The sequence below is a fragment of the Vicia villosa genome, linkage group LG7 (assembly GCF_029867415.1).
Source record: "Vicia villosa cultivar HV-30 ecotype Madison, WI linkage group LG7, Vvil1.0, whole genome shotgun sequence".
In the NCBI taxonomy this organism is placed as follows: domain Eukaryota; kingdom Viridiplantae; phylum Streptophyta; class Magnoliopsida; order Fabales; family Fabaceae; genus Vicia; species Vicia villosa.
This window is the reverse complement of record NC_081186.1, coordinates 83,167,333-83,239,421: the sequence shown is the minus strand read 5'-3', so window position 1 is coordinate 83,239,421 and position 72,089 is coordinate 83,167,333. Positions and strand designations below refer to the sequence as shown.

At 35.0% G+C, this 72,089-nt stretch overlaps 2 protein-coding genes, 2 long non-coding RNA genes and 1 pseudogene across 5 annotated transcripts in view; 1 reads left to right on the top strand and 4 right to left on the bottom strand.

Annotated features, from left to right (window-relative positions):
* Nucleotides 1-10,514: 10,514 nt before the first annotated feature.
* LOC131617625 (uncharacterized) lies at nucleotides 10,515-14,073 on the bottom strand. Its single transcript, XR_009288637.1, has 6 exons — nucleotides 13,647-14,073; nucleotides 13,442-13,513; nucleotides 12,754-13,354; nucleotides 12,489-12,674; nucleotides 11,443-11,550; nucleotides 10,515-11,300 (listed from the first exon to the last, which is right to left on the bottom strand). It is a non-coding gene; the product is annotated as an uncharacterized LOC131617625 (long non-coding RNA).
* A 9,506-nt stretch (nucleotides 14,074-23,579) lies between these two features.
* On the bottom strand, nucleotides 23,580-25,293 carry LOC131621003 (uncharacterized). Its single transcript, XM_058892203.1, has 2 exons — nucleotides 24,573-25,293; nucleotides 23,580-24,484 (listed from the first exon to the last, which is right to left on the bottom strand). The coding sequence occupies exons 1-2, from the start codon at nucleotides 24,618-24,620 to the stop codon at nucleotides 24,020-24,022; spliced, it is 513 nt and encodes a 170-aa protein (XP_058748186.1). The 5' UTR covers nucleotides 24,621-25,293; the 3' UTR covers nucleotides 23,580-24,019.
* A 129-nt stretch (nucleotides 25,294-25,422) lies between these two features.
* Nucleotides 25,423-28,738, bottom strand: LOC131621004 (uncharacterized). 2 transcript variants are annotated; one of them, XR_009289415.1, is made up of 4 exons: nucleotides 28,067-28,738; nucleotides 27,522-27,679; nucleotides 26,852-26,896; nucleotides 25,423-26,453 (listed from the first exon to the last, which is right to left on the bottom strand). It is a non-coding gene; the product is annotated as an uncharacterized LOC131621004 (long non-coding RNA). The 2 variants fall into 2 exon arrangements; XR_009289414.1 differs by lacking the exon at nucleotides 25,423-26,453 and having other exon boundaries at nucleotides 26,544-26,896; nucleotides 28,067-28,725.
* Nucleotides 28,739-69,067: 40,329 nt separating this feature from the next.
* Nucleotides 69,068-71,570, top strand: LOC131621000 (rop guanine nucleotide exchange factor 5-like; annotated as a pseudogene).
* A 163-nt stretch (nucleotides 71,571-71,733) lies between these two features.
* The window catches only part of LOC131621002 (uncharacterized), a 6,583-nt gene continuing 6,227 nt past the window's right edge, over nucleotides 71,734-72,089 (bottom strand). Inside the window, exon 2 of the mRNA XM_058892202.1 lies at nucleotides 71,734-72,089. This exon is cut by the window's right edge and continues 7 nt beyond it. Coding sequence (XP_058748185.1) covers nucleotides 72,007-72,089 — 83 coding nt within the window. The 3' untranslated portion in view covers nucleotides 71,734-72,006.

Here is a 72,089-nt window from a genome sequence, read left to right as displayed (position 1 = left end):
TCTCAAATGGCGCCTCCCTTCATCTGGTACAATGGTGGCGCCATCTCATATGGCGCCTTGGTGTAAACGTATTCTGAAACCTGGTTATTTGCGTAATTTTTTCCGAAACGTGGTTATTTGCGTAAATTTTTTTAATACATGGTTATTTAAAAAAAATTCTAAAAAAACTGTTAAAATGGTAGAGAAAAATACTGTACAAGTAGAATGTAAGTGAGAAAGAATAGTTAAATAAAGGAAAGAGAGACTGTGTAAAAGTAGAGTATGTTTTTCTTAGGAGACTTTGACTTAGGAGGATGGTAACACTATAAAAGTAGTCTAAAAGAAAGTAATTTTAAAAAAAGTCTATAAAAGTAGGGTATGCTCTGCTTAGGAGAGTGTGACTTGAGGTTGTACTCTCCTCTATGTCAAATCAAATTATTAGTCAAAATATTTGTGATATATTTGTCAAATCAACCTCAATGGTCAAATGAAATTAAAAAAATTTAATTTTTTTTTGAAAAAAAACTTTACTTTAATTTATTTAAATAATCTACTGAATTTAGAAAAAGGCTTAAGTAATTTTTTTATTAAAGTCAATATTAAATTCACAAAAATGAAAGCAAAGTGAAATGAAATCATAGTTGATTTATGTCTAGTGTAAAACAATGCTATAATATAGTGTAATAGTAACATTACGTAATATAAAAATAAAAAAATTGAGTCTATACCAAAACCATAGCATAAATAGCATAAGATTTGATTAGTTATCTTTGGTTCAGTTTTCTAAGTTTTGGTTCAGTTAACTGTAGTTCCGGTTCAGTTAGGGTATTGTTCCATATATTATGGTTCAGTTTAGTAAACGAATAAAATGGTTTGATTATTTAACCATAGTTCAGTTCAGTTCTATGGTTCAGTTCGGTTCTATGGAGTTTTTGGATAGCCCTAGATATATTCATTGTATTATCAGCCAAAATAAAACACAAGGATTCAGGGTGATGGCAGAATCAAAAGCACCTTAAAAAAATCATTGTTCCAATGAAATTGAGAGGTTCCAAGTGCTCATTTTGATTTTTCTAAAAAAATAGTAGTACGGCACCTTAAACCGCCAAGGCCACTCCTTCATATACTCTGCCATTTTAGCTTTCTCGTCTCTTGTCCCCAAAAAATCACAATTATAGACCCGTCATTCCTTTTTCAAATCTAAGATGCAATGCCCTATTTACATAAAACTATTGAATTACTGACAACTAAAAAAATGCACCCAAAATCACAGAAAGCTAAACTATTGGGACTCATGCTTTCATTTCCTATACCACGATTTTGTCACAGTCAAATGATTATATATCATCACCAACGAGGATACAACGACAGTGGCTGCTCTATATACATGAGAAAGCCAACCCAAAACTCCTTAGTAAATGCATACACCATACATGAGTGAGTCTTGGAAATAATAAAACGATAAAACTGTTAGAAAAATATATATACATTTTGAGTCTCTAGTTACCATTAAACTGTTAACTTTTTACGGAAAAAATACAAATAGATGACACGGTTACTTTATCAATATCAATAATCAAATAAAAGAACAATATAAAAAAATTTATGAAAGACTCACTGAAGTCTAAAACACACACTAAGATAATAGAAGTGATTATATGTAATCACATTCACAACATAGTATTGGTGTCTCGAGAGGTGTCAAACAAAACTAGTTAAAAATAAAAGCAACTAATCAGATTCAGAAGCACGTTAACACTGTGAGACTATCCAAATACATCCACAATTTAGAGGCAAACACACACTGAAACCTTCTGATTCCCACCATATCACCAATACAGGGCCTACAGAAACAAAACCATGCCTGCACCTCATTCCTTCCCACCCCAACTAAATTACTTCAACGGTTATATTAATGCAGAAACAAACTCATGCATCCAAACATACTCAAACAATTCCCCTGTAAAAGTAACTTTTTCCTTCTCATTTGCAAAAAACTAATCCCTACAAACATATCTTCAAAAACAAAAGTTAAGCAAGTGGATCTTATTCACATAACAAATCAACTAAATAATAATTATCATTAAGCTTCTTTTATTATTATTATATATATACATAAATAACTTTCTCTCTCTATAAATCCTTCTCTTATGATCTCTACATAAGAGGAGAAGGAGATACAATGAGGAAACCAGAAGGTGCATCTGGTAAGAATAATAATAAGCTGAGGAGAAAAGACAAGGAGGGAGAAAAGAGTAGAAAATGAGAAGAATAGATGCTAAAAGAAGAAAATCTTAACTTACCAAATAAAGAAAACCTTCCATTTTGTGAGTAAGAAAACTATTAAAGTAGAAGAGAAGAAAGAATGTAAAAGTAGAGTGCAAATGAGAAAGAATAGTTAAATAAAGAGAAGAGAGAGACTGTGTAAAAGTGAGATATGCTCTGCTTAGGAGACTATGACTTAGGAGGATGATAACACTATAAAAGTAGTCTAAAAGAAAGTAGTTTTAAAAAAAGTCTATAAAAGTAGGGTATGCTCTACTTAGGAGATTGTGCTCTGCTCTATGTCAAATCAAATTATCAGCTAAAATATTTGTCAAATTAGCCTCAATGGTCAAAATGAAATTAAAAAATTTAGTTTTAAAAAAAAAGAAAACATTGCTTTAATTTATTTAAATAATCTACTGGATTTAGAAAAAGGCTTAAGTATTTTTTTGGTAAGTTCTGTAATTTGCTGATATTTGTTATCTTTGGTTCAGTTTGGTAATTTCTGGTTCAATTAACTGTAGTTTCGGTTCTGTTAGGGTATTGTTTCATATATTATGGTTCAGTTTAGTAAACGAATAAAATGGATCGATTATTTAACCATAGTTCAGTTCAGTTCTATGGTTCAGTTCAGTTCTATGGATTTTTTGGATAGCCCTAGATATATTCATTGTATTATCAGCCAAATTAAAACACAAGGATTCAGGGTGATGGCAGAATCAAAAGCACCTTAAAAACATCATTGTTCCAATGAAATTGAGAGGTTCCAAGTGCTCATTTTGATTTTTCTAAAAAAATAGTAGTACGACACCTTAAACCGCCGAGGCCACTCCTTCATATACTCTGCCATTTTAGCTTTCTCGTCTCTTGTCCCCAGAAAATCACAACGATAGACCCGTCATTCCTTTTTCAAATCTAAGATGCAATGCCCTGTTTACATAAAACTATTGAATTACTGACAACTAAAAATGCACCCAAAATCACAGAAAATTAAACTATTCAGACCCATGCTTTCATTTCCTATACCACGATTTAGTCACTGTCAAATGATTATATATCATCACCAACGAGGATACAACGACAGTGGCTGCTCTATATACATGAGAAAGCCAACCCAAAACTCCTTAGTAAATGCATACACCATACATGATTAAGTCTTGGAAATAATAAAACGATAAAACTGTTAGAAAAATATATATACATTTTGAGTCTCTAGTTACCATTAAACTGTTAACTTTTTACGGAAAAAATACAAATAGATGACACGGTTACTTTATCAATATCAATAATCAAATAAAAGAACAATATAAAAGTTTTATGAAAGACTCACTGAAGTCTAAAACATACACTAAGATAATAGAAGTGATTATATGTAATCACATTCACAACTTAGTATTGGTGTCTCCAGAGGTGTCAAACAAAACTAGTTGAAAAGAAAAGCAACTAATCATATTCAGAAGTACGTTAACACTGTGAGACTATCCAAATACATCCACAATTTAGAGGCAAACAACACTGAAACCTTCTGATTCCCACCATATCACCAATACAGGGCCTACAGAAACAAAACGATGCTCGCACCTCATTCCTTCCCACCCCAACTAAATCACTTCAAGGGTATATATTAATGCAGAAACAAACTCATGCATTCAAACATACTCAAACAATTCCCCTGTAAAAATAACTTTTCCCTTCTCATTTGCAAAAAACTCATCCCTACAAACATATCTTTAAAAACAAAAGTTAAACAAGTTGATCTTATGCACATAACAAATCAACAAAATAATAATTATCATTAAGCTTCTTTTATTATTATTATTATTATTATTATTATTATTATTATTATTTATTATTATATATATACATAAATAACTTTCTCTCTCTATAAATCCTTCTCTTATGATCTCTACATCAAAAGGAGAAGGAGATACAATGAGGAAACCAAAAGGTGCATCTGGTAAGAATAATAATAAGCTGTAAGGAGAAAAGACAAGAGGGAGAAAAGAGAAGAAAATGAGAAGAATAGATGCTAAAAGAAGAAAATCTTAACTTACCAAATAAAAAAAACCTTCCATTTTGTGAGTAAGAAAACTGTTAAAGTAGAAGAGTAGAAAGATTGTAAAAGTAGAGTGCAAATGAGAAAGAATAGTTAATAAAGGGAAGAGAAAGACGGTGTAAAAGTAGGGTATGCTTTGCTTAGGAGTCTGTGACTAAGGAGGATGATAACACTATAAAAGTAGTCTAAAAGAAAGTAGTTTTAAAAAAAGTCTATAAAAATAGGGTATGCTCTATTTAGGAGACTGTGATTTAAGGATGTGCTCTGCTCTATGTCAAATCAAATTATCAGCCAAAATATTTATGATATATTTGTCAAATCAGCTTCAATGGTCAAAATAAAAATAAAAAATTAAATTTTAAACAAAAAAAAAACTTTGCTTTAATTTATTTAAATAATCTACTGAATTTAGAAAAAGAAAAAGGCTTAAGTATTTTTTTTATTAAAGTCAATACTAAATCCACAAAAATAAAAGCAAAGTGAAATGAAATTATAATTGATTTATGTCTAGTGTAAAACAATGCTATAATATATCATGTTAATCTCTGATGGTTGCCTCTAACATCTTACATGTATTATCAACAAATGATTTAGTGTATATATATATATATATATATATATATATATATATATATATATATATATATATATATATATATATATATATATATATATATATATATATATATATATATATATATATATATATCAATTTGATATGTGCACCATCCAAACTGCAAAAAGAAACACGTGATATATGATCATGCCTGAACATTTGTTTCAATAAAGCACACCACAAGATCTCATGCCACATCTAACAAATAATGGGACAGTCGAAAGATAGACTCCTTCTAGTCTCATAGTTATTTCTGTTTAAGGTATGTCTTCAAAAAATCATTAATCATACTTATAATAGCGCTGCGTACAGGCAAAACAATGCTTGTCATATTGTCGATTCGGTTATAAGCTGGATGTAGTTTGCATGGAGTATAAATTGGTAAAACCATGGGATAGGCCTAGCATATTGATCTTATGCACTTGATGTTACCTATATATGGTTTACGTTTCCTTAAATTAGTCTGATATAGCGGATGAAAAATGCATGCTTCAAGAATATAAATTGTATTATAAAATACACTCTTGTTAGAATGTAAATTGTAAAAAATGTAAAAGTAGTTTTTAAAATTTAGTAATAGTGGAATTGAAATTTGATTAAGCTAAAACTAAGAGCAAGATACTGCAAACTAGGTAAAGCTAAACTTAACAACAGATAATACTGCAAATCTATAAAGTACCCACAAAATTGACACAGACACTCCTTCTAATTCTTTCAGAGAAGTCGGTGCTACGTAGTTGTATTAATTAAACTAAAAATAAAAACAAGTAATACTGCAAACTAGGTTAAACTGGTTTCTCTTCTGAGGCAAATGCATAGATTATAGAACTCTTGGCTTTTTCTTTTGAGGCAAGTGCATAGATTATAGAACTCTTGGCGGCTAACAATAACAATGACGGCGAGTATGATGCACCATAGGATGAAAACTATGATAGCAGCTGCATCAGAATCAAAGAACCTGGCTTCCACTACTTGTATTGCAGCTGTTATCGCAAGTATGAATAAGAATATAAAGTTGTTTCTGTTAACAGGCCGGTTTATTATAATCATTAATAGAGAAATTTGCATGGTTATAACGAAAGCTATTGAGAAGACGATACATGACCCTACAGCGAATGCTTCGCTGATGTAGGAAGTAGGACCAGTACAGTACTGACTTGGCCAAGGGCAGAATTTCATCATGAAGCAATACAACACCGAGAGAATGAGTACTCCATGAATCTTCTGTACGTCTAAAGATTCTTCTTCCACCGCAATCAAAGGTTCGGTTATGCTCTTTTTCTTACATTCTTCTATCACAATATTCACAATAACTTGATTTTCCATGCCTTTTTCTCTGCCAAAATAACATGTATATATGTAAGTTAATGTTCATACAAACATAAATTGCGATAAGTTTATAGTGCGACGACTACAATCGATGTCGCGATCAGGACTGCAATGCGACTGCGACCTTTAGAAAATCTGGGTAAATAAATAATATTAAAGGGATGTAGTACAATACCTTTGATTAATTGGATGAGAGGACTTAGTTTCTTCCCTCAATCACACTGGACTTGATTGATTAAAAAGAACTGTTGAAATATAAAACCCTACATAACAGAAGAACAATCTTCACATGCCTAAAAAATAGAACATCCTAAAGACTAAGCAACTTATTAAGCAAAAACAACTCCTACAAAATAGGACTTTAATTTTATTAACATTAAAACCTATCTACACCATGAGAAAATTGGACAAATTTGTTATTATTGATTATTGAGTGCGCTTTTTTTACTCATTAATTAATTTATTTTTAAATTAAATATTCATCAAAAATGTTTTTATTTTATTTTTGAGAAGTGCTATCCTTACATTCCTTTTCTTACACCGTATAAATACACCGTAGATATTAACAAAGGAAAGTAATCTGGCACAGAAATCAAGACAATACAATTTATTATAAAAAAATAAAACTTATGCATGGTAGGTATTAATATAGGGTGTTGATGTAAAAAAAAGTGTAAAACTATCATTTCTCTTTATTTTTTTACCTGGTCGTGTTGTGAGCCCGTTTGCTTTCCAAAAAAAACTAGTAAACCTTCCATGCTACCCCGGGTTCAACTTCTAACTTTGGTACATGTAAGTATTTGTTAAATCTCAAGATATATATCATATAGCACAGGTGATATTATTCCGATAATCAATTATATTTCTTAAAGAAATATAATTTTAATTTCAAAAGTACAAAATTTATAAACTGTTTTTTTTTATATAATAATATTAACTATACAAAATTTTTATACCGTTTTTTTAAATACCTATTGTTTTTAATGCATACTATTTTCAAATATAATTTTAATTTCAAAAGTACAAAATTTATAAACTGTTTTTTTATATAATAATATTAACAATACAAAATTTTTATACTGTTTTTTTAAATACTAATTGTTTTTAATGCATACTATTTTCAAATACATACTATTTTTATATTATTATACTGTTTTTTAAATACATACAGTTTTTAAACTATTATATACCATTTTAAATATACTATTTTCAAATTAAAATTATACTGTTTTTATTTTTTATAATATATAAAAATCGTTTTTTTAAATATACTGGTTTTATAAAATATACTGTTTTTAAATAATATTTTTATAATATATAAAAATCGTATTTTTTATTTAATATATAAATACTGTTTTCTAAATAAAGATTATAATATTTACTAACACACATAAAAATCGTATTTTTTATTTAATACATAAATACTGTTTTCTAAATAAAGATTATAATATTTACTAACACACATAAAAATATACCAAACATAATCTTATTTTTTATACTAAACATAAATTTTATTATTTATATTGATACTACATTTAAACTATTAATTTCAAAAATCAGCAAATATATTATTCTTCACATCAATAAATATATTATTTTTAAAATAAATAAACTGTAATTATGATATTAAATTCGAAAAAATTAAATAAAAAAAATCTAAACACATACAAAAAATATATAAACTGTAATCTAAATACATACAGATAATTTATATATAACAACATACACAATATATATATATATATATATATATATATATATATATATATATATATATATATATATATATATATATATATATATATATATATATATATGGAATGTATCAAGTAGGAGGGTTTTTAAATAAGAGATAAGAGGATTTAATGCTAACCATTGGATTAATCAAGAGAGAGAAATAATAATTATATTATTATTTTAATAAATAATTTAATTCTCTCTCTTGATTAATCCAATGATTACCATTGAATCCTCTTATCTCTTATTTAAACATTCTTCCTACTTGATATATATATATATATATATATATATATATATATATATATATATATATATATATATATATATATATATATATATATATATATATATATATATATATATATATATATATATATATATATATATATATATATACTAGTAACAAACCCGTGCGTCCGCACGGGTTCTGGTATGGGACGCGCATTTGTTTCAGATGTATATTTTTTTAATAGAAAAATGTCGGGTACCCGTTAAAAAATAATAATTGAATGTATATAAATATGTCTGGTACCCGTGAAAAAATAATAATTGAGATGAGGTTAAATTGAGACGGTCCTATCATTCGTATATTAGATAATTCGACAAGGCTAGGTTGTTGGTGATATACAATTGTTATTATAAAATCACTTATAACTTAAAATATTTAAAAAGAAATATTTATCAAATCGCCAACATGATAAATTTAATATGTCTATTAAATATAAATATTTACAAATATGACTAATAATTATAAATATTTACAAATATCACTAATGATTATAAATATTTATAATATTTTGTTATTTAAATAAAAAAGATATTGTGGTGATGTTGTCTTGTGAAAATAGTGAGTTTATGCTAATTATAAATATTTATAATATTTTGTTAAAAAAAATATTTATAATATTTTGTTGATTAAATTAAAACAGGTATTGTGGTGATAGTGTCCCGTGAAAACTTCTTAGATGAATAGTTTTCAATTTTAATTATTATATAAGTTATTTAAATACAATTACTAAATAAGTTACTATATAATTTAATAACAAATATCACTTAATAACAAATATCACTTATAACTATAAATATTTACAAATATTTGGTTGGTTAAAATAAATAAAAAAACGTATTGTGGTGATAAAAAGTGATAAATATTTACTTGATATAAAATGTATTGAAATGCCTTAAATATATACTCATAGCCTTTATTAAGGATTGATAAAAAGTGTAAATGAAAAATAGTGAGATGTAACTATTAATGTTAAATATTATTACTATGTACTTTGCTTGTCACTATTTTTGTTCTCTTCCATGTTCTTTTATTATTATCAATAAATTTACTTTACTCACATGGTTTTTATTTTACTTGTATCAAAGGTTCTAGTAGATACCACTTATAAATTAAGTTACTGGTCTCAAGTAGTAGAAAAATAGAGTTATGGTCATTTTACAAAGTAAAATCAGCTAAGTATTCTAGAGATCAAGTAGCTCACTTATTCCTATAAGTCTCAAATTATATGTGTTGCAAATTGCTCAAAGCCTTCAAAGCGGCGTTCTTCACGTTGTGTAACCAGAACAGATATAAGCTCCACGGCAGTTGCTTTTAATTGGCGTGATAACATTATGAAATTCGGGTCATGCTCCACCTATTCCATCTCTAGATTAGAAAAATGGAAGCAACTCAACATCTTCAAAGACAAATAGGCAGTATGAAGCATATGTTGACACTTAGAAGGCATGTGATTGAGAAATGGTACATGCTTTCATTGAATCTGATCTTAAACACATGTTGTAAATAGGAAAATGGTTGCAGCATATAAATCTTAAACTTTTTTCAGATTAGAATAAAACATACTCTCTCCGTCTTATAAAAAGTATTACAATTGTACTACTTTTTTGTCACTTTAGAATACCGATGCAACATTTATTTTTTTCCCACTAATATAATCTTATTTATTTAATTTCACTCCACTTAAGTACACCACAAACTAATATTAATAAAAGTATTCTAGTAAATGATATTAATTTTACCATTAAAATCAATCAAACTAATCATTTCCTTTAGAGCCACGCACAACACAAATGCGACATTTAATCTGAAATGGAGTGAGTATTAGCTTCTCTCACGTAATAACATGTTAGAGTATTTGCTAATTGTTAACTATGCTTAAGCTTTGATGATCTATGCATTCATAGTAAAAGAAAAACTCTATTTCAGAATACTTACATCCCAAAAGAACAAACAGAACAGTGTTTGAAAGTAACATGCCAAGCAGCCAGTCAGTATAAAATATTTCCTACACACAAACATGCATTGCAAACGAAAATGAACAGTTACCGGTCATAGTCATCTCAAGGGAAGAGAATTTGGCAGTATGGTATGTTCCTCTTGTGCTTAGTTCCTGGACACTAAATCTGCACAGACCTTCAAGAACAACTATATACGTGACTCTCCCACTTGGTTTTTCCACTCCCCTGGATAAGTGTAATGCTCAAGCAGCTACCCCTCTGGATTCAACAATTTTATTTCCCGAAAATCCACAAAGATTAATGATACAACTATAAGCATGCTATGGAGTAATTTAATATAAAATTCTTGAAGTGACAGAAAAAATTAGCTAATGCTTACAGTATTCTCATCCATACAAACAATAGGAAAAGCCTAACACTCACCTCGACATAACAGGATACTTTGATTCCCTTAAAATTAACTGCATTAACCATTAAACACACAAACATGTATGATTATTCGAGCAGGGTCAATAAAATTGTAGTATTTGAAGCAAAATATTAATAATAACATGGTCAACCTTTCCACTCCATTATGGACCCCTCAACCCTAACCTCTTCAAAATTCTTAAATATATCCTTTGATAATCAATGCCAATATCACTCATATCAACTTATATATATCATTCTGTTTGAATTTAAAAAGAGATATATGATTATATAAAAGCTAATTTAGCTAAAGATTAAAAGAATAACAATGTTAATTCAACTTCAATGTTTATCAGACAAATTCACCTTGTAAACTGTCTCCCTTGTAAGTATAACTTGAGGTGTTACAGTCAATTCCTCATCACTGTCTGAGTCATCACTATCGTGGTAGTTTTCAATCTTCTAATATTAGATGTACATTTTTTTAATATAAAAGTTGTGATATTACATTATAACTGATCAAATTTGTTAATTTACACTGTTGTGAGTCATTGTTTTAACAACTCAACTTACATACAAATTCTTCCTCTGAGATTTCACATTTGACTTTAGTATTAACACAAGCACTAATAACGATACTACAGTCTTCAAATACAACACCTGCAATGTAAGAAAAGTTTCATAAGACATATAAGATCAAACTAAACTTCAAACTGGTCGGTCTTTGTTCAATAGGTTGATCTGGACAGTTCAATGCAGTTTTTAAACCATTGTTATAGGTAAAAATAACCTGAAACTTAACTTCTTTTTTGGCGGTTTCTTGGAAGCATTCTTGCTCCGCTTCTTTATCTTGAGTTCTTTGACAGTATGAAGCATCCACGACGGGACAAAGTTTTACCGCATCACCGAACTGAAGAGAACCAACAAACAAACGATTCATACAGAATGTTAATATTTAATATCTACATCTTTTTCAATACATACCATGTGGTTGTGTTTAATTGATTCAGAAGAAAGAAGATTTGTAAAGGACATATCATAAATGAAAAAACATGCTTTAGAATGTAAATAGAAAATCTGAAGCAGAAAGAAATGTATGTCAATGTTATAAATATTGGCTCGAGTTCAATACATTCCTCTATATATAACAGATGGTGCAGACCAAAGTTTTATTCTGTAATGCTTCCCTGATTAGCTTGATAAGCTATTATTTCATCCTCCTTCAAATTGCAACAAGCTTGAGGGAACATATAGGCTTCCTTTACATTATAAGATGGATGCATCTTACTGTAAGTACATTATAATATATAAGTTCTATAAATATGGTAATATGCAGTATGGAATGGTTCATTGGAATTTATGTAATTCACTATAGTATCATCATAAGCTCACTTACAGTTTTAATTAGATGAAGCATAAGAATCTCATACTAATTTCAATTGCATTGTATAATTGTGAATTGCTCCAGTAAGACATCTATGCTTATGTCCATTAGAATCATGACATTATAATTGAGAAACATGATGGATTATAACCGAGAGAAATAAAATGATAGAAAGATTAATAAGACATATAACTAACTGCCTATGAAGCACAGATTGTAACAGACATATGGACATTTCGAGACACAAACACCGGACACTGAAAAAAGTTAATGTAGTTATAGCTTCTTACAACCGCTTCTTACCAACTCTTCCTGGAAAAAATCAATGACATACAGTATTGTTTTCTGCACAGCCGCAACGCGTTGGAATGCTCTCTCGGATTCCAAAACTCAGACTCTAAGATTTAGATCAATTATGTGAGTTTAGTTCAAGGAGCAGGTGATATGTATCAAATTAGTCTCACCTGTCATTGGACGGACGGCCTGTCAAACGTTCTAACCTATCAACTCCAAAACTGTACACGTCGCTCTGGTAGGTGTAAATTCATGACTTAAATTCTGGATCCCCATAGCCATAAGCTGCTAGCAGCTGTCCTGATATATCGAAGTTCACTTGTTTCCATAGCTATTTTCCTAATATATCTAAGTTCCTATAAAAAATACCAATAAAATTAGTAAACAAACTTTTGCAATAAATCGTACTTTTAGAATTAACAATAGTGAACTTACAGCAATGGTCGCGCTTCACCATATTCTGCCATTGTAATAACTCCATAGATATGCACAAAAACAAATAGAGTGGTAAAAGCTTATTGATGACTAAGAAAAACCAAAGGTTTATTTGTGCTTACCCAAGGGACCAAATAAAATGCAGTATATAGTAGCAAATATAGGGAACGGTATTGATACAAATAAAGCTCCAAATTTACTTGAAAGAGATAAGCAGATTATGTTGAGACTGAAATTGATTTACACATTAGTCAACATATCATTATAGTTTGATTGATACTCACCTAACATTGAGAAGAAAATCATAAAGCCAACAGAAACTTGAATGACTCTTCGACTTCCGACACGGTTGCTTCCTAGAAGTCCTACATTCTCTCTGTCATGATACTAAAAGAATAAATTTCAGTCACACATAAAAATGAAAACTATGAATGATAGTAAGTAGAATAGCAAATACACAGAAACCGTTGAACCAGTTAGTGTTCCAAATAGGCCATTCAGCAAAATTCCAATCCCTTATTTCAGATGTTTATATTGAATTCGATATCCAATGCCTCCAATTTTGTATCTGCTCCATAATTGGATGGACCAACTCTTTCAGCTGCAGAAAAACAAATTCAACAATAATAAGACTCACAGCTAAAAAGCAGTGCAAATGAACATTGGCATAAAACTGAAGAAAAATTACCTCTTCTTCTATTAACAACTTATTTTATGTCTCCAATTGCTTGACAACTCTCTCAAGCTCATTAGTATAAGCCTGTAAATTACACCACCCATCAAATTAACTAAAACCCTAAAACTGAAGAAAAATATTAACTTGAATCAAGTTTCTTCTCAAAAACAACAAAACACCGAGACCCAAATTCCAAGATTCAAAGAAAATAAACTACCTGTTTGCTTTCTCTGGAACTGGCTGCAGACTCACGGTTCTTGAAATTTGGCAACATGTGCATTTACAATACTGATGAAGCGTTCCTCTAAATAGACCCCGTCAATGCAGAACAAATATCATTTACTTATACAAAACATTATTAAATCAACCTAAAATTAGGGTTTAATGGAGGGTAAGTTAATAACAAAACCTAAACTGAAAAATTTAGACAGAATTCATTCCGAATCTTACCACCACCACAGATCGACCACCATGAAACTGAACACCGCATATCTAACGCACATCACAATAACCATACAATCAGACACATTCAATAAAAGCATAGTAACAAAATCTTACCAATGGTATGGATAGTAGTGATGATATGAAAAGGGGATCTGAAAAGGTTCGGTAAAACGAATTGCTATGGATTGCTGCGATTGAACGGTTACAGATTTGAAAAGGGTACAATTCTGAAGGATATGAAGATTTTGAAATGAATGTAAAACAATAAAGTAAAAACCAAACCTCTAAAATCTGAGGAGAATCGGCATCTTCTTCGTCGTATACGATTCAACTCCGACCACAAATTCCATAGGTTGAGCAAACAAACCATCAACATCACGATATCATCAGCAACGTGTTCACCGTCTCCATCAACATCATATTCATCTGCACAGAAATCAGAAGAGAACATATTCAGAGAAAGAGAGACAAAAGAAAGAGGAAGAGGAAGAGAGAGAACGTGATTTTTTTCAAAATAGAAGCAACCCTAGTGTTGGTAGTAGACAGCAAAAGCAAGAAGCAAGAAGCAAAGAAATGCAAAAGAGGTAGCCACGTGGCTCTCTAACAAAGCAAAGGGGCATTTAGGTCTTTTCCAGAGCATCTAACTTTCTTATATTGTAGATATATATACACTTCCATCATAAACACATATAAAAAAATTTCAAAAATTTTATATGTGTACCTTAATTGAAGATAACTTGTAGGCTGAAGATTCCCTTCAAAATATCAGAGTTTTCTTCCAAGATTTTTTCTTCTATAAATCAATTGTTGTATAAAAAAACCAAATTAGATTATATATTAAATAAAAAAGAATGTATAATATTACTTAGAGGAAGTAGAGGAGAATTTTTACCTTAAAATTATAATGTTGTTGGTTGAGATGAATGAGATTGTGAGGAGTTGAGATGAATGGGGATGTGAGGAGTTGAGAGGAATGGGGATTTTTGTTAAAGGAAGAAGAAGATAAATATGTAGATATATGGGTTTGAAATGGGTGCAACATTCGGAAACAGAAGAAGCAGTCAATGCGTGCACATGAGGGTCAGAAATCAGCGAGGGGCAGCCCCTCAGAAATAAAACGGTCAAACGAGGCGTGGGGGACCCCTCGCAAAATGAACCTTGGAAATAGAGACTGCACGCGCAGTCTGCTTGCGCCAGTTGATGAGACAATACTGTCTTTTTTCCGAGGGGCTACCCCTCGCTAAAATCTGTACTTTTTTTCCTTGGGGATGACCCCTCGCTAAATGTTGCACTAGCTGACGAATAAATTTTCTTTTTGGCGCCACTTTATTTTACTTGGGGTATCCCCTCGCAATGCAGATTTTCAAAATCAAAATTTCCCTCTTCTTCTATTTGCGAGGGGTCTCCCCTAGGTATGCGAATTTTGTTTTTTTTTTAAATTGTGTTTTGCGAGGGGCTTAACCCCAAGCAACGTCATTTATTTGCGTGGGGCTTAACCCCTGGCTAATTCCCCTGGCAATTCTCAGGATTTCTTGTAGTGAAAGACCTTTCAATTGATTTAGGAAAAAAATTTAGGTGGACACGAATATAAGAAATTGTTTTACACACAACTAATCACAAAATTTTAATTAATTAAAAAAATAAATCAAGAATTTTCTCTCTCCGTCATAATCTCAACCACCCCATGAATCCAATTAAAAACAAAATAAAAATAAAAATAAATTAAAAAATTACTCTCTTCTCATTGGTTGTGCCTAAAAAATAGATTTAAAGTCGTGTACATGCAACGATTTCTCTTGATCTAAACAATGTATGATGAGTTATAGGAATCAAGATTTTTTATGTTTAAACTTTATCACGTGTAGTTCTTAATGGGTCTTCGGAATGACTAAGAATATATACAAGACTTTATTAATATAGTCTAAATGTCTAATAAAAACTATCAAACGTTGTAACCAAAACTTAGCTTATTAGATAAGTGCAAAATAATTTTATGCCGAGATACATGAGTTACGTTTAATATTGCTCTAAGTGCATGTACATCAAATTCTTCTTATTGCTTTATATTAACCCCAAAATGTTGAATTAATCAAAGTAGTATTTGTCAAAAAAAAAATTATTAATTAATATATTTAATGTAGAAAATTTATTTATTTTACTTTAACATGACAAGAGACCGTAAAACATTGGAAACGGAAAAATTTCTACTCTTTTTACAAATGGGCACACAGGTTCAAGCCATTTATAACGAACAAAATTATACATATTAAATTATTAATACAATTATTTTTATAAATGAAAATAAATTAAAAGTATTTTTATAAACGGGTAGAATTCAACTATTGACACAATTAATTTTTTTTATTAAAATATACATTTTTGACGTGGGGAGACTACATAATATGTATAAATTTTACATACATTTCTTAACCATAATTCTACTACATTTATTTACTACTTCATATCAATATTTGTTAGAAAGTATAGGATAAGTATTTTTCTATCGTCTCCTCAGGGATTGATGCGATATTATCGCCGTTCTACAGCTTAGTGTATTTTGAGTTAAGTGTTGGGTGACACTTTGGTGACATGAAATGTAAATAACATGCAAAGTAAGTAAAGACAATAAATTAGGATTTGAAAACGATTTGAGAAAACTGTGTCAAGATTAGTGTTCGTTAGTTTGCTTCATATGTACTCTAATGATCATATATATATGAACCTATTAATGATTAATACAACCACGTATCCTCTCGATACCGTTTATCTCTAAAGCAATATCGTGATTATTATCATATTAACCGTCAGATGATCTCTCATGCCGACAATCAACGTGATAATCTTAAAAGCTTGATACATGTGATTATCAACTCACAAATCTATCTCTAGAGTTTGTTTATTGATAGATGAATATCTTTTAGGTCTAGCTTTGAAACATATCTCTCAATAGTGATCCAAAACAACAAATGAAACATAAACAACAAGATATTCACCATATATTAATCATTAACCAAGTTCATACATAATAGATCAAAGAAAATACATATTTACAAACTAACTACCTCTAATCTTGACACAAGATGAAACTTAGCTCTCCATAGCCATGGAAGCTTCAACAACAAGCAACAAACCAAGATTTAGTGACATCAAACTCAAGAAGGTTGAAGAAAGATGTTTGGAAATCTTGATTTTCACTTATGAAAAATGGTTTTTTTCCTTCTTCTCTTGCCCTAGCTTTTTTCCTTAAGTTTCCTTATGATAAAGTTATCCTAATTACCCTTAATTATCAAATTTATGTGGCTAAGAACAAAATTTGGAAAAGTAGGTCCGCTGAGCGGGACAGGTCCGCTAAGCGGACTAGCTAAAATATCCACTTTGTCTTCAAGGTCCACTCAGCCGAGGGGGTCCGATGAGCGGAACCATCTTTGCTATTCGCCTCTGCCCATGTCCGCTTGGACTCCGCTGAGCGGACTTGTTGATGAAAACTTTCTGCCCTGGTCCGCTAGAGCTCCGTTGAGCGGACCTTCTTGAGCAAAACTTCTTCTTCTAGCTCTCCAACCTCATTGCAAGCTTGTTTTCACCATTTCTTTTCATTCCATCTTGCCAAAAGTTGCCCAAACCTATAGAACACATTACAAAAGTTAATAAACTAATTAACTAAATTACAAAATAAACACAAAGTTACTTATTTACATACTAATATATCAAAAGGCAATCAAACTTGGCATAAGAGTTTAAGAAATACCACAAAATTCATATACAAAATATACACAATTGGGATTCTAACAATATTGTGTGACCCTTCCGAAAACACGGGTAGATGAGAATTTAATTATTTCAATTATTTATTTTATTAAATAAATACATTTTTGACATGTACAGACAACTTAATTATATATATATATATATATATATATATATATATATATATATATATATATATATATATATATATATATATATATATATAGAGAGAGAGAGAGAGGGCATATCATATGAGAATGCCATCTTTATATGAGAATGTGAGAATGAATCTAAACCATTGGATTTTAAAATAAATGGTGGAGATTATGTGTGAATATTTTTTTCTCGCTCCTCCATCATTAAAATAAAAGATTGAAGAGAGATAAAAAAAGATCTACATATAATCTCCACCATTTATTTTAAAATCCAATGGTTCAGATTCATTCTCACATTCTCATATAAAGAAGGCATTCTCATATGATATGCCCTCTCTCTCTCTCTCTCTCTCTCTCTCTCTCTCTCTCTCTCTCTCTCTATATATATATATATATTTCTTAATCATTACTATATTATATTTATTTACTAATTATAACAATATTGCGCGACCCGTGCGAACGCACATGTAGATGACTACTTACTTATTTTATTTATTTTTCTACTAAAATATATATATTTTTGTCGGGTCATGACTACTTAATTTGTACTAATATATCTTTTATATACATTTCTTAATCATCGCTATACCATATTTATTTACTATTTATAATGATATTGCGCGACCCATACAAACACAGGTAATCGATTTTATATATGTATGTGTGAAATATGCTACATCGTTTATTTTTCAACATAATTTCTATGTATATATCTTGATAATTATTAAAATTTGACAAATTTGTTATTCTTTTTATATTTTATATATATTTCAAATATAATATTTATTTACTATTTATAACAAAATTGTGCGACCTGTACGAACGCACGAGTGGATAACTACTTAATTATTTCTTATATTTTTCTTTTAAAATATACATTTTTGACAGCTCGATATTACTTAATTTGTATATCTTTTATATACATGCAAACACACGAGTAGATAATCAATTTTATATATGTGTGAAGTATATTATTAGACCATATATTCTTTCAACATAATTTCTATGTATATCCTGACAATTATTAGAACTTAATAAATTAAATTAATATTTATGAGACAATCATCATTAAAACCTTTTTTTCTTCTTTATTTGTATATACTTTTATATAATTTTTTAACTATAATTATATAATATTTATATCGACTTTGCACGACCCGTGCGAACGCACGGGTCTTTTACTAGTAAACCTTACGTGCTACGCCGGGTTCAACTTCTAACTTTGGTACATGTAAGCATCTGTTAAATCCCAGATATATATCGTTTTTTAATAAACAATTTCTAGCTATCGGGTTTTGAACCTGAGACCTTTCGATAATCAATCATATTTTTTAAAGAAGATAATTTGCATGGATGATTAGAAAAAATGGTTGAAAGATATTTATCCCATTAATAATTTTTAAAAAAAATATTATACTATAATTAGTCTGATAGACGGCCCTATCAGTAGGCCACCAAGATTACTGCCTAGAATCTCACATTTTTATCACATTTTTATGTTATGTTTATATAATTTAAGTTAGTTGATTTAAAAAAAAAAAACCTCTTTATATTATGTTATATATTAATTAAATAATGACACTTATTTAAATAATGACACTTATCAAAATCTAGAGCTCCTGCGGAAAGAACATGCTTTAAATGTGGTGAGTTTGGGCACTTTAAGGCCAATTGTCCAGATAAGAGTGTATTATTTAAGAAGTATACCAACAACGAAAATAACTCCAGAGGTAAACAACAATATTTGATGGAGGCGAGTTATGTCTCAGATGGCGAGGATGATTGCTTCTCAGTTTCAGAGTAAGACCATGATATCTCCAGGAGATGAATGCTTGATTCAGAAGCCTCACACCATATGTAACTAAATAGGAAGTGGTTTACTACCTACCAAAGCCCAGATGGTGGTACAGTTTTAATGGGGAATAACCATGCTTGGAAAATTATGGGGTATGGTATAATACGAATTAAGATGCATGATGGATCCGTAAGGAGTTTGAGGAACGTGAGACATGTCCCTAATTTGTGGAAAAACCTTATTTCTTTTGGTGTATTAGAGGAAAATGATTGCAAAATAATCTTGGAAAAAGAACTCTTAAAGGTTGTTCGTGTTTCGTTGCTTGTGATGAAGGGGGTTCGTCATAGGATTCTTTATCCTCTTATGGGGGAAACTATCACGGGTGATTTTGTAGTTGGAATAAATAGAAGTAAAGACCAGACTGAATGTACGAGGATGTGGCACATGTGACTTGGGCATATGTCTGAAAAGGGTCAATCAGTGCTTGGTTAGAAAGATTTGTTGAAGAACATGGAAAAGCCATGCATAGAATTTTGTGAACATCGTGTGTATGGAAAAGCACATAGGTTGCGGTATTCTACAAGCAAGCCTAAAAGTAGGGGAATATTAGACTATGTGCATACTGACGTTTGGGGTCCATCTCCTGTTACTTCCAACGGTGGTTCTAAGTACTTTGTAATATATGTTGATGATCATTTGAGGTATGCTTAGATTTATTTTCTTAAGCATAAGAATGAGGTGTTTGATATTTTCAAGTGTTGGAAAGCAATGGTTGAGAACAGAACAGGTAGAGAGTTGAAAACTCTGCAATCGGATAATGGTACAAAGTACATGGATGAAGCTTTCAAGAGGTTTTGTGATCAAGAAGGCATTGTTAGACACTGAACGGTCAGAGGTACACCACAACAGAATAGAGTCGCAGAAAGACTGAAATGTACACTTCTTGAGAAAGCAAGGTGTATGCGCTCTAATTCTGGGTTAGGTCAAGAATGTTGGGCAGAGTCGGTTGCTACGGCTTGTTATATAATAAACAGATCCCCACATTCTAGTTTATGTGGAGACACGCCCTATAGGGTGTGGTCAAGTGAACATGTTGATTATGAAAGACTGAAAATTTTCGGATTCGCAACCTATTATCAAGTTAAGGATAACAAACTTTATAATAGATCCAAGAAAGCTATCTTTCTAGGATATGCAAAAGGTATTAAAGGCTATCGTCTTTGGAGTATAGAAGATTCTAAGTTTGTGATCAACAGGGATGTTACATTTGATGAAAAATCTTTACAACAACATTGTCCATATAAACCTTGAGCATGGCTCTGATTTCTCCTCATAAGACTTTGTTCACCATTCTTTGGTAAATAGCTCCAACGTTCTTCAGACCGAAGGGCATAACGTTATAGTAGTAGCTTCCCGACTCGGTCAGGAAGGTTGTGTACTTCTCGTTGCTTTTGGCCATGGGGATCTGGTTGTACCCTTAATATGCGTCCATGAACGACATCAACATGAAACCTTCCGAAATATCAACAAATATATCTATTAAGCTCAGTATAATCAACACACATGTGACATTTTCCATTAGATTTTTTGACAAATACAATATTGGAGATCGAGGTTGTATACTGGGTTTCCAAAATGAATCTTGCCTCTAGGAGGTCTTTTAAAATTTGCTCGACAACCTTCTTTTTATTCGGAGACTACTTCCTCCTACACTGAGCTACCACCTTGATGGTCGGGTTGATGGTCAGCTGGTGACAGACCATGTTTGGATGTATGTCGGGCATCTTGGTTGCACTCCGGGCAAAGAGGTATGCATTTTTTGTGATACACGCCTTCGGTTGCTTCCTTACAAGGTTCGGGAGGCCTGTTTTGATACTGATTCCCTTGTTGGGGTCATCACCGAGAATAAGGACTTTAAAGTCACCTTCGGAGATGAGGCACAAAGGATTGGAAGGCTCCTCACTATTGGCGGATATGGAAGGCTCGTCCTTGGTAAAGCGACTATCGAAGTTGATGGAGTCAACACGAGGCAGTGACTTATTGATCGTTGGAGAACGGGCATTGATAGAATTCAGCCCCTTTAAAACTGATTCAAAGCACCTCATTGCAGCCTCGATGTCTCTGTAGAGGGTGGCAACGAGTCCCTTAGAGGTGTAATACTTCTTCTTCAGGTGCACTGTGGAAGGCACCGCAACTAGTTTGGCCAGGGTTGGTCATCCAAGGATGCAATCGTAAAGTGATAGGCATACAATTACCTGAAAGTGTACCTTGATGGACCTGGTCGTTTCTCCTTATGGGCATACAATTACTAGAAATTGTTCCTTGATGGACCTGGTCGTTTCTCTAGCCCCAAATGTGACGAGTAACTCGACGAACTCCCAAGGTTTGGTGATGACACTGTTGAATCCCTTGAGATCTGAGCCCGTGCAAGGAGTCATGTGTGTCTCGTCGAGTTGCAGTGTCGAGAACAATTGTGAGTACATGATATCGATTGAACACCCTTGGTCGACCAAGATGTGTCGAACGTCAAAGTTGGCCATCTGGACTCTGATGAGCAGAGGAATGATGGAGTTTGATGCTCCACAGGGGATATCTTTTTTGCATAGCTTCCTTGAACCTTGTCAAGGGTGGCGTGCCAGTTGGAGCTCGTACTGATCAATTGCTCGAATTTTCATTTTACCAAGCCTAGTGTTATCTTGATGAAACCCCCGTCGGAGGTAACTATGGCGGATGAGAAAGTTTCCTAAGTGCTATGTGGATAATGGTAAAGGGAGTTAGTAGTCTCCTCGGGGACATAAAAGTCCTCATGTTTGTAGATGCATAAAGTGATAGGCATGTTAACGTCTTCAGATGACAATTTCTCTTCTTCGACGCTCTTTGTCTCTTGTTGGGAATTGTCCCTCCTCTTTGTATATTGCTTGAGGTGTCCTTCTCAGATCAATATCTATATTGTATATTTCAGATGGATGCAGTCTTCAGTGGAATGACTGTGGCTCTAGTGGAACCGGCAATACTTGTCTTATTTGTGTTTGGTTTGGCGGGGATCTGCCTCAGGAACCGAACACATGCTTGCTTGAATTCTGAATCCGTGCATTCTAACAGGATCTTCTCGTGCGAAAAAATCAGTTGTGTGTACTCATTGAAGCGGCCAACTGGTCCCTTGAAGTCTCGGGATTCCCGGGGCATGTCTTCCTTCTTCTTGTCAGTTCTCTTACGCGATGTCGAGGAGTCTATGTGCTTTGAGGACTTGGCATTCTCTTGATGCCTCGAATCACGAGAAGTCTTTGTAGTTTCTTTCTCCTTGTACTGGATGAACGCATGAACCTTGAGGAGGGAGGCATCCAGTGTCGCATGAGTCTCTATGCCAACTGCCTTGGCAAAGTTGGAACGAGGGCGTAACCCCCGTTTGAGCAAATATTTCTTCATGTCGTCGGTCGTGGAGACTTGGACGGCTTCTTTGTTGAATCTCTCAATGTATGCTCGAAGAGATTCATCTTTCCTGTGGATAATGGCCTCGAGAGAGGCTTCTACCTTCGGATGGCGGCGAGAAGCCGTGAAATGTCTGGAGAACATTCTCCTCAAATGCTTCCATGAGGTGATGGATTCGTAGGGGAGACACTTGTACCAGGTAATTGCTCCTATTCTTAGAGTAGTCGGAAAGAGCCTGCACTTGATGGCGCCTCTGATTCTCCATCAAGTGCCATAATCTCTGTCCCTTTTGGTATACGGGTTGCCATAATCTCCAAGGAAAACGGGCCGGAGGGCTTATCGTCGTCATTGTAACTGGATGATCGGGAATGGGAGTAGGCGTTCCTTTCGCGTCGGGGGCTGTGATCCCGACAGGGGGAATGTAACCTTGATCGGCCATTTGGAGTAGTCTATGACAAAAGTAAAAAAAAACATTATTTCTTTGTTGTATTGGAGTAGTCAATGACAATATTGAGCTAACTCATTGTATCCACAATGCACTCTCCTCATTTATGTAAGTAATTGAAAAAACTGCATACAATTTAAATAAAAAATGCTACCTTATCATATCCCCCGACAGCATTTGCGAATGAACCAATCATTTGAGTTACTTTGATTCTAGCATTCCCAAAATTCTTAATTTGTATATTATTTGACTTACTAAGCTTCCTATTACCTACCAATAGCTTGCAGTGCTTCTCCTTTAACATTGCATGATTGTGCTCAAAGCTAAAAACTGTGACATACCAACAGTGTGAAATTATATCAATATAAACCCGAAATTTTGCTCCACATCGGGTTTCGTGCCCGGAGCTCACTTGTGATGCTCTACTCTGTCTTGCCTAAATCCTTCAAGGTTACAAACAAATGTTTGTTGAATAACATCTCCATTCTTATTTTAATAACTTGACCTTTATGGATCGCAAAACCGTTCATCGTTGCAAACCAACAGTGCCATGTGTAAGCAATTTCCATACTTCCAAATTACAGCTTCGAAACATGATCACCTTGCAAGTTAAACATGTACATATTTGCAATGTCGTCGATCTCGTCAATAACAAATGATTCGTTTGGAATTTGATCTGAAAATATGGATTCATTCAAATTGTCTGAACTCCATTCCGATCCTTCCCTAGAAATTCCATCGTTGTTTGCATTTGTAGTCCAATATTCGTGTCCACTAACATCACCAGAACCGATCTCGTTACCGTACTCACCACCATCGAATTCACCATCTTCATCTCCATCTTCGTCATCGTATTCACACCCGTCAAATTCGCCATCTTCATCCGCATCTTCATCATCGTATTCAACTTCTTCAAACTCAGAATCTTCATCAACATTTGGGTTGTTATATTCAACAACATCCAAGCATCCATCACTAATAAAATCCAATTCACCGTCATCGTTAACACGGTCATTCTCGTGGAAAGTCCCGTCGAGAGTTTTCTAAAAAAATATAAATAACTAAATCAGTAAATCAACAACAAATTAAGGTTACAACCATAAGATAAGATTGTTCGAAAAGTTGACTTACAGAGTTAACTTGTGTTACTTCATGCCCAATAACGTCACCACCATCCATCTTCGACTCAATATATGATACTTTTACTAATCACAAAAACTTGCTTCAGACCCTAATCGTGAGTGGTTGTGAGTTACCTTTTTTATTCACAAAAATTTGCTTCCGACTCAAATCATTAATGGAAGAGGATCGAAAATGGAAGAAATGAAGAAGTAATCAGAAGGGAAGACAAAAGAAGAAAATGATTTCAAAAAAAGAAAATGAAAAAGAATAATAGCTGCAGAAAAAAAAAATGAAGAAGTACAATGGTGACAGAAAATGAAGAAGAACAAGGGAAGATGTGAGAGATGGAGAGAGGAGAATGTGTAAGGGATGATGGTGATATTGTGTGTGATAGTGCACTGAGTGATAATGTAGGCACCTAATCTAACGACCCTTGTTCATTTGAGAGGGAAAAAATAAAGGCCTCTCACGTGAGAGACATATGTGCATAGCGCACAAGAGAAGGCGCCCATTTATAGTTTCACAAACCCGTTCGGATGTAAGCTAGAACTTGTTCTATCAAATGAAAATTAGTATCCACATAATAAATATATTCATTTTTAATTATATGATAATTATATTTTAATCGTAAAATGATGTACAAATTTGTGCTAGCATATAGCCATATACTCGTTATAAATATCGTTGAAAGAAGACTAACATATCCAATTATTAAAATTGTTTTTTAATTAGTAATCTCTAATTTTATTTTTATATATATATATATATATATATATATATATATATATATATATAATTTTAACTGTTTTAATATAAATAAAGTAATAAATTAAAATTTAAAAAATATAATATATTCATAATTCATATATGAATAAATGATTATAAACATTTTAATATAAATAAAGTTATAAATTAAATTTTAAAAAATATATTATATAAAGAAGTGAATAGAAATTCATTAATAACATTTGACTAAAGGATCCTCTCGAGTTTTTTTTCTCCAATGGAATCATAATGGTTGATTTAGTTTTATTTATAAATTATGATAAAACTAGTTAAATTAGGTTGAATGGTTAGGAATTAGGATTAACATTGGCTAGCCAGGTTTTTCTTTATATGGGAGAGAATCTCCACCCTAGTTTTACAATGTCATTAATGATGAATAATGGTTTTTTAATATAAAATTTAAAAGATAAAATCAAAGGTTAGGTATTGATATAAATTAATTTTTTCATAGTTAAATATATTATTGGGAAATATCTAAACATATTCATAAAAATTAATATTAAACAAGATACTGTTAATTATATAAAGATGAGATTACATAACTTGATACTTGAAATCTTATCACACACAGACATACATAGTAAGAACTAATATTAATAGATAACACAAGATAGCAGTGGATAGATAACACAGTAACTTATTTCCAGATAGCAGTGGATAACATTTCTGACAATAACTTGATTCAAAACAACACCTTCATGTAGCAACAGTCCACGCATGATCATTCCCGTAAAACCAGTGGCACACTTCAATTTTTCCTGGTCCAAAACCAAGCATCTGAAAAGCAACCTGATGTGAACTCCATGCAGTAGTGTTAAGATGACATATTGCTACGCCATTGTTTATCACAAATTTCCATTTGAGATCCATTGTTTGAGCATGATAAATTCTCACATTTGGAATAAGATACAACTATAACAATGATCCATGCCCCCCCAGCTATTCAACAAGCTAGAAATAAGATACAACTATAACGAGACCAAAAAAAATTAAAGATAGAAATTCATTAATAACTTGAAGGTGTTGTTTGGAATCAAGTTGTTGTCAGAAATGTTATCCACTGCTATCTGAAAATAAGTTACTGTGTTATCTATCCACTGCTATCTGTAAAAGGGAAGGAAATATGGTGAGATTCAATTTGTTATCTCTTCAACATGCGAGTGAAAATATTTTAAGCTGGCTTGCTACTTTAAATTCAAAACTCATTTATGAAATTTTGGCTCCTATTAGGTGTTAGTATGCTACAACTCATATGACAAACCCAACAAATTCATTAAAACAAAAGTACTATGATATGAGTCACGACGAACCCCAACAAACTAGCAAAAAATTCAACTCTGCAGTCACAAAATTTAGCAATCCATTTTATGACATATCTGATATGAAATAACATCAATGACTCTACAAATTACCATTAGTCAATCATGAAAGCACCTGGTTCAAGGACAGAGTACCTTAAAAAATAGACTTTCGACAATTATAAAATAAGCAATATGACATACCGGCCCAAGTTTCACCAATATTTTCCTTAGCTCTGCAGCTCTAACCTGTAAAACCGAACGATAAAATAATTTTAAAAAATTAGTTTTATTTTCATTGCAAACTGCAGATCAAAAGTCTAAAGACCCACCACTCCAACATTAATAAATCACTTCATTCATAGGTTCTAAAGGTACTTTCCTTGCTAGCAGCAAAAATTATTTTAAAAAATTAGTTTTATTTTCATTGCAAACTGCAGATCAAAAGTCTAAAGACCCACCACTCCAACATTAATAAATCACTTCATTCATAGGTTCTAAAGGTACTTTCCTTGCTAGCAGCAACAAATCATTTCCTTCAAATGTTTCAAATGACAATCATTTCCTTTTAAAAATTCCACTACCATATGAAATCAATTTTGCACTATCACTTTTACTCTAATACTCTGTCACTATAGTCCTAAGTTTTCTTGGTCTCTAAATGCATTAACTTTACAAAAACATTCCAAAGTTTTCTTGGAGTAATTTCACGGACCAAACTGACCAAAACGAAAGAAAACACAAGGAAAGTCACTAACAAAATACAAATTTGAGGAAGTTTCTACAAATTTGATAAATTCAGGAAGTATAGTAAACTAGTAATAGTAGTGAGTATAGCAACAGTGTCACATATTTAAAGATCATGACATGTTACCTGGTTCTAGTTGGTGTGACTTGAAACACAATTGAATCCAACCTTGTAAGTTGTAACTCACTTTGTTGTTTAAAAGAGCTTGCTTCAAAATCTCGACATTATCTCAAGGCAGATATTACTCCGGAATAAAAGAGCTTGCTTCAATACTTCTTTCTTTCCTTCATAAGTTCAGTTAGTGAAACAATCAATAACAATAATTCAGCACCATAATTCGTAAGAAACAGAAGCGAAAAAGGAAAAGAAACTTGGTTGAGGCAATTTACCAAACACTAAGTGTGCAAGTTGCAAAACAGTGGTAACGACAACAATTTGATATTGATGCCATGACCATCGTATGAACAAAAATAACCAATTACAAACATAGTATATAGTATAGTAAAGCAATTCAATATTCATCAAACACTTGGCAGGAAGAATATAAACAGAAATAAGTAATATGTAAAGCTTATTGTGTGTATAACTTTTGAAGAAGAAGATATGAGGCTAATTATAGAGAAATGGTGTCTATGATAAAATGAAATCTATGAGATAAGAATGAAACAAACCTCCTTTTAGTTCATTGGAGCCAGTGAAGAGTGAAAAAGAGTTGTCATGTTCATCGCGTTGAGGGAGAGAAGAGTTCCATGGAAGTGATTCGAGATGATTTACATGATGACATACATACATCATAGACCAAAAGAATTTAAAGCCAATGGAAGGATGATCTGAAACTTGGTGTTAATGATAGCTCTCATATACTGTATGTTCCAAAAGAATTTAAATCTGATGCTGAGAAGGATAAGAATTTGTTCTTGTGACTTTGTTCATTATTCAGCACAAAGCTTTAAATTCTTTTGGAACATACGTATATGTATGTTATATCGAGAATCATTATATTTAAAACACCAAGTTTCAGATCATTCTCGCAAGAGGGGCAAAAGAGATTTGTTTTCTTGCATAAGTTGGGGATTTCAAAGTGATGTCTAGTAACAACTTTGCAACCATAAACAAAGAAGAAAGTTGAGATTTGTTGAACCCTTTCTTTAGATAACATTGTTGGTTTATTTAAAGTGATGGTTGTAAACAAGGTAGCTAGTTCATTTAAAGTGATGGTTGTAAACAAGGTGGAGAAAACGAACATGCAACTGAGAATCTGAAAAACCTTAAAATTTTTGAATTTTTTTTGGGTAGGGATGGTTGGTTATGGGGTAGTGCTATTCACATTTATAATGTTAGTCTCAATATGATAATAAGCCACATTTGAAATGCAAATAATTAATAAGAATAAAAATAAAAAATTTCTTACAAGATCTTTAAAGTTTATTGCATTTTATTTTTGCTGTTTTGAGTGATTGAGGAGTAGCAGCTAGCTTTTTCTAGCTTATCAATTTCATATCTATTTTTCTGTTTGATATTTGATATTTGAAATTTGAAAAAGCTGATTTTCTTTTTTCACTTTTTTGAGTTTTTTTCTCTTTATGTGAAATTTGAAAAAGTTGATTTTCTTTTTTCACTTGTTTGAGTATTTCTGTGATAGGATTACTATCAGATCTGCAACACAATAAACCATAACAAACAAAACATGTATATTTTTTGTAAAAAAACAAAACAAAACATGTATATTTAAAATATAAAATATAAGATAAAAAAACAGCATAAGAAAGATAGAACACTGTTGTATTGTAATTGGTGTGTTTGTTTTATAATTTTGTGTTTCAAGCAGATCCGGTTCAATTTTTTTTCCTAATAGGTCAGGTTTCATTTCAGTGCAATTTGGGGTTGGGAACACAAACACCATTAAATTATTAGTACTGCGTCTGCTTTTGCTTTTATAGTCACTCAGACAACCTAATCCATGTCTGCTTTTTCTCTCATCCAAGCTAAGACTTTCCCAACATTTACATCTTTGAACCTACCAAGGGTTGTTTTCTTTTCTTTTTCTTTTTTTTTTCTTTCTTTCTTGTCTTGTTTCTTTTCACTTCAACTCAACTCAATCATTTATTTTTCTTGTTATTTATGTAATATTATAAGTGTACGATAATTTAAGAAAATTTCTTTACCCACCTCCCTATGGGGTTACCTTAGCGAAAACCCCAGTTTACCCCTGCTTCGGAAATGCATTTCTGAAGTTTTTTTTTTAAATTTTCCCAAACTTCGGAAATGTATCTCCGAAAATACCAAATGGGGGGTGTTTCCGGAGATTCACTTTCGAAAATACCTTTTTTCAGATTTTAGTGTAATTCGGAAGTGCATTTCTGAATTATGCAGAAGTCTATTTTTTTATGTTTTTTCTAATAGTCCCATACGAAAGATATACAAAACGTATAATATATACAAAACAAAAAAGAAAAGCCGAACAAAACAAACGACATATCAACGTAAAATACTAATATAATAAATAAAATTCAAATAATATATACAGACCGAGTCATAGTGTGCGAAATATATAATACGAATACAAAAAAAATAAACCCGGACCCCTACTGGGTATGCCTAACCCTCTCTCCATGGGACCTCCTCTGCCGCCTGTATGCCGCCGCACGGCCCGCATCAGTGACGATCCTCTCCATCACATCGATTGTCTCTGGACCGCCATGATCAACGATACCTCGATCCAACGCGTCCCGCCCAAGCATCTCTATCCGTAGGCAGATCGGCAGAAGATCAATGGCGTGGTCATCCTCGGCCTGCTGGTTCTTCAGGATCTCCTTGTGTGCTGGCCTAGGAGCGCCGGGAGCGTCGGGTCTCATCAGAGGATGTGACACATGATAGAACCATGTGACATACCCCTCCACATTGTGTCAGTCCTGGGTGACCCGAATGCGACGATACTCCTCCGGGACCACATAACGCTCTCAATCCTCAAATATGCCAGTGAGGTGCACTCGGGTCACTGTGTCGGGAGCAGCCTCAAAAGGTGACTTGGGTATCATCTGCACAAATCCAAACTGCCGCATGCACCGCTCAGGGAGATACCGCACCATGGTGTTGGTCCCGCATGCCAACCAGCCAGAATATAACGAGATGCTGTCAAATGGGACAACATCAGTGTAGTCGCTGAATGGCCTCCAACAAATGTCATCGTGCATCGTGCGGTCGAGGTACCCACGGTATGGTCCCACAGCATTGTTCCCCCTCTGGAGAACATATTGGACGGCCCTGGCCATGGCGTCCTAGTACGCAGAATCAATGCGGAAGCCGTGGATGCGGGGGAAGTAGGAGATGATCCAGCTCTGAAACACAAACACGATAATGTATTAAAAATAAATACGAAACATAAATAAATGTGAAACAATTAAAATGAAACGTACCGTAAGTAGTGTGCAGGATCCGGTCAACTGCCTGGTCCTCCAGTTGGAAGCCTCATTCAGCTTCTGGTATAGGTATGCCAGAACAGCTGACCCCCAGTTCCACTGGTGAACGGTAGTCAAGTCCATGAAATAACGGAGGTAGGTCACGTCGACGTACCTTGCACTCTTGTCCACAAAGAGTGCAGCGCCTACCACAAACATGTACCAGCACCGAAGAGCGCAGCCACGGTGATACTGTGTAAATAGGGCGTCATCCGCCTCCTCGGATTCGGCCGCCGCCACCAGGTGGTGCTCGAAATAAGCTTTCAGTGTGGTGAACCGGATATGAGGCCCATTTGTCGTCTGGCACTCAAAGTCAGCAACTTCGGGCTCCATACCCAAATAGAGTGCCATCCACTCACTGGCTTCGATCCTCTGGATCCGGGAGTGGTCCAACAGCACACCCTAATCGACAAGTGGAGAAGACACTGCACATCGTGCAAGGTGATCGTCATCTCCCCAACCGGTAAGTGGAAAGAAGATGTCTCCCTATGCCACCTCTCCAAAAAGGCACCTTGCATGCCGTGGCTAATGGTGGTATACCCCGTCATGCACAGCCCATTAAGCCCTGAAGCTCTCACCGCGTCGTTAAACCACTCAGCATTCGGTTTAAAGAGACTGAAAACCTTCCGGGAGTGGTTCACCATTTTCAAAGTCTCTCTCTCCTGTTACAACAAAAACAAATAAAAAAGTATGTTAATTAGACCGTTAAGAAAATGTTGAATAAACGGCTAAATTAAAAACGGTTAAATAATAAAGTCGGGCAAATTATAAAAAATACCTCTCCTCCCAGATACGCAGAGCGGCGTGCTCGTGGTAGGTAATCAGCAAGGTAGTGTCACTGGGCCCTCCTGGGTAGCCTTCCTCCTGCTCCTCCTCCTCCCCGTGTGGAGAGTCAACATCTGGTACCTCCTCCGCCTCGTGGTATGTAACTGCCTCCTCCTCCTCTCGTTGGCGGGAAGAAGATACCTGAGCTAGACGACTCCTCGTTCCAGATGCAGAGGTACCCTCGTTCATCTGCACGGGAACTCGTACACGTCCCCGTCCCTGCCCCCGTCCCTGCGTCGACGCCAGCTGCGCCGCCTGCTCGCGTCTAGCCGATGCAGTCTGGGTCTCTCTACCCTGTCTAATGCGTGTTTGGTTGCCTGCCATGTTCCTAAAAACAATTGAAATAAAAAAGAATGCGAGACAATAGAAAAAACTAAAAAAAAATTCAATTCTGGACCACTTCGGAAGTTCATTTCCGAAACTGGGAATGAAGGTGTTTTCGAAAATGAACTTCCGAAACACCCCTGCGAAGACCCCAAAATCCATCTTCAAAACTAATTTTAATCAATCTAAACAACCTAAATAGCAGTATCAACCTACCCCAATATAATTTTCGCAAATTCTAAACACCCTAATAGAGATATGATTAATGGATCTAAAAATTGAAAAAAATTTATAAACTTACCACTACTAGAGATTGAGATGATTTAGGTTGAGATTGGGTCGCCTTTGGCAATCTCTGACTAGTTCACACACTTGCTTTTGCAGAAAATTTGAAGAGAGGAAGTTTGGAAGAAGATTTAGGGTAAAATGAATGGGGGAGGGGGGTTGTTTTGCTTATTCTGCAAAACACGCAGTATTTCGGAAATGCACTTCCGAAATGCTGTTTTCGGAAATATATTTTCGAAATAAGACAAATTTTGAAAAAAAAAAGGCGTTTTCGGAGATGCATTTCCGAAAACACCATTTTCTTGCATTTCGGAAATGCATTTCCGAAATAGGGGGTATTTTGGTAAATTCACCAGAGGTGACCAAGAAAGTAGGAAGGTGGGTAAAGAAATTTCCTAATTTAATGAGGGTTGCTATTTTGACAACAAAAAAACATACATGATTTTGCATTATTTTGATACATCATACGTTACACCATCCCATATACAATATGATTTTGCATTATTTGTGTAAGAAAAATGAAAAGTTTAATTATTATACATAATAAAAGAAGTAAAATTGTTTTATATATGGTGTAAGTGTCACAAAACGTGTAAAAATAACGTTTTCTAATTTAATATATATTTTTTAGTTTTTGTTAAGATGGTAGATATTTTATATTTTATGTTATATTAATTTATGTTTCTTATAAAAGTTACACTAGTAGTACCATAACTTATAATTGTAAGAAAATTCATTTATATTAAATTTTAGAAAGAAGTTAAAATATATAATTACATTTTAATTAAAATGACATAATATTGTTTAAAATTGTATTATGATCAACTATGTATGAACTGTGGAGAAGATTCAACAGATGATGGTCACAGATAGTTGGCCATTTTTTAAATACTATAAAGGAAAATAATAATAATAATAATAAATATATAAGAGGGAACCATGTGTGAATCATCGAAGATACTAGATAGTCAATAGATGATGGTTAACTATATGTGAAGTATGTCAGAGAATCATAGATGATAGTCAACTATGTGTGAAATATGTTAGAGATGCATAGATGATGGTCAACTATGAGTGAACCATGTCAGAGATTCAACAGATGATGGTCAACTATGTATAAACTATGAAAGATAGTCAACATATGATGGTTAACAATGTGTGAAAAACTATATCAGAGATGCATAGATGATGGTCAACTATGTGTGAACCATGGAAGATAGTTAATAAAATATGGTCAACTATGTGTGAATTATGTCAAAGATTAAATAGATGATGGTAAACTATGCGTGAACCATCAAAGATAATAGACCACGAAAGATAGTCAATAGATGATGGTCAACTATGTGTGAACCATAAAATATAGTTCACCATAAAAGATTCAACAAATGATGGGCACACATAGTTGACCATCATTTGTTGAATCTCTTCCACGGTTCACACATAGTATACCAACATCTTATGACTATTTTCCATGATTCACTCTTAGTTTACCATCATAGTTCACACATAGTTTGCCATCGTCAGTTGTCTATCTTCCATGAATCACACATAGTTGACCATCATCTATGCATCTCTGACATAGTTCACACATAGTTGACCAACATCTGATGACTATCTTCCATGGTTCACTCATAGTTGACCATCTTCTATTGACTATCTTTCAGGATTCACACATAGTTGATCATCATCTATGCATCTCTGACATGGTTCCCACATAGTTGATAAACTTCTGATGACTATGTTTACTCATAGTTAACCATCATAGTTCACACATTGTTTACCATCATGTTGACTATCTTACATGGGTCACACATAGTTGACTAACATGATGACTATTTTCCATAGTTCAGTCATAGTTGACCATCATAGTTCACATATAACTGACCATCTTCTATTGACTATATTTCAGGGTTCACTCAAAGTTGGTCATCATCTATGCATCTCCGACATGGTTCTCACATAATTGACAAACAACTGATGACTACTTTACATGGTTCACTCATAGATTACTATTTAATCTTTCAATTATTAATATTTAAACTATTAACATTTTTTTAACCAAAACTATTAACATTTTAAAACCTATTTTATAAACAATTAACGTTTAAATACTTTAACAATTTTAAAGTATTAACATTTAAATATTTTAAAACCTACCATTATTATTCAATCTTATTATTTAACATTTTAAATAAAACCTAATATATAAAATAATCATTATATATATATATATATATATATATATATATATATATATATATATATATATATATATATATATATATATATATATATATATATATATATATATATGTGTGTGTGTGTGTGTGTGTGCGCGTGCGCGCGCGCGTGTTTTGCAAACATTAAACAAAAAAACATGAGTGGTTTGGTGGAGATGAATACATGCATTTTTTTTACAACTTGAAATAGAAAAAAAGGAATCCTTTGACTGAATATGCTTTGTTTTCAAAAAACCCAAAAATGGACTCTATAATTTATGTGTTTGATTATTAAGACATAAACGTGATCAGTCAGTTTATAGAGTCCAAAATATGCCTGCAATTGCACAGGCTATCGAAGTAATATAAAAGATTGTCGAACCACAGAGACCAATCGTCAATGTATCAACTCTATTGTTAAGATGTTTATCTAAGGTAAATTAATATTGTGAAATGAGTGCAGTGCAAGGAAATTAAAGGGATAAAGTAAATAGAAGATAAAAACAACGGGATCAAATGTAAATCACGTAGATCAGACAATGTTCCAGTTATACATGTATAGAACTACTTTTGGGGCAATATTTTCTACTTAAAGAAAGGAGCGATTTAACGGGAACTTGTTGCTTTCGCGTACTAAGAACCGAGCTTACTCTTTAAGTCTACTCATTCATTTGTCACATATGAACAGTGCGCATTGCGTTAAAGTAGTGAACCTGTTTTTAAAAAATCAACTACTTGTCTTAGTAGAAAAGTGATTTTAACTTGGAAGCTTTAACTTAAAGAGATTCTTGACTTTTGACCAAGAATCAGATTTCAAACCCATTAATGCGTCCGAAAATAGTTTCAATATCGTTTTCTAAAAACGTGTGAAAAATCCCTAGTTAATCAAAAGAACTGCTTTCGCCCTTTTCGCTCGGTTAAAAACTAATCTAGTTTTATCTTAAATATGGTCGGCTGCCGATCTTACCCAAAGACATTAAACACAGTAAACTAGTATTAAAAGTTAAAACATCCCCAATAGTGTTTCTATTAGTATAACATCGGAACACGATCGTGATACGATCCTTACATTTATTTATATTAACATTTATTTATATTAAAACATTTATAATTATTATTTATGTATATGAATCTTATTTGCTCTGTTTTGAAATTAGCTTTTACATTGTTATTGATGGTTTTACAAGTTTTTTTATTGAAATAATTTGAATATTTTTCAAGTGTTTGTGGCTTATTATGAACTTCAAGCTAACACTATAAATGAGAATAACACTACCAAAAAACCAACCATCCCTGCCCAAAAAAATTTCCAATAAGTCAAGGTTTTTTCTGATTCTCAGTTTGATGTTCGTTTTCTCCACCTTGTTTACAACCATCCCTTCAAATGAACCACCTACCTTGTTTACAACCCTCACTTCAAATAAACCAACAATCTGTTATCTAAAGGAAAGATTCAACAAATCTCAACTTCCTCCTTTTTATGGTTGCAAATTTGTTACCAGACATGACTTTGAAAACCCCCAATTTATGCAAGAAAGCAAATCTCTTTTGCCCCTCTTGCGAGGATAATCTGAAACTTGGTGTTAAGTATAGTGGTTCTCGATATAACAGACATATACGGTATGTTCCAAAAAAAAATTAAAGCGGATGCTGAGAAGGATAATCTGAAACTTGTTGTTAACGATAGCCCTCATATACGGTATGTTCCAAAAGAATTTAAAGCGGATGCTGAGAAGGATAAGAATATTATTCTTAACGATTTTATTCATTATTCAGCACAAGACAAGGGTAAGTTAAATTTAATGTGAAGGGGTGGGACAGAAATGTCGACGCCTGACATTTCTAACAAAATACCCTCCCAGAATTTTTTTGCCACGTTCTATTTTCAGTCTCAGTCCCGTTATTTCTGAGCAACAACAAAATGATGATGTGTTTAAGAAAAACCCGATCTTGAAAAAATGATTATTAAATCTATGGACGAATGCGCTAGTCCTGCTAGTCCAAGAGAGTCTAAAAAATGTGTTGTTAATGTCGATCATATGATTGACTTTGTCACTAGTATTTTGGGTATTAAATTAAAAGTGAGTAAAATTGAAAATAATAATGGGTCATCTTCGAGTGTTGTGTTGGGTGTCGTTGAAAGGATTAATTTCCACTATTATTTTTTGTTCTAGTCACTCTTAATTTAGTACCCAAAATACTGGTGACAAAGTCAATCATATGATGGAAATAATAATGGAAATTAATCCTTTCAACGACACCCAACATAACACTCGAAGGTGACCCATTACTATTTTCGGTTTTACTCACTTTTAATTTAGTACCCAAAATACTAGTGACAAAGTCAATCATATGATCGACAGTAACAACACATTTTTTAGACTCTCTTAGCAGGACTAACGCATTCGTCCATAGATCTAATAATCATTTTTTTCATGATCGGGTTTTTCTTAAACACATCATAATTTTGTTGTTGGTCAGAAATAACGGGACTGAGACTGAAAATAGAATGTGGCAAAAAATTTCTAGGAGGGTATTTGTTAGAAATGTCTTTCCCACTCCTTAACATTTCTTCTCTGAAATATTTGGCTGGTTCAATAAAATTTAACTTACCCCCCGTCTTGTGCTAAATAATGAATAAAATCATTAAGAACGAAATATTCACACATAGTTGACCATCATCTATGCATCTTTGACATGGTTCACACACACACACACACACACACACACATATATATATATATATATATATATGTGTGTGTGTGTGTGTGTGTCTGTGTGTGTGTGTGTGTGCGCGCGCGCGCGCACGCGAGTGTGTTTTGCAAACATTAAACAAAAAAACAAGAGTGGCTTGGTGGAGATGAATACATGCATTTTTTTACAACTTGAAATAGAAAAAAGGAATCCTTTGACTGAATATGCTTTGTTTTCCAAATATCTAAAAATGGACTCTATAATTTATGTGTTTGATTATTAAGACAAAAAAGTGATCGGTCAGTTTATAGAGTCCAAAATATGACTGCAAGTGCACAGACTATCGAAGTAATATAAAAGATGTCGAACCACAGAGACCAATCGTCAATGTATCAACTAAATCTAAGATGCTTATCTAAGGTAAATTAATATAGTGAAATGAGTGCAGTGCAAGGAAATTAAAGGGATAAATTAAATAGAAGATAAAAACAACGGGATCGAATGTAAATCACGTAGATCAGACAATGTTCCAATTATACATGTATAGAACTACTTTTGGGGCAATATTTTCTATTTATAGAAAGGAGCAATTTAGCGGGAACTTGTTGCTTTCGCGTACTAAGAATCGAGCTTACTCTTTAAGTCTACTCATTCATTTGTCACATATGAACAGTGCGCATTGCGTTAAAGTAATGAACCTGTTTTTAAAAAATCAATTACTTGTCTTAGTAGAAAAGTGATTTTAACTTGGAAGCTTTAACTTAAAGAGATTCTTGACTTTTGGCCAAGAATCAAATTTCAAACCCTCTAATGCGTTCGAAAATAGTTTCAAAATCGTTTTCTAAAAACGTGTCAAAAATCCCTAGTTAACCAAAAGAATTGCTTTCGCCCTTTTCGCTCGATTAAGAACTAATCTAGTTTTATCTTAAATATGGTCGGCTGTCGATCTTACCCAAAAACAATAAACATAATAAACTAGTATTAAAAGTTAAAACATCCCCAATAGTGTTTCTATTAGTATAACATCGGAACACGATCGTGATACGATCCTTACACTTATTTATATTAACATTTATTTATATTAAAACATTTATAATTATTTTTTATGTATATGAATCTTATTTGCTCTGTTTTGAAATTAGCTTTTATGTTGTTATTGATGGTTTTACAAGTTTTTTTATTGAAATAATTTAAATGTTTTTCAAGTGTTTGTGGCTTATTATCAAGTTCAAGCTAACATTATGAATGAGAATAACACTACCAAAAAACCAATCATCCCTGCCCAAAACATTTTCCAAGAAGTCAAGGTTTTTTCTGATTCTCAGTTTCATGTTCGTTTTCTCCACCTTGTTTACAACAATCACTTCAAATGAACCACCTACCTTGTTTACAACCCTCACTTCAAATAAACCAACAATCTGTTATCTAAAGGAAAGATTCAACAAATCTCAACTTCCTCCTTTGTTTATGGTTGCAAAGTTGTTACCAGACATGACTTTGAAATCCCCCAATTTATGCAAGAAAGCAAATCTCTTTTGCCCCTCTTGCGAGGATAATCTGAAACTTGGTGTTAAGTATAGTGGTTCTCGATATAACAGACATATACGGTATGTTCCAAAAAAAAACTTAAAGCGGGTGATGAGAAGGATAATTTGAAACTTGTTGTTAACGATAGCCTTCATATACGGTATGTTCCAAAAGAATTTAAAGCGGATGTTAAGAAGGATAAGAATATCGTTCTTAATGATTTTATTCATTATTCAGCACAATACGAGGGTAAGTTAAATTTTATTGAACCAGCCAAATATTTCAGGGAAGAAATGTTAAGGGGTGCGACAGCTGGCGACTCTGCTGGGGATGTTGCTAGACCTGTTGCTGGTCCATCCTTAGTGAGTCGATCCTAGCCTGCGTTTGTTTGTTTATTTACTGGGTGTTTATTTGTTTTTATGTCTATACCTTGTATATATGTTTGCATGTTTACTTTTCTGCTTGCATATCATGTTTATTTCTGTTTGCACATCATGCATATGGATTATATTTTGTGTTCCTTGGGGTCTTCTGTTCTGTTTTGCAGGTTGGGTGGGATGTTCTGTGAGGTAAAAGGCCCAATACCCAGGCCAGAGTGACACATAGGATACCTAGGATAGAGTGGATAGTCATGACGCCAACAGAATGTCAGGTTCTGTTGATTGCGATCATGAGACCCACGACCAGTCGAGGTTCAAATGAGATACCGTTGTTGGCATGTATTTGCGACAATGATGGTGTTTCAGGAGAACTGATAACGCTGGAAGCCATTGACCTACCTTGACCTAGATTCACCTGTGAGTGGGGTGGGATATACATGACAGGTACCGTTGGTGACTATCCTGTTCTGTTGGTGACTATTGGTTTTCCTGGTATTCAAAAAGGTGTCGGACCTTTGATCCTGTGACATTTGACCTGTATCAGTTATTCAGAGGATTGTACAGTGGTTACTAAGATTATATGGACCGTGGATCCCATGCTTTTGCATTGCATAACATCATTGCTTTGTCCACTCCATTTATGAAAGATCCTAAAGTCTATTTCCAAAAAAAAGGAGAAAATAAAGAGAAAAGAAAAGAAAAGATATGTAAAAGAAAAGGAAATAGAAAAGCAAAAAAGAAAAGAAAAGATATTCTATACAAAAAAAAAAAGAAGCTTTAATTCCAAAAAAGAAGAATGAAAGTGTGTGAAAGGACTTTAGGATCTCCCATAAATGAAACATGCATTCATACTATCATGCATTTCATGGTTCTATCAGAAGCTTGTGGGGGCCTTTTCTACTCAGACTTTGACCTCAACAAGACGATTGGCTTCTTACCGCTATGTGCTCAAAAGTTAACATTGAAACAACTCTGTGGGGTTTTGACGGAGATGAGAACAGAAATGAGGACTAACATGAAACAATGTATGGAGGTTATTCAAGCCTTTTCTCTTTGACAAGAAGAATTGAGACAAGTTCCTCAGAGGCCAAATGCAATGTTAATCTCACCTCAAGAGAAGGTCTTATGAATCATAATGTTTGAAATGATGTTGAGATTCTTGTTCTTAGTAAGGAGAATTCACATCACTGAAGTCTTCAAGTTTTCGAGTATTGAAATTGACAAAAGGTTCACCTCTTGGAGATATGTTTGGAAGCCATAAAAAGTCGTGACTCTGATGATTTAGATATTGTTGGTTTGTGCCTGATGTCAAAAAGAAAACTGCAAGGGTCACTTACTCACTCCAGATGGTTTGGATATCGAAGCTAAGTTGGTAATCATCTCTTGTACATGTGTGGAAGTTGCTTGGGGCTCCCGATCGAGGGATAAGCAAGACGTACTCTTATCTTGAGCATTGCATCATTCGCATTGCTCGAATCCCTTAAAGCATTACAAATTCTTGGGTGACTTCGTCAGAATCTTCTTCCGTGTGATAATCAAGAGGGTTCTTCACAATGCTTCTCATTCTCAAGGTTCTACTTCATATATCAGTTGTCTTTTCTCAGGATCTCCTTCTCAGCGGCCATGCTAGCTAACAGAGACAAGAAGAATATGAGAAACAAATTGATGTGATTCTATTGCCTTGTGCCCATTCACTTCCCTGTTTGTTGGAATTTCAGTTAGTAGCTCTCCTGAGTTTGATGACCGTACCAAATTCTTTCCACTTATGATGGCGATTACTATTCTAGCAACTATGTTTGGGGCTCCCGCACGAGGGATAAGCAAGACGCACTCTTATCTTGAGCATTGCATTATTCGCATTGCTCGAATCCCTAAAAGCATTACGAATTCTTGGGTGACTTCGTCAGAGTTTTCTTCCGTGTGGTAATCAAGAGTGTTCTTCATAATGCTTCTCATCCTCGAGTTGCTTCCTCGTTTGTCAGAATTTAAATTGGTTAAGATTCGTGTTTTGGGCCTTCTTCACCACAAGTAGCTCTCTTGAGTTTGATGACCATACCAGATTCTTCCCATTTATGAAGGCGAATACTTCTTCAACATCTATGCTTGGGGCTCCCGCACGAGGGATAAGCAAGACGTACTCTTATCTTGAGCATTGCATCACTCGCATTGCTCGAATCCCTAAAGCAAGGCAAAAGTTTACAACTCATGGGTGACTTTGTTGGAGTTCTCTTTTGAAGTAATTTGAAGTGTTTGGAAGGAACTGCAGAAAGTATTCAAGCTCAACAAGTCCAGACGGAGTCAAGCCTCCTCAACAATGACATTCATTTAGCTTCTTTACTGCATTCTCATTGTAATTTTTCATTTGTGTGTTTAAGCATCAATAGCATGTAAAAACTTGTTAATTTCTGAATGAAAATCATAATACATTGTCTATGTTTGTCTTGAAGTAATCCATTTGTTATCACTCATAAAATGTTTTTGGCATTATGATACCAACTTTACTAATCGCTTGCTTAGGCAAAGAGCCGAGGGAGAATGATGAAAGATGAAAACGCAAAAATCTCTAATCATGTGTTTTCGAATAAAAACCCTACTGAGGATGTACAGGCATTATTTCAAATCCCCAAGCACCGGAGATATAAGGGAGATAGACCCTCGATAACCCCTTTGAGCCTTGAAGTAGGAGTTTCTTTTCTCATAAAAAAAAACCCTTAATTTTAACCTTGGGGCAGGGTAGTGTTCATTTAACTTGATTGAGTGTTCAAAACTCTCCAAAAGGGTATGAATCTAAGGATACAACAATGGTTATCCCTCCAAAGGTTGAGGAATGTCAAAACCGCAATGATTATCCTTATTCCATCAAGAGGTCAAAAGAGGACGATGCCACAATGGTTATCCCTCATCAATCAGAGAATGAGGCAGTCACAATATTTCAAACAAATCGAGAGCAACGCGATATCACACGACTTGTTCAAAAAAGGAGAATAAAAAAAAGAAGAGCCCGCTAAGTCAACAACTTGAAAACAAGTGACTTAGGCAAAAGTTAGGGCATCCCGCTGGACCCCAAAATAAAATTCAAAAGAATTTGTCCAGGCAAAAGTTAGGGAAATAAAAGAGGAAAAAGCAAAGCAAAAGCGAAAAACAAGGATTACAAAATAAAGATCCTCATCAAAAGAACAAAGTTGTGTGATCAGACACCAAAAAAGAAACTGAGTGACTGCCATGTCCGAAAAAACCTCATTGATTCTTCAACCATTTCTAAATTCCTTGTGAGGGATGAACACTCATGTCGAGTTAATTGAACCTAGGAATGGAGAACATCACGGAGGGGGTGGGACCAAATAATTTTGAGCCTAAAAATCCTTTGTTTTCTAAAAACCGTGAACCTGGCCAAATTACAACCCTTAAAAGTCCTAATTGAAGTAGGGTTTATTTTGAGAACGCACTCCGACGAGATAGCGTTTAACTGACTCCCAATGAAGTATGACTCATATCCATGTTGGTATCGTACGTTTGCTTTATCTTTTATGCAAAAATCGAGGTTGTGCCAACTAGTGATTTAGTCACAAGAGGTCGCAACCTCATTTCATAAAAAGTTTCTTTAAACTTCAAGACTAACATAGGTTTTGCATTAGAGTTATCATTCTTAGAATTAACATTCTTTTGCATACAAAATATGTGCTTAACATCAAGGAAATTTTCAAGGATGAGAATCAATGAGCAACTGGATCATGTCAAATACAAGAGACTTGAGAACTCCGAGGAGTAAAAGCTAATCACTTCAAATGTTGACCATCAATGGGCAAGTCATCCAAAGAACTCCGTTGGGCATGAACAGTTAATGCTTTCCTTGATTACCTTGAGGGGAAGAGTTTGAAGACTTTGTTGAGCGTGCTAAAGTTGTTTCCATGTTTGTTTGACTTCAAAACAACGAAGGCTTGAGGATTCTAGTAAGATGTACCCAATCTGGGGCAATCATGTCGATAAATCTCTTCAAGCTTTGATCAATCTGGGGCAATCATGTCAAGGAATCTCTCTCAAGTTCAACCAATCTGGGGCAGTTATGTCGAGATTCGACAAATCTCTCCAAGGATCCTTTGGGGCAAATTCCTCCATAAGTCACGAAGCTTGGGGCACAATTCCGAGTTTTTTTGTCGCTCCATGACCATAGGAGTTTATTTCTCCTAGAACCTTGGTCTCTCCCCAAGCATGGGGTTTATTTCTCCCGAGAGTTTGTTCCATTCCTCAAGCATAGGAGTTTATTTCTCCTAGGAGTTGTCCTACTTCCCTAACCAAGGCTCATTACCTGGATTTCTCATCCCTAATATGGTGAATCGAGGGAATCTCCTCAAAGTTGAAAATCCTCCAAGTAATGGCACATGGTGAGAAGTCAGAAATCATTCTTCAAGTCAAAGAAAAGTGCATCTTACAAATCAAAGTCCAATATCTATTGGCACCTCCACATGGTCCTTAACACTAAGGGGATTCTCCCTGGTGTTTACCTCACTAATGCCTTTATTTGGCACTCTGCATATAGTGTTCACTGCATATAACATTGCATCCTCAAAAGCGTAGCATATCCGTCAAGGCGGATCATTACGCTATAGAAAAAGTCAAACACGCATACAAAGCATAAGCCAGATAATACAAATTAGCATTCATTCAAGACAACGATACCTCCCCACATAAAAGGTTGTCCTTACATACTTCGATTGATATCTGCTACTACACTACAAATCTCCCCAAGCCACGGTGCCGATACTTGGTATCCTCCATCCCCAAAAGAAATCGCCCCAATATGGATCGGATGCAATGTCTTTCTTCGTTAGAATCGTCGTCTCCGAGGTTATTTCCCGTGTGCTGTGTGCATATTAGAGTGTGAATGAGGATGGGCATTCAACCCATTTCATTTTTCAATCGTTTGAATAAACATACTTGGTGTGTGGCGATTCGAACGATTGCCACTCTTTAAGGATTACACCCCGCCTTTTGGCCTGAGGGATTAATGTAGTTCTTATGCTTCGTAAGCATCGATATTCTCGTAATCCCCAGTGGTTACTATCATCTTCTTGTCGAGTCTAGTCGTCTCTAGTCTTGTCATGGTTATTTCCCGTATGTTGCGCGAAGATTAGAGTGCGTATGAGGGTGGGTATTCAACCCATCTCATTTTTCAATCATTTGAATAAACCATACTTGGTGTGTGGCAATTCGAACGATTGCCACTCTTGAAGAGTTACACCCCGCCTTTGGCCTGAGGGACCAATGTAACTCTTATGCTTCGTCAGCATCAATATCCCCGTAGTCCCCCGTGGTTACTGTCACCTTATTGCCGAGCCTAGTCGTCCTTAGTCTCCATGATCCCTTCCCTCGTACGGGAATTTTTTTCAGATCCAACCCCTGTGTTGTGCGTCCCCCGCCTCTCGTCCAGGCACACCATTTTCAAATCCAAGTCCCAATCCCCAGTGGGTCCAATAGCCCAAAATCTTAAATCCAAATCTTCTTTTTGATGCTCGTATGTGTCATTCTTTCAATACTCGTCTGTATCCTCCTTTTGATGCTCGTATGTGTCATTCTTTCGATACTCGTCTGTATCTCCTTTTGATGCTCGTATGTGTCATTCTTTCGATACTCGTCTGTATCCTCCTTTTGATGCTCGTATGTGTCATCCTTTCGATACTCGTCTGTATCTCCCTTTTGATGCTTGTATGTGTCATTCTTTCGATACTCGTCTGTATCTCCCTTTTGATGCTTGTATGTGTCATTCTTTCGATACTCGTCTGTATCTCCTTTTGATGCTCGTATGTGTCATTCTTTCGATACTCGTCTGTATCCTCCTTTTGATGCTCGTATGTGTCATCCTTTCGATACTCGTCTGTATCTCCCTTTTGATGCTTGTATGTGTCATTCTTTCGATACTCGTCTGTATCTCCTTTTGATGCTCGTATGTGTCATTCTTTCGATACTCGTCTGTATCCTCCTTTTGATGCTCGTATGTGTCATCCTTTCGATACTCGTCTGTATCTCCCTTTTGATGCTTGTATGTGTCATTCTTTCGATACTCGTCTGTATCTCCCTTTTGATGCTTGTATGTGTCATTCTTTCGATACCCGTCTGTATCCTCCTTTTGATGCTCGTATGTGTCACCCTTTCGATACTCGTCTGTATCTCCTTTTTGATGCTCGTCTGTGTCATTCTTTCAATACTCGTCTGTATCCTCCTTTTGATGCTCGTATGTGTCATTCTTTCGATACTCGTCTGTATCTCCTTTTGATGCTCGTATGTGTCATTCTTTCGATACTCGTCTGTATCTCCTTTTGATGCTCGTATGTGTCGTTCCTTCGATACTCGTCTGTATCTCCTTTTTGATGCTCGTATGTGTCATTCTTTCAATACTCGATACTCGTCTGTATCTCCTTTTTGACGCTCGTATGTGTCGTTCCTTCGATACTCGTCTGTATCTCCTTTTTGATGCTCGTATGTGTCGTTCCTTCGATACTCGTCTGTATCTCCTTTTTGATGCTCGTATGTGTCATTCTTTCGATACTCGTCTGTATCTCCTTTTTGATGCTCGTATGTGTCATTCATTCGATACTCGTCTGTATCTTCTTTTGATGCTCGTATGTGTCATTCTTTTGGTACTCGTCTGTATCTTCTTCCAATGCTCGTATGTGTCATTCTTTTGGTACTCGTCTATATCTTCTTCCGATGCTCGTATGCGTCATTCTTTTGGTACTCGTCTGTATCTTCTCCCGATGCTCGTATGTATCCCTCCTTGACACTCGTCTGTGTTATCTTATCTCTTCGTCAAGTCCATATCCTTCAATTACTGTTCCATGTAACAACCATCCTCTTGGAAAACCATGTATTGGCACCGTTACCACATTACATACTACCACCATTCAAATCCAATACTCACTGTAAATTCTTCTACCAAAAAAAAAAAACAAAATCTCTTTCCCCAGCAGATGTCAAAAACAAAAATAAGGATAACACTTACACCTCTTTAGGACAAATTTCTGGTACTTTGATATTTAATCTTCTTCTACCTCGAATGTTCGAAAGGCTGGCGCCAATCTCACCTTCAGGTCTAAGACGATTAAATAGGGGCAGCTGTCATACCCCAAATTTGTCCTACCCCTAATTTATTTCTATCTGGCTTACGCTTTGCATTCATCTGCATCTTTCCATTAGGTCATCTAACACATCATACATCATTAACCAATAAAAAGAATGGGATCAAGATCATGATTGGCTGGTCCTTTGAAAGATACTTGATCATATAATTCATATTTATATGGATTTCTTGACCTAAGGTTTATTTCCCTAGGCATATGGGGGTCATGGACCTTAAAGGATTGTGGTTCCTTGCTGAAGATTAGTGGTGTTCATCAGTTGAGGATTCAGTCAAGGTTTCATGTTAAGGCTATTAGGGTCACAACATTAAAGCAGAGGTTCATTGGAAATTGAAGATTATGGCAAGGTATTCATTCAAGTTTCCTAAGGCGTTCAATCGACATAAAAGGTTTTAAGTGCAAAGGTCTCAAGCAAAGAAGTCAAACTCATCTCTACATTAATTTAACATTTTTTCACATTCATCCAAAATTTAAATACACTCAAATGCTATCAACATTCACAGTTCATCCATTACACAAAAAAACCAATTGTGAGTCATTACACCAAGACATTCACGTCAAAAAGTACAAAGAAAAATTATACCGAAAAATATACAACACTTCCTAAAACCTATCCTTCTCTTTCTCCATTTCTTCCAAGCTGCTTCATTTGCTTTCACTTTGATAGACCTTGCTTCAAATTTGTTTTGCCTTGCATACAAATCAAAGAAAACCAAATCAGAACATACATCATCCTCATCTCAGAACCACAGTTCAAACAAGAAAAACCATAACAGCCCTGCACCCATTTCAAGCTGCCTAAACACTGTCCAGCCATTTAATTCAAACCTGCAACACACAAAAATACCATATCAGTTCCAAGCCATGTCAAATTCAAGACAAATCCTATTGTCTCCACTTCAAGACAAGTTTGCACTTAAAGGCATGATTCAAATCCAAGTCAAAAGCTAACTCAGTTCATTGTTGCATACAGCATCAGACCCACACATTCAAAAGAATCCGGTGCACAGTATACAGTAAAATAGCATGGTTCAATCCTACGGCAGCATACTTAACGAACTCAGTCACGGCTCAGAAAATAAAACTGAAATTATACACACGCAAACAGCAGGGATTAGAGAATCCAGAATCAGAAAATCAGAGAATCTACTAACTTCAAACCTCAGCTTATTCTACAGTTAACACTTAACAGTTTTACATAACAAATTCTTCCTAGCAACTATCACAACTTCTAACTGACTTTTAACAGAACCTTCTAACAACCTAGTACCATTTCCTAACCACCTAACTTCCTAACCGTTTTTTTAACTAATCTCCCTAACAGTTATAACTAACCATCTCATTCATAACTACCTTCCAACTAACATAACAGAATTCCAACCACCTTTCAAACCAATAACCAATAAGTAACTAATTCAGTTACAAACCTAAACCACCTCTTAACCACCTAACTACCAAAAAACAGAAAAAACCACCTTTAACCACCAAAACAGATTCTCTAACTAACCCTAACCACAGTTAACAAACTAACTGAGTTGCTAACAGAATCAGTTACAAACAGAAATAACAGAAAAGGGGAGGAGAGGAGAACTAGCAGAAAAAGCAGTTAACAGAAAATCAGAAGGAACTAACCTCAAATAACCCTGAATCTTCTATATATATCAGCAGCCACTCTTCATCACTTCTCTCGATCCATTCACCATTTCTAAACTTTCACCATCCCCATTTCTCCACAATCATCTTCACTTCACACTATTCTGACTTCTTCACAGCTTCAATCTTCACCATCTTTTTCTCTTCACTTCCTCCACCATCTTCAACCTTCTCTCCACACTCTCCTTCATTCATCACCTACAACAAGAAAAGCAACAGAAACTCTCCAATTCAATCTACCAGAGAATCAAAAAGGAGAAGTGTAACAAAAAGCGTAACAACCTGTAACAGAATCACAAACCTCTCCCTTCATCACCATCATCTTCAATCTTCATCACCTTCCCTCTTCCTTCATAATCTTCAATTCACAGGGTCCTCTAATCATCTTCACGCAGCGTCAATCATCATCTGAGAATCATCATCATTTTTGAATCAATTACGCATCTACATCAATTATCCTCACCTCATTCTCTGCAAATAAAGATATTCATCGACACCATCGCGACACCGATTCAGAAGTGCAAAACGAAAATCAAAATAGAAGAGAAAGAATTCTCAGAACGAAAACAAAAAAAGAGGATCGGAAAAGAGCTCACCGTAACCGTTTCTCGGAGCTCCAATAATCAACATCGAATCTTCATCTTCTGATACATTCCTTCTGCTACATCCATCAGCCTCGCGTCACTGTTCTCAGCAATCTCAATCTTCAATCCACCACGACTTCAATCGGCATCGGATCATTCATCGCAACAATCTTCTATCTTGCATCATCATCAGTCGATATCCAATCTTCAGTGCCACCACCCGATTCGTTTACGGTTTCAAAATGGAGATGAAGGTCAAAGGTGAGGTCGAGAAGATTGAGAGAAGAGGGGAGGTTCACGGTGGCATGAGAGAAGGGACGAACGGAGGAGAGAGTATCGCCGGAAAGTGTGAGGTAATCTCCGCCGCGCAAGGAAGGCTCCACCGCCGCGCAAGGAAGGCTCCGGCCGCCGCTCGCTTGTTCGTGAGAGAAGAGAAATGAGGTTAGGTATCTGGAACGACACATTAACATGTAAACCCTAATCCCTTTTAATTTTCAATTCTTTTTATTTTTTTATTTTCCAATTTGCTGTTAATAATTTGATTTAATGTTAATTAGGTAGCTGTAATCTGGTTTACTTAAGTTTTAATCTGGAATTAGTTAACGAAATTTGGTTAATTGATTTTAGTTAAAGAAAATTAGGATAGTCAAATTGAAGAGAAAATCTGGTAATGGATCAAACACACTTCTTGGGCCAAATTTGCTCTACGCACCCCTCTAGGCCCGTGCTATCCTTTGGTAAACAAATAATCTGAACAATAATAATCTGGGCCATTTTGCTATCATACACCCCTCGGGCCCATCACCACTTTTTTGGTATCACAAAAACAAGCAATAAAAAACTCCTCTGGGCCAGATTCAATGGGCCCTGCGCTCACTTGCTTATCACACCACTGTTTTCAGTTTACACCCCCTGGACTTATATTTCACTAATTAAACTTATGTTCTCTTTCATATTTTTTCCTTAGTAATAGAAACCCAATAAAAATCATATTCTTTTCCTTTTGTTTTTAGACCTTTAATATTTTGACATATAAAATGTACATAAAAATATTAATTTTAGGTTTATCGTTTTAGTCTCCCTTTTGCGTGATTTAGAGTTCATTTTTCCTTAACATTAAAAAACTCATAAAAATAGTAGATTTTTTAGGTTAATTTTGACATTTAAATTCCTTCACAAAAACCCATAAAAATAGTAGTATTTTTAGACTAATTTTAGTACTAATGTTTGAGTTGCTTCTTTTATTTCTTTGCACCATTTCCATGTTATTTCTGTATAATTGTCGTGTGATGTTGTTACTTGTTTTTTGCCATATTTTGGGCCCATGTTGTTAATACCATTTTAATGCCCCGTTTTAGAATTTATTCACCTTGTTAACATTAGGATTAAGACTTATATAGACAACTTAGACTAGAATTTAGGATTATTTCCCTATTGCATTCTTTTTCTTTTTCAACTCTTTAAAACATTAATAAAAGGAAGATGCGAATCACAATAAGAAAGTGATAGAGAAATGAATGGGATTCATTCCCTAATCTATTTCTCAATCGCTTAGTGGCATAGAAACGAGTGGGATTCATTCCCTAATCTGTCTCTCGGTCACTACTTAATGGGAGAGAAATGAGTGGGATTCATTCCCTAATCTGTTTCTCAAACATTAATTAATGGGAGAGAAATGAGTGAGATTCATTCTCTAATCTGTTTCTCAAACATTACATAATGGGATGGAAGCGAGTAGGATTCATTCCTTAATCTGCTTCTCGATCATTATACATTTTATGTGATTCAAATCGTGAAGTAATTTCCCTTAAAAAATACATAACCAAAAACACTTTGAAACATCTAATAATGGTTCAGACTAAAACAAAGTAGAGAAAGTGGTGAGTGGCCCGGTATTGGGAACTGTTCATCACTCATCTATCCTAAAAGACACAAACCAAGCATTTCTTTTGCCTCGTTGGCACCTAAGGGCAATGTCATTTCCGTTCGTACGCATCGTAGGTCGTCCCTTATGCAAGAACGTGAACGTTGACGCCGCCCAATTAAAAAACATAAAAACAAACAGAAAATCGTGAGCCGAGCTACGGTAACTCTGATTCCTGAAAATGATACGTAGGCAGCGGGGTAGGGCCCGTGCGAGTACAATTCTTTATTTTCCCTACATTTTGCATTCATTTCGCATTTAGACATAGACATAGTTATACACCCTTTAGATAGAAACAAACATAGGTGGATACCATCGAGTACGATGGGCGCGAGGGGTGCTAATACCTTCCCCTTGCGTAACCGACTCCCGTACCTTGATTCTCTGGTCGCAAGACCCTGTTCCTTCCTTTGTAGGTTTTCTGATATTCCTTTCCCTTATGGGATAAATATATTGGTGGCGACTCTGTTCATTTTTCACGAGCGTGCGACAAGGAGGAGCAGTGTTATGTTAGCCAACATAGAGTTTAAACAATTGGATGGAGTAGATAACGAAAGTTTGATAGGAGAGTTCTCGGAAGATGAAGTCCGCTCTGCAATTTGGGAGTGCGAAAGTTCAAAAAGTCCAAGTCCTGACGGAATTAATTTTGGGTTTATAAAAGAATTTTGGGAGGATATTAAATACGATTTTATGAGGGTGTTTACAGAATTTTATTCAAATGGTCGGATGGTGAAAGGGGCAAACAGTTCATTCTTGGTGCTCATACCAAAGAAAAGAAATCCGTCAAAGATATCAGATTACAGGCCAATTTCTTTGGTTGGATGTATATACAAAGTCATCTCTAAGGTTTTGGCGAATAGATTGAAAAAAGTGATTGGCAAAGTCATCTCAGAGGCACAGTCAGCATTTATATCAGGCAGGCAGATTTTAGATGGGATTTTAGTCGCAAATGAAATTGTGGACGAAGCAAAGAGGGGGAAGAAGGAGGTAGTTCTATTTAAGGCATATTTTGAAAAGGCATATGACACAGTAGATTGGAGCTTTCTAGTTTACGCGATGGAAAAAATGGGGTTTCATGAGAAATGGCGCAAATGGATCATGGAATGTTTAAAATCATCTTCGGTATCGGTTCTTGTGAATGGAAGCCCAACTAAGGAGTTTAAGATGGAGCGAGGTCTAAGACAAGGAGATCCTCTATCTCCGTTTTTATTTCTAATCATAGCAGAAGGTTTGAATATGATGATGAAAAAGGCCATTGACTTGGGGAGATTTTCAGGTTACTGTTTTGATAAGGGTGAAATCAAATTCTCTCACTTACAGTTCGCGGATGATACACTGATCATAAGCGAGAAAAGGTGGTCTAATATTAGGACCATAAAAGCAATTCTGATGTTGTTTGAATCGTTATCGGGACTGAAAGTAAATTACCAAAAGAGTTCCATCGTGGGGATCAATATTACCCAAGAATGGATTATAGAGGCTGCCAAGGTTTTAAACTGTGGAATTGGATCAGTACCATTCAATTACCTCGGCCTTCCAATTGGAGCGAATCCCAAAATGAAATGCACATGGTCTCAGGTGATTAATACGGTAAAATCCCGTTTGTCCAAATGGAAAAATAAGCACTTATCCATAGGAGGCAGGATTGTAATTCTGAAATCAGTCTTATCTGCGATTCCGATCTATTTCCTTTCTTTCTTCAGGGCGCCGTTGTTGAAAGAGTATTGTGGTGTACTTTTCGTTTATATCGTATCCACAGGGATTATTGCGATATCACCGCCGTTCTATAGCCTATTTTGTCTTGAGTTAATGTTACTTTAGTTTTAGGTTTGCAAAAGGTCATTCAATCACTTTAGTAGCAAAGAGTAAATTAATGAAGGTTCTAAGTTAAAGAAAATGCATCAAGATTCGATTTCATCGACCTAAGTTTGTATGTTTCCTTATAAATATATGCTTATGAACTTGCTAACGATCAATATAATTACGTATCGACACCTATATCGTCCGTGTCCGCAACGATATAGCTAGATTTACCGTATTGTTTAACCGACGATTTCTCCACCGTTTAAACAATACAAATAACGTTTTAAAACCGATACTTAGTAAACATCAAACTCTAAATCCATGTCTGCAACTTATAGTTTGAAAGATGATGAGTTAGGTCTAGATACAAACATTGATGTCTCAAACATTTATACCAAAGAAAAAGCTTTAATAAACAAACTAAACCATCTATATTGATCATCACTTGTTCGTACACATATATTCACAAGAAAAACATACAAAAGGCTAGGAAGATTACATCTTATCTTGATACAAAAGGGATTTAGCTATCCATGAGAATGGTAGCTTGCACAAGAAGGAAAGGATGAAGATCAACAAGCATCAAAGGCGATTAATCGACGATCAAGGCTTCCAATCTTCAACTCTATGTTTGCTACAGTGTATTATGCTCTTGTTTCTCTCTAAAATATCTCTACATCCTCTAAGAATGTGATTTGGCCCCTAATCAAATAAACAAAGTTTCGCAGGCCGCGCTTAGCGCGGTGTAGCCCGCTAAGCGCGCCATCAAAAATTGCTTAAACCGCCCAACCGCGCTAAGCGGGCTCCAGACCTCGCTTAGCGCGGAACTCTCTGCCAGAACTTCCTTCTTTTCTTCAAAACCGCGCTTAGCGGGCTCAACCTCGCTTAGCGCGCTTCCTCTTTTCAGCAATCTTTGGCTTTGGTCTTGGAACATCTTCAAAGTCCTTTTTCCAAGCTCCAAGCTTCCAATTATCTAAAAAAAACTACAAAATCCAACATAGATTGCAAAGATAAGAACTATTCAACAATAATATAAATATAAGAATAAATATATACCAAATGATAATAAAAGACTACTATTAACCACAAAAGGACTTGAAAGTTACCAAAAATTACCTAAGATATTTACTACAAATTGGTAACTAACAACTCTCCCCAACTTAAACCTTTGTTTGTCCTCAAACAAAACAAATACAACCAAGAAATCACAAGCTAAGACAAAAACAATTGGGTGGTTCAAATTCCATAAGTACACAAGTAACATTTCACCCTTGCTAAAATAATACCATGATTGAGATACTAATACTAAATACACCTTTGATATGAACAGTTCCTAAAACAAAATAAGTTCAAAATTGAATCACAACCTACACACTTCTCTAGTAAGAGACAAAATTGAGGACCTAACACTCACACAACAATGTCGCCAACATCCAGAATTAATTATGCATTCATCTACACAACATTTATATAAAAAGCGTAAAAGCAAGAATCACAAAGTCTTTAGGGTTGTATCTTGGCTTGGTTAACAAGGAAGTGTCATTTCTCAAGGCCATTGAAACGAAAGGGTCAATTCCTAAGAGAGCATTCAAATCAAGATTATATCCACACATCCTTATCAACCGATCACACAATTTTATTGCTCAAGAGTTCACCTTCTTAATTTAAGGAACTAGCTATATACAAAGCCCTTTTTTCTTTTTCTTTTTCTTTTTCTTTTTCTTTTTCTCTTTCTTTTTCTCTTTCTTTTTCTCTTGAGCAATCACTTATTTACTTCTCACTACCAATACAACCAAAATAATTTTTTTTTTTTAAATTCTCCCCAACTTGAATATTACCACCACATAATCACGAATGCTCTCTATTCTAAGGCGAAAAGGAAACATTCCTAACCACAATTAATGGTACTCTTCAAGGTTGAAAGAAAATCATCAAGATTCATATCAAAAATCGGCAAATATAGACAAGGAATTGATACCGCTTGAATCTTGGCAAAAATGGCTCAAAGTGGTTATCAAATGCTCACACACTCACCGGGTAGGTTATATATGGTAGAGAAGTTATACTCGAAATGCGAAACAAAATGCTTTGATCACTTTCATGCTTTACACAATTAAAATAAAAAACGCAAGATTAAACATAATAAACATGAGTTAAACGCACATAGTTGATAATCACAAAATAATATATATATGTACAATGGAAAGGCTCCTCACACTAGTTTTAGAACTAAAATGATTCAATATTGAACTAGATTTGCTAAAGAAAATATGACATCTAATTTGTACAATTACAAGTATCTAATTCATGGTATATTAAAGAAACGATAAAAATGTACCTTGTACGTACTAATTTCACATTATATCATCACCGCCCCAATTGGGTGTAAAAGCTTGCTTCATCCGGGAAGCACTTTCACAAGAACAACAAACAAAAATTTAAAACACAATTGCAATAGTATATAGAAATATAAAGCAATTAAACTAAAAACTTTAATACATTAAAAACAAACACCAAAAGGTGTCAAAATATCCAAAAGGCATAGCAATGCCTAAGATCCAAAATACCTCATCCTTTAGAAGGATGGAACAAAACATACCAATACTTAAGTCAAAATAAAATAAAATAACAACTAGCACTAAAAATACTAATGAAAATACTAAGCATCAACCAAAAAGAACTACTCATCCTCATCCTGGAGATCTTCTTCCACATTCTCATCCTCGCCACCTTCCTCCTCCTCAGGAAATGGACTGACCTCAGGCCAATCAGCATAATCCACCAAGTCTTGGCGAGAACTCCACGGATGAGCCACATGGGGCTCCATCATCTGCAACCTCAGCTGAGACATAGAATCATGCAAAAACATGAATGCTCTCTGATGAGCCATATGAAATGCCAAGTTCTCCTCTCTATCAGGATTACTACGGCGGCGAGCAACAGGAACAGCAGTCAACCTGGATAAACAATAACGCTCAATAAAAATGTCATCAATAAAAGTGTCAATAGACACAAGACCCTCAGAAGGAATCTGCACTCTTGCTTTCTTGCACAGATTCATGATCAAACCAGGAAAAATCAGCTTGCAGGGAGCACGATCACCATGCCGAGTTCCACTCAAAGCAACCCTCTTCAGCTCATTCGCAATAATGCGAGTAATATCAATCGGCTCATGCTCAATCATACGAGCAACCAGTGCAGCAGACTCAGCAGGCAAAGAGGAAGTGTGACTCCTAGGCCTTAAATTATGAAGGACCACAGACATGAGAATCTGAGCATTAGTAGACAACGACTTCCTAGAGAATTTCTGGGGCTGTTGTGAAGGATTAAGATCATAAGACTGCCCCCTCGAACACAAGACCTCCCTCAGATGCTCCCAATCAAAATTACCCCTTGCTAATTGCACATGATACCCACACAGCTCACCATCCTCAAAAGGTAATTGAGTTCCAAGAAACTCACGGATAGCCTGACGAGAAAAATCAATTTCCTTACCACGCACCCAAGTTTTGAACTCAAAGGGAACACCTTCAACCGGAAATTCTTCATTTGGAACGGCATTAGCATAGAACTCTCTTACAATCTCCAAATGAAACTTAGGTGCAGGCTCACAAAGTTTAAGCCAACCATACTCCTCAATGGTGTTATGACACCACCCATAGGTTCCCTCAGGATTGATTCTCACAATACGCTCAGGCCACCATGTCCTAACCTCTAGCTTCTTATACCTCGCCTCTTGGACATGACTCTTAAATCGGTTCTGATCAAACGGAATAGCCCTAGGTGCTTGAGAAGAACTGCCACCTTCGGTTCCGGTCTTTCGCTTCTTAGAGCCTAAGAATTTCGGTCCCATCTGAAATAATTAAAGAAATGGCAACACAAAACCAACATGTTAACATAAAAATAACAAAAATAAACAGCTACAATCAGAATCAAAGCAATAGAACACTCCCCCTGCATCAAACAAAAACAGGCAGAAGAGGGAATTTTTCTGAAATCCCCAGACCGCGCTAAGCGCGCCTACCGCGCTAAGCGGGCTCTGCGATTTGCAGAAAAATTCCCTGCGAACCAGGGTTGCAACCAAACATTTCCAGCACCCAAATTCTATTCTAAACATGTACAAGGCACTGGAAATAAGATTATATCACTAAGTTTTCAAAACACAAACCCTAACCACAAAATTTCTATTCCTAATCTACAATTAAACCCTAATATATAAAACAAGCATAAAGAAATAGAAAAGGAAATGGAGAAGAAGCTGCTTACCTTGGTGATGATGAAGATGAAGAAAGAGCAAAGACTAAAATGGAGAAGCAAAGAGAAAGCAAGCTTAGAAGAGCAAAAATGGGGAAAATGAGGCACAAAGACCTCAAAACCCTATTTTCCTTTCAGAAAACGCGCTGGGCCGGGTCAGAAACAAAGGCCCAACCTTTAAAAATATATATTTTTTTTCTCTGAAAAACCACCCGCGCTAAGCAGGGTCTGAAGCGCGCTAAGCGCGCATATCTCTGGAACTAAGGGTTCCAAAATTTCCAAAGCGCGCTAAGCGCGCTAAGCGCCCTTGACAGAACACAGAAAAATTTTTCTTCTACCAGCAAGTGTAACTTTACCGGTAGACTGATTTTGGCTCGACCAGAATGCAAAAAACATAAACGGTAAAAAACACATAAAACAAGCTGAATATTTACAAATTGGGGTGCCTCCCAATAAGCGCTTTGTTTAACGTCGGTCAGCTCGACGGTCAAAGGCAATCAAGGATCACCAAACGATAAAACACAAGTTTCACGATTAAAATCGCTTCCTCGATAAACCTTCAACCTCTGACCATTAACTACCCATTCTTGCTTTGATTTTTGGTCCTCTATCACAATAGCCCCATGACTTCTAACCTCTTTGACCAAAAACGGTCCGGACCATTTAGACTTCAACTTTCCCGGAAAAAGTCTTAACCGGGAATTGAAGAGTAAAACTAATTGCCCTACCTTAAAGTCCTTAATTCGAATCTTACTATCATGATAGAATTTGGTCTTTTCCTTGTAAATTGAATTAGACTTATAGGCATGCAATCTCATCTCTTCCAACTCATTTAATTGGATTGTTCTTCTCTCTCCACACAACTTGTGGTCAAAATTCAAAAGCTTCAAGGCCCAATATGCCTTATGTTCTAGTTCTACGGGAAGGTGACAGCTTTTACCATACACCATTTGGAATGGTGTAAGACCGATCGGTGCTTTGAAAGCGGTCCGATATGCCCACAAGGTTTCATCAAGCTTCATCGACCAATTCTTCCTAGAGCTAGACACAGTTTTCTCAAGAATTCTCTTAATTTCTCTATTGGTCCTCTCAACTTGCCCATTAGTTTGTGGATGATATGGAGTAGCCACCTTGTGCTTTACTCCATATTGCTCCAACACTTTCTCAAGCGGGGCATTACAAAAATGAGATCCACCATCACTAATTAATACTCTTGGCGTGCCAAACCGCGAAAATATATTTTTCTTCAAAAATTTTATCCCGGTCTTACCATCCGCTTTGGGTGAAGCAATCGCTTCCACCCACTTAGACACGTAATCCACAGCTACCAAGATGTATTCATTTGACATAGAGGAAGGGAAGGGTCCAACAAAATCAATGCCCCAACAATCAAATACTTCTACTTCTACAATACTTTGGAGGGGCATTTCCTCTCTTTTCCCTATTCCACCAGTTCGTTGACAACTGTCGCATGAGGCAACATGGTGGTAAGTATTGTGGTGTACTTTTCGTTTATATCGTATCCACAGGGATTATTGCGATATCACCGCCGTTCTATAGCCTATTTTGTCTTGAGTTAATGTTACTTTAGTTTTAGGTTTGCAAAAGGTCATTCAATCACTTTAGTAGCAAAGAGTAAATTAATGAAGGTTCTAAGTTAAAGAAAATGCATCAAGATTCGATTTCATCGACCTAAGTTTGTATGTTTCCTTATAAATATATGCTTATGAACTTGCTAACGATCAATATAATTACGTATCGACACCTATATCGTCCGTGTCCGCAACGATATAGCTAGATTTACCGTATTGTTTAACCGACGATTTCTCCACCGTTTAAACAATACAAATAACGTTTTAAAACCGATACTTAGTAAACATCAAACTCTAAATCCATGTCTGCAACTTATAGTTTGAAAGATGATGAGTTAGGTCTAGATACAAACATTGATGTCTCAAACATTTATACCAAAGAAAAAGCTTTAATAAACAAACTAAACCATCTATATTGATCATCACTTGTTCGTACACATATATTCACAAGAAAAACATACAAAAGGCTAGGAAGATTACATCTTATCTTGATACAAAAGGGATTTAGCTATCCATGAGAATGGTAGCTTGCACAAGAAGGAAAGGATGAAGATCAACAAGCATCAAAGGCGATTAATCGACGATCAAGGCTTCCAATCTTCAACTCTATGTTTGCTACAGTGTATTATGCTCTTGTTTCTCTCTAAAATATCTCTACATCCTCTAAGAATGTGATTTGGCCCCTAATCAAATAAACAAAGTTTCGCAGGCCGCGCTTAGCGTGGTGTAGCCCGCTAAGCGCGCCATCAAAAATTGCTTAAACCGCCCAACCGCGCTAAGCGGGCTCCAGACCTCGCTTAGCGCGGAACTCTCTGCCAGAACTTCCTTCTTTTCTTCAAAACCGCGCTTAGCGGGCTCAACCTCGCTTAGCGCGCTTCCTCTTTTCAGCAATCTTTGGCTTTGGTCTTGGAACATCTTCAAAGTCCTTTTTCCAAGCTCCAAGCTTCCAATTATCTAAAAAAAACTACAAAATCCAACATAGATTGCAAAGATAAGAACTATTCAACAATAATATAAATATAAGAATAAATATATACCAAATGATAATAAAAGACTACTATTAACCACAAAAGGACTTGAAAGTTACCAAAAATTACCTAAGATATTTACTACAAATTGGTAACTAACAACTCTCCCCAACTTAAACCTTTGTTTGTCCTCAAACAAAACAAATACAACCAAGAAATCACAAGCTAAGACAAAAACAATTGGGTGGTTCAAATTCCATAAGTACACAAGTAACATTTCACCCTTGCTAAAATAATACCATGATTGAGATACTAATACTAAATACACCTTTGATGTGAACAGTTCCTAAAACAAAATAAGTTCAAAATTGAATCACAACCTACACACTTCTCTAGTAAGAGACAAAATTGAGGACCTAACACTCACACAACAAGCGCCAACATCCAGAATTAATTATGCATTCATCTACACAACATTTATATAAAAAGCGTAAAAGCAAGAATCACAAAGTCTTTAGGGTTGTATCTTGGCTTGGTTAACAAGGAAGTGTCATTTCTCAAGGCCATTGAAACGAAAGGGTCAATTCCTAAGAGAGCATTCAAATCAAGATTATATCCACACATCCTTATCAACCGATCACACAATTTTATTGCTCAAGAGTTCACCTTCTTAATTTAAGGAACTAGCTATATACAAAGCCCTTTTTTCTTTTTCTTTTTCTTTTTCTTTTTCTTTTTCTCTTTCTTTTTCTCTTTCTTTTTCTCTTGAGCAATCACTTATTTACTTCTCACTACCAATACAACCAAAATAATTTTTTTTTTTTAAATTCTCCCCAACTTGAATATTACCACCACATAATCACGAATGCTCTCTATTCTAAGGCGAAAAGGAAACATTCCTAACCACAATTAATGGTACTCTTCAAGGTTGAAAGAAAATCATCAAGATTCATATCAAAAATCGGCAAATATAGACAAGGAATTGATACCGCTTGAATCTTGGCAAAAATGGCTCAAAGTGGTTATCAAATGCTCACACACTCACCGGGTAGGTTATATATGGTAGAGAAGTTATACTCGAAATGCGAAACAAAATGCTTTGATCACTTTCATGCTTTACACAATTAAAATAAAAAACGCAAGATTAAACATAATAAACATGAGTTAAACGCACATAGTTGATAATCACAAAATAATATATATATGTACAATGGAAAGGCTCCTCACACTAGTTTTAGAACTAAAATGATTCAATATTGAACTAGATTTGCTAAAGAAAATATGACATCTAATTTGTACAATTACAAGTATCTAATTCATGGTATATTAAAGAAACGATAAAAATGTACCTTGTACGTACTAATTTCACATTATATCATCACCGCCCCAATTGGGTGTAAAAGCTTGCTTCATCCGGGAAGCACTTTCACAAGAACAACAAACAAAAATTTAAAACACAATTGCAATAGTATATAGAAATATAAAGCAATTAAACTAAAAACTTTAATACATTAAAAACAAACACCAAAAGGTGTCAAAATATCCAAAAGGCATAGCAATGCCTAAGATCCAAAATACCTCATCCTTTAGAAGGATGGAACAAAACATACCAATACTTAAGTCAAAATAAAATAAAATAACAACTAGCACTAAAAATACTAATGAAAATACTAAGCATCAACCAAAAAGAACTACTCATCCTCATCCTGGAGATCTTCTTCCACATTCTCATCCTCGCCACCTTCCTCCTCCTCAGGAAATGGACTGACCTCAGGCCAATCAGCATAATCCACCAAGTCTTGGCGAGAACTCCACGGATGAGCCACATGGGGCTCCATCATCTGCAACCTCAGCTGAGACATAGAATCATGCAAAAACATGAATGCTCTCTGATGAGCCATATGAAATGCCAAGTTCTCCTCTCTATCAGGATTACTACGGCGGCGAGCAACAGGAACAGCAGTCAACCTGGATAAACAATAACGCTCAATAAAAATGTCATCAATAAAAGTGTCAATAGACACAAGACCCTCAGAAGGAATCTGCACTCTTGCTTTCTTGCACAGATTCATGATCAAACCAGGAAAAATCAGCTTGCAGGGAGCACGATCACCATGCCGAGTTCCACTCAAAGCAACCCTCTTCAGCTCATTCGCAATAATGCGAGTAATATCAATCGGCTCATGCTCAATCATACGAGCAACCAGTGCAGCAGACTCAGCAGGCAAAGAGGAAGTGTGACTCCTAGGCCTTAAATTATGAAGGACCACAGACATGAGAATCTGAGCATTAGTAGACAACGACTTCCTAGAGAATTTCTGGGGCTGTTGTGAAGGATTAAGATCATAAGACTGCCCCCTCGAACACAAGACCTCCCTCAGATGCTCCCAATCAAAATTACCCCTTGCTAATTGCACATGATACCCACACAACTCACCATCCTCAAAAGGTAATTGAGTTCCAAGAAACTCACGGATAGCCTGACGAGAAAAATCAATTTCCTTACCACGCACCCAAGTTTTGAACTCAAAGGGAACACCTTCAACCGGAAATTCTTCATTTGGAACGGCATTAGCATAGAACTCTCTTACAATCTCCAAATGAAACTTAGGTGCAGGCTCACAAAGTTTAAGCCAACCATACTCCTCAATGGTGTTATGACACCACCCATAGGTTCCCTCAGGATTGATTCTCACAATACGCTCAGGCCACCATGTCCTAACCTCTAGCTTCTTATACCTCGCCTCTTGGACATGACTCTTAAATCGGTTCTGATCAAACGGAATAGCCCTAGGTGCTTGAGAAGAACTGCCACCTTCGGTTCCGGTCTTTCGCTTCTTAGAGCCTAAGAATTTCGGTCCCATCTGAAATAATTAAAGAAATGGCAACACAAAACCAACATGTTAACATAAAAATAACAAAAATAAACAGCTACAATCAGAATCAAAGCAATAGAACACTCCCCCTGCATCAAACAAAAACAGGCAGAAGAGGGAATTTTTCTGAAATCCCCAGACCGCGCTAAGCGCGCCTACCGCGCTAAGCGGACTCTGCGATTTGCAGAAAAATTCCCTGCGAACCAGGGTTGCAACCAAACATTTCCAGCACCCAAATTCTATTCTAAACATGTACAAGGCACTGGAAATAAGATTATATCACTAAGTTTTCAAAACACAAACCCTAACCACAAAATTTCTATTCCTAATCTACAATTAAACCCTAATATATAAAACAAGCATAAAGAAATAGAAAAGGAAATGGAGAAGAAGCTGCTTACCTTGGTGATGATGAAGATGAAGAAAGAGCAAAGGCTAAAATGGAGAAGCAAAGAGAAAGCAAGCTTAGAAGAGCAAAAATGGGGAAAATGAGGCACAAAGACCTCAAAACCCTATTTTCCTTTCAGAAAACGCGCTGGGCCGGGTCAGAAACAAAGGCCCAACCTTTAAAAATATATTTTTTCTCTGAAAAACCACCCGCGCTAAGCGGGGTCTGAAGCGCGCTAAGCGCGCATATCTCTGGAACTAAGGGTTCCAAAATTTCCAAAGCGCGCTAAGCGGGCTAGAGCGCGCTAAGCGCCCTTGACAGAACACAGAAAAATTTTTCTTCTACCAGCAAGTGTAACTTTACCGGTAGACTGATTTTGGCTCGACCAGAACGCAAAAAACATAAACGGTAAAAAACACATAAAACAAGCTGAATATTTACAAATTGGGGTGCCTCCCAATAAGCGCTTTGTTTAACGTCGGTCAGCTCGACGGTCAAAGGCAATCAAGGATCACCAAACGATAAAACACAAGTTTCACGATTAAAATCGCTTCCTCGATAAACCTTCAACCTCTGACCATTAACTACCCATTCTTGCTTTGATTTTTGGTCCTCTATCACAATAGCCCCATGGCTTCTAACCTCTTTGACCAAAAACGGTCTGGACCATTTAGACTTCAACTTTCCCGGAAAAAGTCTTAACCGGGAATTGAAGAGTAAAACTAATTGCCCTACCTTAAAGTCCTTAATTCGAATCTTACTATCATGATAGAATTTGGTCTTTTCCTTGTAAATTGAATTAGACTTATAGGCATGCAATCTCATCTCTTCCAACTCATTTAATTGGATTGTTCTTCTCTCTCCACACAACTTGTGGTCAAAATTCAAAAGCTTCAAGGCCCAATATGCCTTATGTTCTAGTTCTACGGGAAGGTGACAGCTTTTACCATACACCATTTGGAATGGTGTAAGACCGATCGGTGCTTTGAAAGCGGTCCGATATGCCCACAAGGTTTCATCAAGCTTCATCGACCAATCCTTCCTAGAGCTAGACACAGTTTTCTCAAGAATTCTCTTAATTTCTCTATTGGTCCTCTCAACTTGCCCATTAGTTTGTGGATGATATGGAGTAGCCACCTTGTGCTTTACTCCATATTGCTCCAACACTTTCTCAAGCGGGGCATTACAAAAATGAGATCCACCATCACTAATTAATACTCTTGGCGTGCCAAACCGCGAAAATATATTTTTCTTCAAAAATTTTATCCCGGTCTTACCATCCGCTTTGGGTGAAGCAATCGCTTCCACCCACTTAGACACGTAATCCACAGCTACCAAGATGTATTCATTTGACATAGAGGAAGGGAAGGGTCCAACAAAATCAATGCCCCAACAATCAAATACTTCTACTTCTACAATACTTTGGAGGGGCATTTCCTCTCTTTTCCCTATTCCACCAGTTCGTTGACAACTGTCGCATGAGGCAACATGGTGGTAAGTATTGTGGTGTACTTTTCGTTTATATCGTATCCACAGGGATTATTGCGATATCACCGCCGTTCTATAGCCTATTTTGTCTTGAGTTAATGTTACTTTAGTTTTAGGTTTGCAAAAGGTCATTCAATCACTTTAGTAGCAAAGAGTAAATTAATGAAGGTTCTAAGTTAAAGAAAATGCATCAAGATTCGATTTCATCGACCTAAGTTTGTATGTTTCCTTATAAATATATGCTTATGAACTTGCTAACGATCAATATAATTACGTATCGACACCTATATCGTCCGTGTCCGCAACGATATAGCTAGATTTACCGTATTGTTTAACCGACGATTTCTCCACCGTTTAAACAATACAAATAACGTTTTAAAACCGATACTTAGTAAACATCAAACTCTAAATCCATGTCTGCAACTTATAGTTTGAAAGATGATGAGTTAGGTCTAGATACAAACATTGATGTCTCAAACATTTATACCAAAGAAAAAGCTTTAATAAACAAACTAAACCATCTATATTGATCATCACTTGTTCGTACACATATATTCACAAGAAAAACATACAAAAGGCTAGGAAGATTACATCTTATCTTGATACAAAAGGGATTTAGCTATCCATGAGAATGGTAGCTTGCACAAGAAGGAAAGGATGAAGATCAACAAGCATCAAAGGCGATTAATCGACGATCAAGGCTTCCAATCTTCAACTCTATGTTTGCTACAGTGTATTATGCTCTTGTTTCTCTCTAAAATATCTCTACATCCTCTAAGAATGTGATTTGGCCCCTAATCAAATAAACAAAGTTTCGCAGGCCGCGCTTAGCGCGGTGTAGCCCGCTAAGCGCGCCATCAAAAATTGCTTAAACCGCCCAACCGCGCTAAGCGGGCTCCAGACCTCGCTTAGCGCGGAACTCTCTGCCAGAACTTCCTTCTTTTCTTCAAAACCGCGCTTAGCGGGCTCAACCTCGCTTAGCGCGCTTCCTCTTTTCAGCAATCTTTGGCTTTGGTCTTGGAACATCTTCAAAGTCCTTTTTCCAAGGTCCAAGCTTCCAATTATCTAAAAAAAACTACAAAATCCAACATAGATTGCAAAGATAAGAACTATTCAACAATAATATAAATATAAGAATAAATATATACCAAATGATAATAAAAGACTACTATTAACCACAAAAGGACTTGAAAGTTACCAAAAATTACCTAAGATATTTACTACAAATTGGTAAATAACAGCCGTCAGGTATCATCTCTAATCTAGAGTCTATTTTTAAACAATTTTTATGGGGGGGCTGTGGGGAAGAGAGAAAATTAACTGGGAGAAATGGGAAAAAGTGTGTAGTCCAATCGAAGAAGGGGGCTTGGGGATTAGGAATTTGATGATATTCAATGTAGCGTTGTTAGGTAAATGGATGTGGAAGAAATAAAGAGAGAAAAAAGGCATTTGGTACGATGCTTTGGTAAATCGATATGGGATCAATTTTGAGGGTTTGATCTTAGGGGATAATGAAAGCTCGTCTTGGTGGAAGGAAATTAGTAACTTGAATCTAGGTGAAATGGATAATTCTGATGAATATTCGGTGAAGGAGGCATATAAGAGATTATCGACGATTGGTATATCTTCAGTTAGTTCTTTTTGGTCGAAGATTTGGAATAAGGCGATACCGTCAAAAATCTCTTGCTTGGTGTGGAGAATGTTACAAAACAGGATTCCAACAAAAGTCAATCTAGTCAAAAGAGGAGTGTTAGGGCAGAGGCAAAATCTGTGCGTGGGTGAGTGTGGGAGGGAAGAGACGGTATCTCATCTTTTCTTTGAGTGTCCAATATTTGCAGGTGTTTGGAGTTCCATAGCCAAATGGATTGGGGTTTACACTGCGATGCACAACGATGGATGGCAACATATGGATCATTTTGAAAATCTCTTAGACGGAGGAAGATCAATATCAAATAAACTTACGGTGATTTGGTTCGCTTGCGTTTGGAGCATATGGAAGCATAGGAACGATAAAGTTTTTCGCAGTAAGGAATTCGAATTGGAAAACGTGGCAGACGAGGCAAAGATGTACTCCTGGAAGTGGCTGAAAATCAAATCGAATTTGATCACAAACGACATATTTCAGTGGTATACGAATCCTAGGGCCTGCATTGGTAGTATGGACAATGGAAAATAATTCCTGGGCGACAGCGTGAGAAGGAGCAGGTGGTGTTCATTATAGTCAAGGAAATTATAGCAGAAGTCGATTGAATGCAGTGGAGAATTTTATGTGTGGATAAAAGGTCGAGGTATTTCTATGCATTCTATTTGTTTGTCATTCTGTCGGAGCAGAAGGCTGAATGCAGATACCATTGGCGTCGTTGTATTTTGTCGGATTGGGGCTGAAATGGATTGTTCAGCATTCAGCTGTCTGGTGCCGTCAGATTTGCTTCGCTACAAAATGGCTTATTTCGTCGAAAGCGGCTAGCGATTGCGGTATAGAGATAATCGAAGCGGAGTATAATTTGTTCAATCAGCATTGTAGTTATAATGTTATTGATGCCTAAAGTGTATATTGATGTCTCAAAATTAGTTTTGGTGTAATGGAGGGTTTATGGATGTGGGGATTTTGTTTTCTGTTAGTTTTGTTAGCAGAAGAATGGTGAATTTAGTATAATCACTCTGTTTAATTATACCAACTGGGACAGATATTGTAATGAGGTTTAGGCATCCCTGATGCCTCATATATTATATAGTTTTTGCTCTTTCAAAAAAAAAAATTAATTATTACTAGTATGCTATGAGTAAGTGGTTTTTGTGGTCCAGAAATTTATATTGGAATTAAATGGTACTATTAACATGGAATTATGGAAGTATATTTTGTTGTTGAAAATTCACGAGTATAATTAATACTATCTTGATGAATTTGATTCTATTTTCTGAAAAGTGGGTCAGTGTCATATAAATAATGCCAGCTACCTTTGTCAAATTGCATTGAATAAAATCTACCCATTAGATTGGAGGACACTTTTTTACAGCTTGATGAAAGGTACTCCTACGGTAACCTTGTAGTCTAACTCCAATGTAGTAGTAGTACTACAAGTTTAGGTGTCTGTGCAATTTGGTGTAAGGAAAAAAAATATTGAGTGTGTATTAAATTCTTAAATAAATAAGTATTTTTTGAAATATATAAAAATATTGAGTGATTAATGAAATCTGTTTATTATTATTTCGATGAAGTGTTTAGTTAATAAAAGATAAAATATCAGTTAATCTCGGATTTCATTTTAGTTTCTTAACTTCAAAAAGTATCATATTAGTACCTTAATTCGTCAAATGTATTATTTTAGTCCTTTTTATTATATTAGTGATTGATTTAGCGACTAATTTTTGAGTTTTTCCGTCGCTAATGTGATAAAAGGACTAAAATGACACATTTTGAAAAATTAAGGAATCAATACTACACTTTTTGAAGTTAAGGGTCCAAAATAAATCCGAGATAAAAGACCAAAAAAGAAATTTGCCTTAATAAAATTGAATATGTTTTAAATATTATAATATTAAAAGATGATTTAAAATAATGTATAATAGTAAATCTACTCATTAACTAAAATAAAAAATTATAATAGTAAATGTTTTTAAAGTAACTGTAGAAATTCTCTTAAAGTTAATACATGAAAATAATTAACTAAAACAAATTATGCATACAAGTAGCTAAACACAAACAAACTATTTAACTACTATTTTTTGACAAAAACTATTTCACTACTTAAACTAAACTACTCAATATATTTACGCATAAAAAAAAACTTTCGAGATTAAAGAAAAGATAGGTAATTTTTCTTTTCAAAACTATCTTCCCAAAAAAAAAAGTAGGCCCCGTTTTTGAAAAAAAATATAGTAAAATTACTTTTCATATTCTTTCTCCAGATCCCGCTACTAAGAGAGATGTTTACTTCTTAAAATATCTTATATACGTAGGTGGAAATAGGGGAAGGGGTCAGATTTATCCCGACTGAAGCAAGAGTAATATTCTAAACTACCGTTGCAGTGCATTGCAACGTTGAACAGCCTGCCGGACTCCAACAGTACTATTTTTCAATTCACCTTGTGATAGCTGGCGAACCGGGCAAAAGAACTTGCCGCTGGAGCTGCTCTAAAAGAAACTTTTAATACTCATAATAACGAGTAGTAGTAGTATTTCATTCAAAGGTCCATAAGTTGCCACATTGCCTTCTCTTTTCTTTTTGATAAAAAATTAACCCATAAGCAACTCAATGAAGGCAACGCGGCAATTTATGGACCTTTGAATGAAATACTACTACTACTACTCGTTATTATGAGTATTAAAAGTTTCTTTTAAAGCAGCTCCAGCGGCAAGTTCTTTTGCCCGGTTCGCCAGCTATCACAAGGTGAATTGAAAAATAGTACTGTTGGACTCCGGCAGGCTGTTCAACGTTGCAATGCACTGCAACGGTAGTTTAGAATAAAATAATAATAAAAATAAAACTATCCATATCCAGTAAAGTAAGAATGAAAAGTGAATACTAGAGCCTCTTATGAAAGAGGGTATTTATAGTTCACAACACTGTGTCAAGATCTCTTGTTTTGGGCTAGATTCGCAGGTCTAAAACAAGTAGCTTCCTGATCATATGTGGGTAGAACAAGATCTGCGCATGATCTTCGTCCTAGATCAACTATCCATTATGCTTAGAAGGTGGAGGACTGAGTCTTTCGAAAGGCAGTTGGCCACATGTGCTTGGATGGGTACGTGGGTAAGAAGTCCCCAACGACCACTGCTATCTGAATTACTCTTGTTGGGCCTTCATTGCAGTATGCTGAATTGGGCACTGTCATGCGTGTTTTTGTAGCTTTGGAAGCCACATGCTCGTCCAAAACAAAATTTATTAAATAATTAATATATCTAATGTATTTATTGTTCAAATATATTAATTATTTAATGTATTAAAAAATAATTTTTTACTTATAAATAAAGGCCGAAGTTAGAACAACATTCTATTTTGTGATTAAAGATACTTTACATTTATTTTTAAAAAATAGATAAAAATATTATACATATGTATATTTTGCCATAGTAAGTAACTATCTGTTTTCAATATACAGAAAGCTTAAATTTTCCTTTAATACACTCACAAAAATTGCAACAAATTAATAAAAATAGTATGCATTGATAATAATAAAAACAAATATAAATTAATGCAAATGACAAAAAAAAAAGTAATTTCACCTTTATTCAATTATTTTATTTTAATCAAAAAGAAAAAGCCATAGAGACGTTACCATGCTGTGTGGCAACAGAAAAGAACCATTTTTTCAAACTTTGAAAATTCAAAATCAAACCAAATTCATCTAAGACAAAAACATAGTGTTTATGTCCGTGTCTTCATCATCATCATCACAATCCTATGTTATGTTCTTTTCCCGTTGAGTGGTAACAATAACAAACAACCCCATTTCACTTTTGGAATTCAAAACTTTTCAAGCCCGTTTTTTTCCTCAAAGATGGAAACTTTATCCACAAACAGTGAAGATTCGCACAAGAAAAAAGATGGGTCTCGTTATTCTCTCACTGATTCAAGTGCTGAGTCTAGAAAAACAAGTTTCAGTGGATCTAGTTCTACTTCCACCTCTTCAGTTTCCACTTCAGATGAAGCTAAACCAAAAGGGTTTTCTTCTACTCCTCCTCCTCTTGGTTGGCCTATTCTCAAAGCTACACTTTCCAATTCAAAGCGTTTGAATTCTGATGAGAAACATAAACCCAACTTGGAGTTAGATCACAGGAAATTTACCTCTATTGATTTAAAAATCCCAGGTTAGTTAAGTTTTTTGATGTCAATAATCTGAATTTAAGTCATTGATTATAATATCTATTAAGTGCTAATTGTTAGATTTTTGTTTTTAATTGGAACAGATGTTGATATGATGAAGGAGAAGTTTGCAAAATTGTTGCTTGGTGAAGATATGTCAGGTTCAGGAAAAGGGGTTTGCACTGCTTTGGCTATCTCTAATGCTATTACTAATCTTTGTGGTATGTTTACTCACATAGATCCATATTGTAATTCTAAAATTCTTTGGTTTGTTTAACTTGTCAAATGCTTCAAAATTCAAATTTTTTGTTTTGGTATAAGTTGAAGAGTGTGTTTAGTTTCACACTAAGAAGAGCTAAAAGTGATTGTAGACTCGTATTATGGTTTAACTCACTTTTATATGAATGGATCCAACCAGAAACCTTTTCACATTTAAATCACTTTTAACTAAAATCACTTTTACAAAATCTAATAAAAAATCATTTTTTTGTCGATGTAGAACCAAACACGCGCTAAATTGTATGATTTATTCGATTCATTTTGAGCTTTATGATCATGTAGCTACTGCATTTGGGCAACTATGGAGACTTGAACCACTTCCTCACGAGAAGAAAGAGATGTGGCAGAGAGAGATGGAATGGCTTGTTAGCATTAGTGATCATATTGTTGAATTAATTCCTTCTTGGCAAACATTTCCTGATGGAAAGAAACTCGAGGTAAAACTGGATCGAGTTTTGAGTCCATTGCTGAAACTTTGAGTTCAATCACTTCATACATGTAATATATGAAGTATGATGTTTCTAATATGGTCCATTTTGCAGATAATGACTTGCAGGCCTAGGACAGATATTTGTATCAATCTTCCAGCCCTTCGCAAACTCGATAACATGCTACTCGTGAGTATCGATTTTTGTTCTCTCATGGCATATTAGTTGTTCTAATTGGCGAAGACATCGTTGAATGAGTGCAGTTTTCAATTAACTTACAGTTTTGTTTGAACACAGGAAATATTAGACAGCTTCACAGCTACAGAATTTTGGTATGTTGATCAAGGAATTGTAGCCGCTGATGCAGATGGTTCCGACTCTTTTCGCAAGTCAATTCAGCATAAGAAGAGAAGTGGTGGCTCCCTGTACCCCATGTCCTCGCTGCAGGTCTCAGTGAGAACTCAAGAAAGAAGTTGAATCACTCTAGAGAAAGTGCTAGTCAAATTCTCAAAGCAGACATGTCTATCAACAACATTGCTTTGGCCGAAATGGAAGTTCCCGAGTCATATTTGGAAACTCTCCCTAAGGTCTTACTTGCCCTATATCATTGAAATGCTTACAAGTTACTCTTCTGTCAAATTATGACATTGTTTTGAACATTAGTTTGCGTTTTCATAAATGTGTCCTTACTTACAGAACGGAAGAGCTTGCCTCGGAGATTTTATTTACCTATACATCACATCAGATCAAAGAGAGGATAGGATTGGTTGAAACAATCAAGTAATAATTCACATCTAAGCAATCAAGTAAGCATTACCGATACTTCACATTATTAGCAATTCGTAAATAAAATATAGAGTAGTTTCAACCAATTCGTGTGAAGAATTGTGCGTGCCGTTTCTGAAACAAAGAGAACGAACAAACGAGGAAAGATGTTAATGCCCAAAAGGCATTATCGTCCCTCTACCCTTTTTCGACCGCGACAGATATAAATTAATTTTTTCATAGTTAAATATATTATTGGGAAATATCTAAACATATTCATAAAAATTAATTTTAAATAAGATACTATTATAATACTAGTTATAAAGATGAGATTACATAACTTGATACTTGAAATCTTATCACACAGACATACATAGTAAGAACTAATATTAATAGATAACACAACATAGCAGTAGATAGATAACACAAGATAGCAGTGGATAGATAACACTCTAACTTACTAATATTAATAGATAACACAAGATAGCAGTAGATAGATAACACAAGATAGCAGTGGATAGATAACACTCTAACTTACTAATATTAATAGATAACACAAGATAGCAGTGAATACATAACACTCTAACTTACTAATATTAATAGATAACACAAGATAGCAGTAGATAGATAACACTCTAACTTACTAATATTAATAGATAACACAAGATAGTTAGATAACACAAGATAGCAGTGGATAGATAACACTCTAACTTATTTCAAGATAGCATAGCAGTGGATAGATAACACATTAACTTATTTCTAGATAATAGTGGATAACATTTCTGACAATAACTTGATAGTATTAGAGTTTGAGCTAACAAAATCGGTTGGTAAGATGAGAAGTGTTCTTCTATATATACTTTTTCAATGCTCTATCTCCAACCAATATGGGACTTTAGGATCTTCCTAATACACTCTCTCACGCCCAACACTCTTTTTGGGCTTGGTGCGTGGATATTAACGGTGGGCGGCCCATGGTTCCAACACTCTCTGATTCTCGTAAAACCAGTGACACACTTCGATTTTTCCTGGTCCAAAAC

Bases quoted from the DNA above. Each gene is read 5' to 3' on its own strand.
- LOC131621003 (XM_058892203.1), bottom strand. From the start codon at position 24,620: ATGGATGGTGGTGACGTTATTGGGCATGAAGTAACACAAGTTAACTCT. The intron at 24,485-24,572 runs GTAAGTCAACTT...ATATTTTTTTAG, and splicing joins AAGTAACACAAGTTAACTCT to AAAACTCTCGACGGGACTTT.